Source organism: Nicotiana sylvestris, chromosome 12, assembly GCF_000393655.2.
Source record: "Nicotiana sylvestris chromosome 12, ASM39365v2, whole genome shotgun sequence".
NCBI classification, from domain to species: Eukaryota; Viridiplantae; Streptophyta; class Magnoliopsida; order Solanales; family Solanaceae; genus Nicotiana; species Nicotiana sylvestris.
Window position 1 is genome coordinate 123411967 of NC_091068.1, and position 72089 is coordinate 123484055.

The 72089-nt window shown below is 42.4% G+C and overlaps 3 protein-coding genes across 3 annotated transcripts; 2 read left to right on the forward strand and 1 right to left on the reverse strand.

Annotated features, from left to right (window-relative positions):
* Nucleotides 1-32614: 32614 nt before the first annotated feature.
* On the reverse strand, nt 32615-34503 carry LOC138883656 (uncharacterized). Its single transcript, XM_070164353.1, has 2 exons — nt 33323-34503; nt 32615-33002 (listed from the first exon to the last, which is right to left on the reverse strand). The coding sequence occupies exons 1-2, from the start codon at nt 34501-34503 to the stop codon at nt 32615-32617; spliced, it is 1569 nt and encodes a 522-aa protein (XP_070020454.1).
* A 13676-nt stretch (nt 34504-48179) lies between these two features.
* Nucleotides 48180-48782, forward strand: LOC138883657 (protein MAIN-LIKE 2-like). The gene is made up of 2 exons (XM_070164354.1): nt 48180-48256; nt 48359-48782. The coding sequence occupies exons 1-2, from the start codon at nt 48180-48182 to the stop codon at nt 48780-48782; spliced, it is 501 nt and encodes a 166-aa protein (XP_070020455.1).
* A 9631-nt stretch (nt 48783-58413) lies between these two features.
* LOC138883658 (uncharacterized) lies at nt 58414-58857 on the forward strand. The gene has a single exon (XM_070164355.1). The coding sequence runs from the start codon at nt 58414-58416 to the stop codon at nt 58855-58857; it is 444 nt and encodes a 147-aa protein (XP_070020456.1).
* The last annotated feature ends 13232 nt before the right edge of the window (nt 58858-72089 follow it).

Sequence of the window (72089 nt, forward strand, 5' to 3'; positions counted from 1 at the left end):
TTCGGCTCAAAGCATCGGTCACTACATTGGCCATTCCCGGATGATACAGAATAGTGATATCATAATCCTTAAGCAACTCCAACCATCTCCGCTACCTCAAATTAAGATCCTTTTGCTTGAACAAATGCTAAAGACTGCGATGATCAGTGAACACCTTACAAGATACGCCATACATGAAATGCCTCCAAATCTTCAATGCATGAACTATGGCAGCCAACTCCAAATCATGAACGAGGTAGTTCTTTTCATGGGGCTTCAACTGACGAGAAGCATAAGCAATAACTCTACCCTCCTGCATCAACACATAACCAATCCCAACTCTCAAAGCATCACAATACACAGTATATGAACTTGAAGCTGATGGCAAAACCAACACTGGAGCTGTGGTCAAGACTGTCTTGAGCTTCTGAAAGCTCTCCTCACACTCGTCCGACCATACAAATGGAGCACCCTTCTGAGTCAACTTGGTCAAGGGCGATGCAATGGATGAAAATCCCTGAACAAACCGGTGATAATAGCCTGCCAACCCAAGAAAGCTACAAATCTCTGTGGCTAAGGACGGTCTAGGCCAACTCTGAACTGCCTCTATCTTCTTCGGATCAACCTGTATACCCTCGCTGGACACCACGTGCCCCAAGAAAGCCACTAAACTGAGCCAAAACCCACATTTGGAGAATTTTGCATAAAGCTTCTCCTCCCTCAATCTCTGCAACACAACCCTCAAATGCTTCGTGTGCTCCTCCTGACTACGCGAGTATACCAGAATATCATCAATGAATACTATAACGAACGAATCAAGATAAGGCCGGAACACGTTGTTCATCAAATGCATGAATGTTGCTAGGGCATTGGTTAGCCCGAAAGACATAACAAGAAATTCATAATGACCATATCTGGTCCTGAAAGCAGTCTTAAGAATATCTGAATCTCTAATCTTCAACTGGTGATAACCCGAAAGGAGATCAATTTAGAGAATACCCTCGCTCCCTGAAGCTGATCAAATAAATCATCAATGCGAGACAAAGGATACTTGTTCTTAATAGTTACTTTGTTTTATTGCCTATAATCAATGCACATTCTCATCGTGCTATCCTTCTTCATCACAAATAAAACCGGTGCACCCCAAGGGGACACACTAGGCCGAATGAACCCCTTATCTAGGAGTTCCTGAAGCTGTTCTTTCAATTCTTTCAACTCTGCTGGTGCCATACGATATGGCGGAACAGAAATGGGCTGAGTGCCCGGCACCAGGTCAATACCAAAATCAATGTCCCTGTCCGGTGGCATGCCCGACAGGTCTGCAGGAAACACATCGGGAAAATCCCTCACAACTGGGACATAATCGATACTAGGAGTCTCAGCTCCAACATCCCTTACAAATGCTAGATATGAAAGGCAACCCTTCCCAACCATACGCTGGGCCTTCAAGAAAGAGATCACTCTACTAGGGATATAATCAGTCATACCACGCCACTCAATCCGCGGTACACCCAGCATAGCCAAAGCGACTGTCTTAGCATGACAGCCTATAATAGCACGACATGGAGATAGCCAATCCATGCCCAAAATGACATCAAAATCCACCATTCTCAATAGCAATAGAGACACATGATCGGTATACACGGTCTATAACAACAGTATCGCCCACTGGGGTAGATACATGAACAGGTAAAGCAAGAAACTCACGGGGCTTACCCAAATAATGAGCAAAGTATGATGACACATAAGAAAAGGTGGAACCGGGATCAAATAATACAAAGGCATCTCTATGGCAGACTGAAACAATACCTTTAATGACAGCATCCGAAGCAATGGCGTCGGGTCTTCCCGGGAGTGCATAGAAATGGGCCTGACCGCCCCCTGATCGACCTCCCCCTCTGGGCTCAAAGCCATAGATCAAAACACGCTCCATAACTTATTACGCATATACTTTGTTGCTTCCATAATAGCATAATGAGATTAGACTCAGTTCTTCATAAGCTCTTGAAATACCGACCATCGGGTACTTTAACTCTATGCAAATCTCGCATTCACTCTCGTAACAGTTAAGCCCACTCTACCAAGTGACCCAAATTTAAATTTCAACACATATGTTTCACTTGTGAGTGAGATCTTCTAACAGGCAGCATAAGGATCACACAATCTCAGAACACCGCAGGAGACAACCCGCCTGCTTTGCCTCAATATAACATTTTTGTATACCTTCCACCGTCATACTCATCACACAGTCACTTAATTTTTCCTGAGTCTGAACTTATACCGCAACATGAAATTTACTTCACTCCAACTAGAAGACATGAAAAGATTCTTCACGCGCCCATAACTCGGGGCTACACATCCAACCACAATGGAAATCAAACACTTAATAGTTCATCTATCATCTATCAGACCTTCCTCGTCACTTCCAAGTCATATAGATACCTCTCGCAGTACCAACATACTCATCACATAGTTGTCAGCCATCGCTTCTACTAATAGGGACAGTACCGCACATACAAGTTCAAAACACTTGCTCTACAATCAGCACCTCGGTGCTCAAGCCCTAGGCAAAGATCCAGCCTCAAGTCCTTCAGACTGGCCCAACATCAACTCATAGAGATCACATCTCGCCCCTGGATCAGGGGATCACAAGCTAACAAGGCACATCTGATACTGAGCGCTCATGCGCGCATGCGAACACGTGGAAGGAATTTAAAGAGTTACTTCCCAAGTTGAATCAAGGACGCACGATAAAAATTCCAAGAATGTGAAGTTTTTCCTAAAGGTTCTGTAGCCTCTCGAGGATAAATACAGACGTCTCTGTACCGATCCGCGATACTCTACTAAACCTGCTCATGACTCATGAGACCTATGTAACCTGGCTCTGATACCAACTTGTCACGACCCAATCCCCGAACCCGGTCGTGATAGCGCCTCTCGTGAAGACAAGGCCAGCCAGACCAAAACGGAACACCTCTTTTAAACAGTTAATTATCAAAAACAGTAATAACATATAATATAATACTCATAAATTGCGGAATTTTAACGTTAACAACAGCAGGAACCATCCCGACACAGCCCAAACCGGGGTGTCACAAGTCATGAGCAACTAAGAAGTCCGGATACAAGTCTACTGAACACAAAATCCGATACAATAGTTCAGGAAAAAAAACATGGAAATGCTAGGATAAGGGAGGCACGGGGCTGCGAACGCCAACAACTACCTCATAGTCTCCAAATCACTGCCTGGACTGGGAGAAATCAGCACTCAGGAGCGGACTCTGCGATGCCTGAATCTTCACATATGGTGCAGGGAGTAATGTGAGTACTCTAACTCAGTGAGTAACAATTATAAATAATGGTTGAATGTATGAAAACACGTAAAGACACAAAGCAATTCCATATTAAGTAGTAAAATCACTTAAAGCAGTAAATCAGTGAAGAATAAAATGATATTCCTTTTTAAAACAAGTAAAACAGGTAATTTAACAGGTAAATAACAAGTAGAAATCCGCCCCTCGGGCACAGTATCAATCGCTCAGCATAGTGTCAGCCCCTCGGGCTCACTCTCAGTACAGTATCAGCCCCTCGGGATCACTCTCGGAATAGTATCAACCCCTCGGGATACCTCACAATCACTCATATCAACCCCTCGGGCATAGCATCAATCACTCAGAACAATGGGTACCCGCGCTCACTATGGGTGTACAGACTCCAGAGGGGCCCCTTACGGCCCAAGCGCTATACCAAGCCACCTCTTGGCATCATCACTCAGCATATCCTCACATCACTCAAGCCACCGCGTGGCATATAAAGTATCTCAGGCCCTCGGCCTCATATCACTCGGCATATTCTCACTTATGGCCCTCGGCCTCACTCAGTCCGGAAATCATCAAAGCCCCTTGGGCATTAGTAAAACAGTAGTCCTCAGCCCAAAACATGATGTAGAAATATCATTTTAGTTTCAAAACTGAGTAAAAGTGGCTGAGTTTGTAAAACAATAGATATCAACAGGACTGAGTTCAAATAATAAGTCAAGTAGTTAGGAAATAGTGATAAAAATCCCCGAAGGGTTCAAATAGTTGGCACGAAGCCCAAATATGACAATCACCCCAAATCATGATGATAACAAATGAATTTCAGTCAAATATTCAGTAAAATCATCAATCGGGATGGACCAAGTCACAATCCCCAGTAGTGAAAGACCCCACGCAAATCATCCAGCGCGTATCTTGCCTCAATGTAGCAATACGATGTGCAATACGGGGTTTCAAACCCTCAGGACATCATTTACAACCATTACTCACCTCGAACTGGCTAATTCTCTAGCTCGCGACGCCTTTGCCCCTCGAATTGGACTCCACGCGCGTTGAATCTATCCAAAATCAGAACGAATACGTCACAATATGCTAAGGGAACAAAGCCCAAGCGAAAACATTCGAAAATATCAAAAATCTCGAAATTAGCAAAACCCGAACCCCGGGCCCATGTCTCGGAATCGGGTAAATTTACATTCCTCATACCCTCAAGAGTCTAACCATACCAAAATTATCCAATTCCGATACCATTTGGTCCTTCAAATCATCATTTTACATTTTTGTAAGGCTTCACAATTTTCTTCCCAAATTCCATCTCAAATCACGAATTAAATGATGAATTCAGTGATAGATTCATGTATTCTAGCCAAATCTGAGTTAAAATCACTTACCCCGATGAATTTCTGGAAAAACCTTCAAAAAATCGCCAAAATCCGAGCTCTCTAGGTTAAAATATTAAATAAAACCCAAGACCTCGTATTTATAGGTACCCCTCAGGTTTCAGCTACAGCGGGCCGCACCAAAACGAACGCGGCCGCACCCACTTTTGTGCGGTCCGCGCGACGCCTACCGCGCCCGCGCCCGCTTTTGTGCGGTCCGCCCAACACTCAACGCGGGCGCACTTATTTTTGTGCGGACCGCGTGAGTGAGTTCCGGGGCCTGCAACCCCTGTAGACCTGCTACAGCTATGATTTTTGCACCAAAACATCCCGGAACCTACCCGGAACTCCCAGAACTTCAAACCAATTGCACCAACACATCCCATGACATCGTTCAAACTTGCTCAAAAATTCGGAACGCTCACAACAACATCAAATCACCAATTTAACATAGGATTCATGCCTAAGAACTCCAAGAACTCTTAAATTATGCTTTCGATCAAAAGGTCTATCAAATCTCATCCGAATGGCCTGAAATTTTGCACACACATCCCAAATGACACAATGAAGATACTGCAACTCTCGAAATTCTATTCCGACCCCTATATCAAAATCTCGCCTATCAACCGGAATTTGCCGAAATATCAATTTCGCCAATTCAAGCCAAAATCGTTTCTACAACTCCAAAACCCATTCCGATCGTGCTCCTAGGTCACAAATCACCTCCCGAAGCTAACCGAACCATCGGAACTCACATCCGAGCCTTCTAACACATAAGTCAACACCTGGTTGACTTTTCCAACTTAAGCCTTCTTAAAAGAGACTAAGTGTCTCATTTCTTACAGAATCCTCTCCGAACTCGAACTAATCAACTCAATCACATAAAACACGGATAACGAAGCGTAAAGAAGCTGAAATGGGGGAAACGGAGCGGTAACTCATGAGACGACTGGCCGGGTCGTCACATCCTCCCCAACTTAAACAAACGTTCGTCCTCGAACGAGTCAAGAAACATACCTGAAGCCTCAAACAGATGAGGATATCTGCTCCGTATATTCTGCTCGGTCTCCCAAGTATCCTCCTCCACCGGCCGACCTCTCCACTGCACTTTCACTGAAGTTATATCCTTTGACCTCATCTTCCGAACCTGGCGACCCAAATTAGCTACTGGCTCCACATCAAAGGTCAAATCATCATCCAACTGAACCGTGCTGAAGTTCAAAACATGAGACGGATCCAAAATATACTTTCAGAGCATAGAAACATAATATACGGGATGCACACTCGACAGGCTAGGTGGCAAACCAAGCTCATAAGCCACTTCCCCAATCCTACGAAGCACCTCAAAAGGCCCAATGAACCGAGGACTTAACTTGCCTTTCTTCCCAAACCTAATAACACCCTTCATGGGCGAAACCTTCAGCAAGACCTTCTCATTGACCATGTAGGACATATCTCGAACCTTCCGGTCTGCATAACTCTTCTGACGCGACTGCGCTGTACGAAGCCTCTCCTGAATCACCATCACCTTCTCTGAGGCATCTTGAACCAAATCTGTCCCCAATAGTCTAGCCTCGCCGGGCTCGAACCAACCAACCGGAGATCTACACCGCCTCCCGTACAAAGCCTTATATGGAGCCATCTGAATACTCGACTGGTAGCTATTGTTGTAAGCAAACTCTGCAAGTGGTAGAAACTTATCCTATGAACCTCCAAAGTCAATAACACAAGCACGCAACATGTCCTCCAATATCTGAATAGTATGCTCGGACTGTCTGTCCGTCTGAGGATGAAACGATGTGCTCAACTCTACCTGAGTACCCAACTCTCTCTGCACGGCTCTCCAAAACTACGAAGTAAACTGAGTACCTCTATCTGAGATGATGCAGATCGGAACACCATGCAACCGAACAATCTCCCGGATATAAATCCCTGCCAACCGCTCTGAAGAATAGGTAGTACACGCAGGGATGAAGTGCGCAGACTTGGTTAGCTGATCCACAATCACCCAAATAGCATCGAACTTCTTCAAAGTCCGAGGAAGACCACTCACAAAATCCATGGTGACCCTCTCCCACTTCCACTCGGGAATAACCATCTGCTGAAGCAAGCCACCCGGTCTCTGATGCTCATATTTCACCTGCTGACAATTGAGACACCGAGCTACAACTCCCACGATATCTTTCTTCATTCTTCTCCACCAATAGTGCTGCCTCAAATCCTGATACATCTTCGCGGCACCCGGATGAACGGAATACCGCGAGTTATGGGCCTCCTCCAAAATCAAATCTCTAAGCCCATCCACATTGGGCACACAAATCCGGCCCTGCATCCTCAACACACCATCATCACCGACGGTCACATCTCTGGCATCATCATGCTGGATTCTGTCCTTAAGGACAAGCAAATGCGGATCATCATACTGGCGCTCTCTGATACGATCATATAAGGAAAACCGAGAAACCCCCCGGGTCTCAAAGCCATAGATCAAAACACGCACCATAACTTATAACGCGTATACTTTGTTGCTTCCATAATACCATAGTGAGATTAGACTCAGTCCTTCATAAGCTCTTGAAACACCGACCATCGGGTACTTTAACTCTATGCAAATCTCGCATTCACTCTCGTAACAGTTAAGCCCACTCTACCAAGTGACCCAAATTTAAATTTCAACACATATGTTTCACTTGTGAATGAGATCTTCTAACAGGCAGCATAAGGATCACACAATCTCAGAACACCACAGGAGACAACCCGCCTGCTTTGCCTCAATATAACATTTCTGTATACCTTCCACCGTCATACTCATCACACAGTCACTTAATTTTTCCTGAGTCTGAACTCATACCGCAACATGAAATTTACTTCACTCCAACTAGGAGACATGAAAAGATTCTTCACGCGCCCATAACTCGGGGCTACACATCCAACCACAATGGAAATCAAACACTTAATAGTTCGTCTATCATCTATCAGACCTTCCTCGTCACTTCCAAGTCATATAGATACCTCTCGCAGTACCAACATACTCATCACATAGTTGTCAGCCATCACTTCTACTAATAGGGACAATACCGCACATACAAGTTCAAAACACTTGCTCCCACAATCAGCACCTCGGTGCTCAAGCCCTAGGCAAAGATCCGACCTCAAGTCCTTCAGACTGGCCCAACATCAACTCATAGAGATCACATCTCGCCCCTAGATCAGGGGATCACAAGCTAACAAGGCACATCTGATACTGAGCGCTCATGCGCGCATGCGAACACGTGGAAGGAATTTAAAGAGTTACTTCCCAAGTTGAATCAAAGACGCACGATAAGAATTCCAAGAATGTGAAGTTTTTCCTAAAGGATCAGTAGCCTCTCGAGGATAAATACAGACGTCTCCGTACCGATCCGCGATACTCTACTAAACCTACTTATGACTCGTGAGACCTATGTAACCTGTCTCTGATACCAACTTGTCATGACCCAATCCCCGAACCCGGTCGTGATGGCGCCTCTTGTGAAGACAAGGCTAGCCAGACCAAAACGGAACACCTCTTTTAAACAGTTAATCATCATAAACAGTAATAACATATAATATAATACTCATAAATTGCGGAATTTTAACGTTAACAACAGCAGGAACCATCCCGACACAGCCCAAACCGGGGTGTCACAAGTCATGAGCAACTAAGAAGTCCGGATTCAAGTCTACTGAACACAAAATCCGATACAATAGTTCAGAAAAAAAACATGTAAATACTAGGATAAGGGAGGCACGGGGCTGCGAACGCTAACAGCTACCTCGTAGTCTCCAAATCACTGCCTGGACTGGGAGAAATCAGCACTCAGGAGCGGACTCTGCGATGCCTGAATCTGCACACATGGTGCAGGGAGTAATGTGAGTACTCCGACTTAGTGAGTAACAATTATAAATAATGGTTGAATGTATGAACACACGTAACGACACAAAGCAAGTCCATATTAAGTAGTAAAATCACTTAAAGCAGTAAATCAATGAATAATCAAATGATATTCGTTTTTAAAACAAGTAAAACAGGTAATTTAACAGGTAAATAACAAGTAGAAATCCGCCCCTCGGGCACAGTATCAATCGCTCATCATAGTGTCAGCCTCTCGGGCTCACTCTTAGTACAGTATCAGCCCCTCGGGCTCACTCTCGGAATAGTATCAGCCCCTCGGGCTACCTCACAATCACTCATATCAGCCCCTTGGGCATAGCATCAATCACTCAGAACAATGGGTACCCACGCTCACTATGGGTGTGCAGACTCCGGAGGGACCCTTACGGCCCAAGCGCTATATCAAGCCACCTCGTCGCATCATCACTCAGCATATCCTCACATCACTCAAGCCACCGCGTGGCATATAAAGTATCTCAGGCCCTCGGCCTCATATCACTCGGCCTCACATCACTCAAGCCACCGCGTGGCATAAATAGTAACTCAGGCCCTCGGCCTCATATCACTCAGCATATCCTCACTTATGGCCCTCGGCCTCACTTAGTACGGAAATCATCATAAGCCCCTTGGGCATTAGTAAAACAGTAGTCCTCAGCCCAAAACATGATATAGAAATATCATTTTAGTTTCAAAACTGAGTAAAAGTGGCTGAGTTTGTAAAACAGTAGATATCAACAGGACTGAGTTCAAATAATAAGTCAAGTAGTTAGGAAACAGTGATAAAAATCCCCGAAGGGTTCAAATAGTTGGCACGAAGCCCAAATATGACAATCAGCCCAAATCATGATGATAACAAATGAATTTCAGTCAAATATTCGGTAAAATCATCAATCGGGATGGACCAAGTCACAATCCCCAGTAGTGAAAGACCCCACGCTCATTATCCAGCGTGTATCTTGCCTCAATGTAGCACTATGATGTGCAATCCGGGGTTTCAAACCCTCAGGACATCATTTACAACCATTACTCACCTCGAACTGGCTAATTCTCTAGCTCGTGACGCCTTTGCCCCTCGAATTGGCCTCCTCGCACGTCGAATCTATCCAAAATCAGAACGAATACGTCACAATATGCTAAGGGAACAAAGCCCAAGCGAAAATATTCGAAAAATATCAAAAATCTCGAAATTAGCAAAACTCGAGCCCCGGGCCCACGTCTCGGAATCAGGTAAAATCTACATTTTCAGAATCCTCATACCCTCACGAGTCTAACCATACCAAAATTATCCAATTCCGATATAATTTGGTCCTTCAAATCATCATTTTACATTTTTGAAAGGTTTTACAATTTTCTTCCCAAATTCCATCTCAAATCACGAATTAAATGATGAATTCAGTGATAGATTCATGTATTCTAGCCAAATCTGAGTTAAAATCACTTACCCCGATGAATTTCTGGAAAAACCTTCGAAAAATCGCCAAAATCCGAGCTCTCTAGGTTAAAATATTAAATAAAACCCAAGACCTCGTATTTATAGGTACCCCTCAGGTTTCAGCTACCGCGGGCCGCACCGAAACGACCGGAACCGCATCCACTTTTGTGCGGTCCGCGCGACGCCTACCGCGGCCGCGCCCGCTTTTGTGTAGTCCGCACAGCACTCAACGCGGGCGCACTTATTTTTGTGCGGACCGCGTGAGTGAGTTCCGGGGCCTGCAACCCCTTTAGACCTGCTACAGCTATGATTTTTGCACCAAAACATCCCGGAACCTACCCGGAACTCCCAGAACTTCAAACCAATTGCACCAACACATCCCATGACATCGTTCAAACTTGCTCAAAACTTCGGAACGCTCATAACAACATCAAATCACCAATTTAACATAGGATTCAAGCCTAAGAACTCCAAGAACTCTTAAATTATGCTTTCGATCAAAAGGTCTATCAAATCTCGTCCGAATGGCCTGAAATTTTGCACACACATCCCAAATGACACAATGAAGCTACTGCAACTCTCGGAATTCTATTCCGACCCCTATATCAAAATCTCGCATATCAACCGGAATTTGCCGAAATATCAATTTCGCCAATTCAAGCCTAAATCTTTTCTACAACTCCAAAACCCATTTCGATCGCACTCTTAGGCACAAATCACCTCCTGAAGCTAACCAAACAATCGGAACTCACTTTCGAGCCTTCTAACACATAAGTCAACACCCGGTTGACTTTTCCAACTTAAGCCTTCTTTAAAGAGACTAAGTGTCTCATTTCTTACCAAATCCTCTCCGAACTCGAACTAATCAACTCAATCACATAAAACACAGATAACGAAGAGTAAAGAAGCTGAAATGGGGGAAACGGAGCGGTAACTCATGAGACGACTGGCCGGGTCGTTACATCCTCTCCAACTTAAACAAACGTTCGTCCTCGAACGAGTCAAGAAACATACCTGAAGCCTCAAACAAATGAGGATATCTGCTCCGTATCTCCCGCTCGGTCTCCCAAGTAGCCTCCTCCACGGGCCGACCTCTCCACTGCACTTTCACTGAAGTTATATCCTTTGACCTCAACTTCCGAACCTAGCGACCCAAAATAGCTACTGGCTCCACATCAAAGGTCAAATCATCATCCAACTGAACCGTGCTGAAGTCCAAAACATGAGACGGATCCCAAATATACTTCCAGAGCATAGAAACATAAAATACCGGATGCGCACTCGACAGGCTAGGTGGTAAAGCAAGCTCATAAGCCACCTCCCCAATCCTCCGAAGCACCTCAAAAGGCCTAATGAACCGAGGACTCAACTTGCCTTTCTTCCCAAACCTCATAACACCCTTCATGGGCGAAACCTTCAGCAAGACCTTCTCACCGACCATGTAGGACACATCTCGAACCTTCCGGTCTGCATAACTCTTTTGATGCAACTGCGCTGAACGAAACCTCTCCTAAATCACCTTCACCTTCTCTAAGGCATCCTGAACCAAATCTGTCCCCAATAGTCTAGCCTCGCCGGGCTCGAACCAACCAACCGGAGATCTACACCGCCTCCCGTACAAAGCCTCATATGGAGACATCTGAATACTCGACTGATAGCTGTTGTTGTAAGCAAACTCTGCAAGTGGTAGAAACTTATCCCATGAACCTCTAAAGTCAATAACACAAGCACACAACATGTCCTCCAATATCTGAATAGTATGCTCGGACTGTCCGTCCGTCTGAGGATGAAACGCTGTGCTCAACTCTACCTGAGTACCCAACTCTCTCTGCACGGCTCTCCAAAACTGCGAAGTAAACTGAGTACCTCTATCTGAGATGATGGAGACCGGAACACCGTGCAATCGAACAATCTCCCGGATATAAATCCCTGCCAACCGCTCTGAAGAATAGGTAGTACACACAGGGATGAAGTGCGCAGACTTGGTCAGCCGATCCACAATCACCAAAATAGCATCGAACTTCTTCAAAGTCCGAGGAAGACCACTCATAAAATCCATGGTGACCCTCTCCCACTTCCACTCGGGAATAACCATCTGCTGAAGCAAGCCACTCGGTCTCTGATGCTCATATTTCACCTACTGACAATTGAGACACCAAGCTACAACTCCCACGATATCTTTCTTCATTCTTCTCCACCAATAGTGCTGCCTCAAATCCTGATACATCTTCGCGGCACCCGGATGAATGGAATACCGCGAGCTATGGGCCTCCTCCAGAATCAACTCTCTAAGCCCATCCACATTGGGCACACAAATCCGGCCTTGCATCCTCAACACACCATCATCACCGACGGTCACATCTCTGGCATCATCATGCTGGACTCTATCCTTAAGGACAAGAAAATGCGGATCATCATACTGGCGCTCTCTGATACGATCATATAAGGAAGACCGAGAAACCACAAATGCCAACACCCGACTGGGCTCCGAAATATCCAATCTCACAAACCGATTGGCCAAGGCCTGAACATCAACTGCAAGGGGTCTCTCCCCAACTGGAATATATGCCAAACTTCCTATACTCACTGCCTTTCGGCTCAAAGCATCGGCCACAACATTGGCCTTTCCTAGATGATACAGAATAGTGATATCATAATCCTTAAGCAACTCTAACCATCTCCGCTGCCTCAAATTAAGATCCTTTTGCTCGAACAAATGCTGAAGACTGCGATGATCAGTGAACACCTCACAAATCTGCAATGCATGAACTATGGCAGCCAACTCCAAATCATGAGCGGGGTAGTTCTTCTCATGGGGCTTCAACTGACGAGAAGCATAAGCAATAACTCTACCCTCCTGCATCAACACACAACCAATCCCAACTCTCGAAGCATCACAATACACAATATATGAACCTGAAGCTGATGGCAAAACCAACACTGGAGCTGTGGTCAAGACTTTCTTGAGCTTCTGAAAGCTCTCCTCACACTCGTCCGACCATACAAATGGAACACCCTTCTGAGTCAACTTGGTCAAGGGCGATGCAATGGGTGAAAATCCCTGAACAAACCGGCGATAATAGCCTGCCAACCCAAGAAAGCTACGAATCTCTGTGGTTGAGGACGGTCTGGGCCAACTCTGAACCGCCTCTATCTTCTTCGGATCAACCTGTATACCCTCGCTGGACACCACGTGTCCCAAGAAAGCCACTGAACTGAGCCAAAACCCACACTTGGAGAATTTTGCATAAAGCTTCTCCTCCCTCAATCTCTGCAACACAACCCTCAAATGCTCCGCGTGCTCCTCCTGACTACGCGAGTATACCAGAATATCATCAATGAATACTATAACGAACGAATCAAGATAAGGCCGGAACACGCTATTCATCAAATGCATGAATGCTGCTGGGGCATTGGTTAGCCCGAAAGACATAACAAGAAACTCATAATGACCATATCTGGTCCTGAAAGCAGTCTTAAGAATATCTGAATCCCTGATCTTCAACTGGTGATAACCCGAACGGAGATCAATTTGGAGAATACCCTCGCTCCCTGAAGCTGATCAAATAAATCATCAATGCGAGGCAAAGGATACTTGTTCTTAATTGTTACTTTGTTTAATTGCCTATAATCAATGCACATTCTCATCGTGCCATCCTTCTTCTTCACAAATAAAACCGGTGCACCCCAAGGGGACACACTAGGCCGAATGAACCCCTTATCTAGGAGTTCCTGAAGTTGTTCTTTCAATTCTTTCAACTCTGTTGGTGCCATACAATATGGTGGAATAGAAATGGGCTGAGTGCCCGGCACCAGGTCAATACCAAAATCAATGTCCCTGTCCGGTGGCATGCCCGACAGGTCTGCAGGAAACACATCGGGAAAATCCCTCACAACTGGGACAGAATCGATACTAGGAGTCTCAGCTCCAACATCCCTTACAAATGCTAGATATGAAAGGCAACCCTTCCCAACCGTACGCTGGGCCTTCAAGAAAGAGATCACTCTACTAGGGATATAATCAGTCATACCACGCCACTCGATCCGCGGTACACCCGGCATAGCCAAAGCGACTGTCTTAGCATGACAGTCTAGAGTAGCAGGACATGGAGATAGCTAATCCATGACCAAAATGACATCAAAATCCACTATGCTCAATAGCAATAGATCCACTCGGGTATCCAGACCCCTAATAGTCACCACAGATGATCGGTATACACGGTCTACAACAACAGTATCGCCCACTGGGGTAGATACATGAACAGGTAAAACAAGAAACTCACGGGGCGTACCCAAATAATGAGCAAAGTATGATGACACATAAGAAACGGTGGAATCGGGATCAAATAATACAAAGGCATCTCTGTGGCAGACTGAAACAATACCTGTAATGACAGCATCCGAAGCAATGGCGTCGGGTCTTCTCGGGAGTGCATTGAAACGGGCCTGACCGCCCTCTGATCGACCTCCCCCTCTAGGCTCAAAGCCATAGATCAAAACACGCTCCATAACTTATAACGCGTATACTTTGTTGCTTCCATAATACCATAGTGAGATTAGACTCAGTCCTTCATAAGCTCTTGAAACACCGACCATCGGGTACTTTAACTCTATGCAAATCTCGCATTCACTCTTGTAACAGTTAAGCCCACTCTACCAAGTGACCCAAATTTAAATTTCAACACATATGTTTCACTTGTGAATGAGATCTTCTAACAGGCAGCATAAGGATCACACAATCTCAGAACACCGCAGGAGACAACCCGCCTGCTTCGCCTTAATATAACATTTCTGTACGCCTTCCACCGTCATACACATCACACAGTCACTTAATTTTTCCTGAGTCTGAACTCATACCGCAACATGAAATTTACTTCACTCCAACTAGGATACATGAAAAGATTCTTCACGCGCCCATAACTCGGGGCTACACATCCAATCACAATGGAAATCAAACACTTAATAGTTCATCTATCATCCATCAGACATTCCTCGTCACTTCCAAGTCATATAGATACCTCTCGCAGTACCAACATACTCATCACATAGTTGTCAGCCATCGCTCCTACTAATAGGGACAATACCTCACATACAAGTTAAAAACACTTGCTCACACAATCAGCACCTCGGTGCTCAAGCCCTAGGCAAAGATCTGGCCTCAAGTCCTTCAGACTGGCCCAACATCAACTCATAGAGATCACATCTCGCCCCTAGATCAGGGGATCACAAGCTAACAAGGCACATCTGATACTGAGCGCTCATGCGCGCATGCGAACACGTGGAAGGAATTTAAAGAGTTACTTCCCAAGTTGAATCAAGGACGCACGATAAGAATTCCAAGAATGTGAAGTTTTCCCTAAAGGTTCTGCAGCCTCTCGAGGATAAATACAGAAGTCTCTGTACCGATCCGCGAGACTCTACTAAACCTGCTCATGACTCGTGAGACCTATGTAAGCTGGCTCTGATACCAACTTGTCACGACCCAATCCCCGAACCCGGTCGTGATGGCGCCTCTCGTGAAGACAAGGCTAGCCAGACCAAAACGGAACACCTCTTTTAAACAGTTAATCATCATAAACAGTAATAACATATAATATAATACTCATAAATTGCGGAATTTTAACGTTAACAACAGCAGGAACCATCCCGACACAGCCCAAACCGGGGTGTCACAAGTAATAAGCAACTAAGAAGTCCGGATACAAGTCTACTGAACACAAAATCTGATACAATAGTTCAGGAAAAAAAAACATGGAAATGCTAGGATAAGGGAGGCACGGGGCTGCGAACGCCAATAGCTACCTCGTAGTCTCCAAATCACTGCCTGGACTGGGAGAAATCAGCACTTAGGAGCGGACTCTGCGATGCCTGAATCTGCACACATGGTGCAGGGAGTAATGTGAGTACTCCGACTCAGTGAGTAACAATTATAAATAATGGCTGAAAGTATGAAAACACGTAAAGACACAAAGCAATTCCATATTAAGTAGTAAAATCACTTAAAGCAGTAAATCAGTGAAGAATCAAATGATATTCCTTTTTAAAACAAGTAAAACAGGTAATTTAACAGGTAAATAACAAGTAGAAATCCGCCCCTCGGGAACAGTAATCACTCAGCATAGTGTCAGCCCCTCGGGCTCATTCTCAGTACAGTATCAGCCCCTCGGGCTCACTCTCAGTACAGTATCAGCCCCTCGGGCTCACTCTCGGAATAGTATCAGCCCCTCGGGCTACCTCACAATCACTCATATCAGCCCCTTGGGCATAGCATCAATCACTCATAACAGTGGGTACCCGCGCTCACTGTGGGTGTGTAAACTCCGGAGGGGCCCCTTACGGCCCAAGCGCTATATCAAGCCACCTCGTGGCATCATCACTCAGCATATCCTCACATCACTCAAGCCACCGCGTGGCATATAAAGTATCTCAGGCCCTCGGCCTCATATCACTCGGCCTCACATCACTCAAGCCACCGTGTGGCATAAATAGTAACTCTGGCCCTCGGCCTCATATCACTCAGCATATCCTCACGTATGGCCCTCGACCTCACTCAGTCCAGAAATCATCATAAGCCCCTTGGGCATTAGTAAAACAGTAGTCCTCAACCCAAAACATGATGTAGAAATATCATTTTAGTTTCAAAACTGAGTAAAAGTGGCTGAGTTTGTAAAACAGTAGATATCAACAGGATTGAGTTCAAATAATAAGTCAAGTAGTGAGGAAACAGTGATAAAAATCCCCGAAGGGTTCAAATAGTTGGCACGAAACCCAAATATGACAATTAGCCCAAATCATGATGATAACAAATGATTTTCAGTCAAATATTCGGTAAAATCATCACGGGATGGACCAAGTCACAATCCCCAGTAGTGAAAGACCCCACGCTCATCATCTAGCGCGTATCTTGCCTCAATGTAGCACTACGATGTGCAATCAGTGGTTTCAAACCCTCAGGACATCATTTACAACCATTACTCACCTCGAACTGGCTAATTCTCTAGCTCGCGACGCCTTTGCCCCTCGAATTGGCCTCCACGTGTATCAAATCTATCCAAAATCAGAACGAATACGTCACAATTTGCTAAGGGAACAAAGCCCAAGCGAAAACAATTGAAAAATATCAAAAATCTCGAAATTAGCAAAACTCGAGCCCCGGGCCCACGTCTCGGAATTGTGTAAAATTTACATTTTCAGAATCCTCATACCCTCACGAGTCTAACCATACCAAAATTATCCAATTCCGATACCATTTGGTTATTAAATCATCATTTTTCATTTTTGAAAGGTTTCACAATTTTCTTCCCAAATTCCATCTCAAATCACGAATTAAATGATGAATTCATTGATAGATTCATGTATTCTAGCCAAATCTGAGTTAAAATCACCTCGATGAATTTCTTGAAAAACCTTCGAAAAATTGCCAAAATCCGAGCTCTCTAGGTTAAAATATTAAATAAAACCCAAGACCTCGTATTTATAGGTACCCCTCAGGTTTCAGCTACCGCGGGCCGCACCAAAACGACTGCGGCCGCACCCACTTTTGTGCGGTCAGCGCGACGCCTACTGCGGCCGCGCCCGCTTTTGTGCGGTCCGCACAACACTCAATGCGGGCGCACTTATTTTTGTGCTGACCGCGTGAGTGAGTTCCGGGGCCTGCAACCCCTGTAGACCTGCTACACCTATGATTTTTGCACTAAAACATCCCGGAACCTACCCAGAACTCCCAGAACTTCAAACCAATTGCACCAACACATCCCATGACATCGTTCAAACTTGCTCAAAACTTCGGAACGCTCACAACAACATCAAATCACCAATTTAACATAGGATTCAAGCCTAAGAACTCCAAGAACTCTTAAATTATGCTTTCGATCAAAAGGTCTATCAAATCTCGTCCGAATGGCCTGAAATTTTGCACACACATCCCAAATGACACAATGAAGCTACTGCAACTCTCGGAATTCTATTTCGACCCCTATATCAAAATCTCGCCTATCAACCGGAATTTGCCGAAATATCAATTTCGCCAATTCAAGCCTAAATCTTTTCTACAACTCCAAAACCCATTCCGATCGCGCTCCTAGGTCACAAATCACCTTCCGAAGCTAACCGAACCATCAGAACTCACTTCCGAGCCTTCTATCACATAAGTCAACATCCGGTTGACTTTTCCAACTTAAGCCTTCTTAAAATAGACTAAGTGTCTCATTTCTTACCAAATCCTCTCCGAACTCGAACTAATTAACTCGATCACATAAAACACGGATAACGAAGCGTAAAGAAGATGAAATGGGGGAAACAGAGCGGTAACTCATGAGACGACTGACCGGGTCGTCACAATAGTAGACCGACTCACTAAGTCAGCTCACTTTTTGCCAGTCAAACGACCTACACGACACCCTAGTATGCAACATTATACATAAAAGAGATTGTTCGGTTGCATGGTTCTCCGTATCCATTATTTCTAACAGATATGCTCAATTTACTGCTCAGTTCTAGGAAAGTTTTCAGGAAGGTCTTGGTACCAGAGTTAATCTAAGTACGAACTTTCACCCCCAAATAGATGGGCAAGCCGAGAGGACAATCCAGAACCTAGAAGATATGTTACGAGCATGTGTCCTAGATTTTAAAGGAAATTGGGATGATCATCTGCCTTTGATTGAGTTCGCATATAATAACAGTTATCAGGCAAGTATCCAAATGGCCCCATTCGAGGCCCTATATGGGAGAAGGTATCATTCTCCTATAGGGTGGTTTGAGATAGGTGAAACGAAGCTTATTGGGCCAAATATAGTACAAGATGCCTTGAAGAAGGTGAAATTGATTCAAGACTGTCTTAAAACAACTCAAAGCCGACAAAAGTCATACACAGATATTAGACACCGCGATCTTGAGTTCAGAGAAGGTGATTATGTATTTTTAAAGGTGTCTCCAATGAAAGGAATTATTAGGTTTGGTATAAAAGGAACGCTTAGCCCAAGATATATAGGGTCTTATCCAATTCTTGAAAGGATTGGGCTTGTGGTGTATCGTCTAGCTTTACCTCCAGAGTTATCTGCAATGCATCCAGTTTTTCATGTGTCAATGCTGAACAATACTTTCATGACTTGAGTCATATAATTGATAGGCAAGATATAGAGTTTGATGATACTATGTCATTTGAGGAGGTCTTTGTAGCTATAATAGATAGGCATGTTCGTAGACTTCGAAACAAAAATGTTGTTTTTGTAAACGTAATGTGGAGTAACCATTCAGCTCAGGAAGCTACTTGGGAGCCAGAGGAAGCCACGAGAGAAAAATATCCTTATTTGTTCGAGATTTCAGGTATATAATTCATTTTATACTTTAAAATATTTAGATTGGGAGTTATAGGATAATTGTGCTTATAATGACGTAAAGTGGCTTTAGTGGGTATATCGGCATGCCTTCATAGTGTATGTTGTTGTATTAATTCGCTGGAGGTGCGAAATGTTATTGTTGGGTTGTTTGAACAGGTTGAATTTTTTTTGATAGCTCCAGTTATAGAGGTAACTCCGTCGAAATTCTTTTTTTTTTTTTTTTAACTTTGAGGTGTTAGTCAATTTTGGGGTGCTAAGGAATAAGTGAGAGTGACACAAAGGCTAGGTATTCTTTTAGATTCAAGGACGACCATGATATCGACGACGAATGTTCCTAAGCAAGGGAGAATGTAAAACCCCGTACATTTTTAGACTTTAAATGTTGATAATGGCGATATTAATGGCATGAATTAGATGCTCGACGGGTATAACGACCTATGCGGTCTAGATAAAGTGGTTGCAAATATGCCTATAGCACATGGTGATTAGAAGCGGGTTATATGATATATTAGTATTAAAAAAAGGAATTAAATAAAGTAATTGAAGCATGTTACTAACTTACTATGTATGTTTTATAAATTAGTAGTGGTGTGAAATGATAAATTGATAAAGACAAAAAAAAAAAAGATAAGAGAATGAAAATTTGACAAAAAGAGAATTGGACTAGTCACGTAGACTAAATATAGTCACGTGATATATATTGATTGGAATCGTAAAGAAAAGGCATTAGAATGAAACATTAATTGGCACGGGATTTAGAGTTACTCGTTTGGCAAAAGCTTAAAGGCAGCAAAGTTTTTCCTTTTGGTTGCTTGTGTTCTTTCCACCGACAAACGCACGGTAAGAAAATCCCTTCTTCCTTCTGGTTTTCTTTACTTCTTTCTTATTTAATTGTCTACTCTATTATTTAGATGGGTTATTGTAAATGCAAGGAGTTAGGGTTGAGTAGTACAGGGAGAAATTGATAATGAAGATTTAAATTGTGAAAAAGATGAAACCTTTGACTGGGTATTATACTGTATTGTTGATAATGTTGTTAAGGAGGATTGTACCTACTGTATTGTAAAAGAGTGAAATGGATAAGTTTTGTTCCTATGTAATAGAGGAAAAACACACAAATTAGAGGATTTGAACCAATGTCCCTAAATTAATGGGAATAAAGTTGCAAGCTTTAAGCAAGTATTTGTGTAAGTTGAACTGGTTTATCATGTAGATGGTGAAATTGGGGTCCGGGATTGCTTGAAGGAGGTGTGAAGTGAAAGTTAAGCTTGTCGTCTTGGAGGTGAGTTAAGGCGTATTGTCCTAGTAGAAAATTTTATTAGAACCCACGTGCTCCATGTGTTTGATAAATCTAAGCCATGCCTCCTTGTGATTCAGTATTCAGTTTGCGTCATTCTTATTTACTATGACTTTATATGTGATAGAGTTACATGTTTATGCGTATTTATATGCCTTTGTTGGTGATATTTACATTTAGTGATGTATTCATTTCCAGTATTTCTTTATGCATTAATGTGATCACACTGAAGGGAGAGCTAGCTGACCTTCCCTTGCGTGAGTGCCACAAGGCTAGGGTTAGATATCTCACGCTCATAGGGGCTATTGTTTGCTGGGGAGATATGCCGACATTCTCCCGTGTGTGTTGCTAGATCTCACGTACGGATGGCCACTATGTGTAACTCAGTTTCTATTACAATCTAGTTATTACCTTACGGTTCCACTTTTAGCTATGTACTTGCAGAATCATCCTACAATTTTAGACTTCTGTTTGTTGTCAATTTTCAGCTCTTATACTGCTTACATGCTTTCTATGGACGTATTTCTTTCTTGTTATGTTTAACCTAGAAGGTCTAGCTCCGCCTTCTAGGAGGTTGCCCGTGAGACTTGCCGGGTATCCCATTATAATACTTAGCATGCGAGGGCCTGCTTCTTTTCTTGTCTTGGATGCAGATACTACTAGTCACGTTACATGCACTAAAGGATAAGACTAGCTTTCAGCCCAAGTATTTTCCCGCTTCTCTTCTCGGTGGGAACTCAGACTTAGTATTTATTTATATTTTCTTAGAATGCGGGGTATACCCCAAAGACATATATTCTCAGTACTCGTAGAGGCTCGTGACTTAGTCTAGTGGATCTTAATACAAACTTTTTTACTCTCAGTTAGGTATTTTATTGAGGTTTATGACTTAGCTCTTAGTTTGAACTTAGTTTTGTTTTTATTAATAATTATGTCATGGCATCATTTTGGGTTACTTTAGTTATCATGATCCTTAGTATAAATTTGTTAAGGGTTCATTCGATAGGTTGTATAGGTCGGGTGCCAATCACATCCTACCTTAGATTTTTTTTTTTTTTTTGGGGGGGGGGGGAGGGGTGAAACATCTACTCTTCACAGCAGAAACATGAGAACTTTTGCCTTTAGAGAATCTATTCTTCCTTTCCAACAAAATGTTCCATGTGATGCAGAGACGGATAGTTTTCCAGATCTTCGTTCTTTTGCCCACTTTCTGACTTTGCCAACTTACTATTATAGCTCGTACATTATGAGGCATGACCCCTGTCACACCTCCTTTTTATACACCCGAGAGGGTATATAAGGGAGTTTTTCCAATTAAAGTGATATTATTCGAAATGAGATTATTTATTTAATCAGAGTCGCCACTTGGGATAGTTTATTTGATGTCCTAAGTCACCGGTTTATTTGTCCCAAATCGAGGAAATTCGACTTTCCTATTGAAGTCTGCGAACCAGAAATTCTAAGTAAGGAATTTTGTTAACCCGGGAGAAGGTGTTAGGCATTCCTGGGTTCCGTGGTTCTAGCACGGTCGCTTAAACTATTATAATTGGCGTATTATCTGATTTTAATACATGTTTTAGCCTATGGTACATTTTAACTTATTAACCGCTTTTTAATTATTTTAGAAAAATTCAACGTTATTTAAAACACGCCTTAAACCACGCCACATGAAATGCACCCGCGGTTCACGACACATTTTATTTAACGTTGTTGAGAATTGGAGTTGGGTCACATGAAATGCACACCCTAATTTAGATAAATAAAAGAAATTAATTTAAATAACGCGCCTAAAGCAACTACGAAATTTCGAATTTAAAACAAGGTTTGCGAGGGCCATGGAAAATTCAATTGATGGCACACCTTGATTTTAAAGAGTTAGTATTAATTATCCGAGGACCATGGGTTATCTAATCTTGCTTATGGCACACCTTGAATCTAATTTTAAAGGAGGTTTGAACTAATCTTTTGAGGGCCATAAATTATGTATTTGGCTAATACGGCACACCTCAAACTAATTAAAGGAGTCTAATTAATTAAAGACTAAAAGAATTTGAATTTATTCTAAACTAATGTTCAAACTAACTAAAATATTGAACTTGCGTTAAAAAGGAAAACAAGTGTGATTATTTGAAGATGGCTTGGGCCATCAACGACATGTTAAATGAGGAATTAGACTAGAGAGGCAGGCCCAAGCATGATAAAGCCTATAATTCCCATTTCAGGTGGCCTCAAGGTCTAGGCCCAAAGGAAGACCCAAATCTCTCGAAAATGAGGCTGGGGAACACAGGACTCGAGATCGAATCCCTGCAGCATAAAAAGGCATTTGAAATTCGAAGCTAACAAATAGGGCCTGATTAGCTTTTGACAAAACGCAACAGCCTTAAATCAATATTAACTTTAACACTACAATATGTAACCATCCATTACTTTTTATCAAAACCTAACATACATATTAAACATTGCATTGTTAAACATGATGAGTCCTAAATTCATATATTCTACAAAAGCAAACTTTGAATATGACCATAGAACTGCCAATTTTTAAACCACATTAACCATAGATTTGCTTGGGCCTAATGACTGCTGACTTGAACAACTAGTGGCCAAGCCCACAACCACAAACCAACATTCAAAGAGGTTCATATTCAGTATTCTCTAAGCAGACATCAACTTAGGCAGAGTTATTGGTTTTTTCAGAATATACATAGCATAACCATCAGGACTAATTCAAACCTTAGCTTCAACACATAAAACTGATGAATCAAGCAGTAGTATATCATCAGACTACTAATAATGAACTAGAAACTTACTCACATACATTTGAAACTACTAAAAACTAAATTGAGAGTATAAATTTATGATTACCAGACTACATAACCTTCATGACATTATACCAATTTTCAGCTAACATATAAACAAACTAACTAACAATTATTAAACTATAACGAGCTTACTAAAATCAAGCTCTTGGAATTCAAGCGCTAGAACACCATTTTTCATTTGATAACCATTATTTCCACTCCAAAAGGGTCCAAAAATGTACCTGGTTACAACAATAAAACAAAGAAAATAAGCTTGAAATGGGAGTAACAGCAGCAGAATATCAGCAGCAAAACACGAGTTAAACAACATCAATACTCAGTTTCTAAAAAACCATTTTAATCCCAGAATGAACCAGAGACTCTTGAAGGTTTCAAGTTTAAAAGAATGACAACAGACTTTAAACCAATTTTGAACCAAGAAGGCAAAAATTGTAGTATTCTTTTTAAAAGTGTTCTTTCAGCCGTTTCTAAATTATATCTTCTCTAAAATCTCCCTTGAAAATGAAGAAACCTGCCTTATATAGAGAAACTCTAGGGCAGCAGAAAATGGTTCAAGATTTTACCCATTGCCCCTTTTCAAATTTTTATTTTTGCAAGCTAATCCCCAATTTTAAATTTTGTTTGTTAAACTAGCCCCAACCCCACCTTCCAGGAAATTTCCAAATCAGTTACACAAGATTCTTTTGTCCAGAACCCCCAAACTACCCTTTAAGCTTATGTTATTTACCCTTGTAAACTAACATGGGTCAAGCTGAAACATAAACCCAAACCAAGAAAGAAAACCTGGGCTTACCCAGCCCAATAGAGTCAAACCAATCACAATGAAAGAGAGACGGGGCAGTGGGCTTTTGAGCAAAACCCCTGAATTTTTACTAATTTTAATTATCAAACAAAAACCAATGACTGACTTTCGGCCAAACTATGCAAAAGTGCATTAATAATCGAAACAAGTAATCAACATGAAAATAACAAGCCTAATGATTGCTTTTAATGAACTTTAAACCTAATCAGACAAGCATGATAAACCAATCTAAAACAAATGTTTGTGAACAGAAGTTAAGGATTGAAGAAAAAGGGTCGGGAAACAAAGAAAAGATATAGAAAGAAAGAAAAATACAAGGAACACCAGTGAACTTGATTAGAGAAAAGTGGAAGAAAAGGGAAAAGACGTAGAAGAAAAGAAAAAATCAACGAGATAGGTCAGAGGGGAAAAGCTAAAGAAGAAATACCTAGCACTTTGATTTTCGAAAACTTCGGCCAAACCGATTTGGACCAAAAATGAGTGTTAGCCGGGTTGTTCTTGTGAGAAAAACCGTCTAACACTCGTTTCAGGCCGAAACCCCTTCAATTCTTGGAGAAAAAGTATCCCAGACCTTTGCATGATGAGTCTGAGGTGAGGAAGGAATTAGGGTTCCGTCTTAAGATCTGAAATTAAAGAAAACGGTGGAAATTTTGGGAAATTGATGATGGCTTGGTGTTTGAGTATGGGGAGTGTATGGTGAATTTTTGGGAGGATTTGTAGGTCACCGCCGGCTGGAGATGGTGAAGAATTCAAAGGTGGCGGGTTAGGGTTCTAAGTTTGAAGGGGATGAGGGTGAACTGATTGAGTCCTAGGTTGTCTTTAGGGTGTTTGGATAGTTTTATGTAATTAGGTTGGAGCCCTAATGGCCGTTGGATGAAGGAAGATAAAGGGCACAGATTGATTTATTATTAAAGAACTCAAAACGGCGTAGTATCGGCTCTATACTATGTCGTTTGAAACGTCTGAAAGACCAACTGGTCTGGACCGGGTGAAGAGCGATTTGGGCCTGGATTTTGAACACTTTTGGGGAATTTAATCACTTGGGCTGATACAAATTGGCCCAAAATCAAAGTAATTCTTTTGATTCATTTCCTTTTCTTTTTCAAATTAAAATAAAACCTAAATTAACTTCTTAAAACTAATTTAGTTTACCAAAAATAAGCTAATTACCCTTCATAGTAATTACAAAAATTAATTAAGTCCTAAATTAAAAGAATTTAAAAATTAAAAAGTTAAAAATGCAAAGTGATTTTTTTTTTATTTTTTCATTTTTATAAACAATTAACTTACTATTTAACCTAAAAAATGTAAAATAAATCCTAAATGCAAATGCAAAGTATTTTTGTATTTTCAGGGATTAAATGAAATTAAGCATGCACAAAAAAATGCAAATAATTAAGAAAATTCTACAATAATTCCTAAAATGACAAATAATTAAAGGAAAAATATAATTCTTTCGGATTTTGTAGGAGTAATTCATGTGGGGCAAAAATCACGTGCTCAAAGCTGCCCCTCTTTTCTCGGAGACACGAAGAGTTTTCGGGCAAAGATAAAATGAGCAATTATGAGGGATTTTTGCCCATTTGAAACTCCATGAGAAATAATTTTGAAAGAGCCTGACCGAACCTTGCATCAGAGGTTGCCTATATATCCTTGGCTAAGGAATCAGGTCAGTGTAGTTCTGGAAATTTCGGTAGCTGGGACTACCAGGAAGCTGTGATTTCACTGTTGTTGCTGCTGCTACTGCTTGCTGAATTCTTTATTACACCAAAATGGAAAATAAAAAACTAAACTAACTAAGCCTATCAACTACGAGTTACAAGATTCCTATCTATAAATCTTTTGAAGCTTGATCTTGAGTCTTAAATGGTTCTTGCTGCAGACTCCGATCTGAATCTTGATGCTTGTCCGCTGTAGCTGCCAGTTCATTTTTCAGCTTTGGATCAAGGTGAGTCATGCAAAACTTGTGACTTCAATCATATTTTGAGCAGTCCGCATTTTTCATTTCTGCACTTTGAGTTCACTTCTTTTTTGCTCTTTTTCTTCTTTCTTTATTTCAGATTGAGACTCATTCTTTTGGTTGTCTCGAACCCTATACCTCGAGGTAAAACCTGCTCAGACACCAAAACAAACAAGCGAACAAAATTTTTTGCCCCAGTTTTCACTAGAAAAATTTCTTAAGTTATTTGTAATTAAAATCTAAACTATTTCTTTATTTAAAAGCAATAAAAATCAGGACTGTGTATCCTTGGGAAAGAGATTAGGGAGTGGAGCCCTATATCTATACTAAAAATCAACTAGGGAGTGGAGATCCTATGTTGGCAAAAGGCGACTAGGGAGTGAGGACCCTATGTCTAAAATAATCTCAACTAGGGAGTGGAGACCCTATGTTGGCAAAAGACGACTAGGGAGTGGAGACCCTATGTCTAAAATAATCTTAACTAGGGAATGGAGACCCTATGTTGGCAAAAGACGACTAGGGAGTGGAGACCATATGTCTAAAATAAATCTCAACTAGGGAGTAGAGACCCTATGTTGGAAAAAGGCGACTAGGGAATGGAGACCCTATGTCTAAAATAAATCTCAACTAGGGATTGAAGACCCTATGTTGGCAAAAGGAGACCCTATGTCTAAAATAAATCTCAACTAGGGATTGGAGACCCTATGTTGGCAAAAAGCGACTAGGTAGTGGAGACCCTATGTCTAAAATAAATCTTAACTAGGGATTGGAGACCCTATGTTGGCAAAAGGCGACTAGGGAGTGGAGACCCTATGTCTAAACTAATCTCAACTAGGGAGTGGAGACCCTATGTTGGCAAAAGGCGATTAGGAAGTGGAGACCCTATGTCTAGAGTAAATCTCAACTAGGGATTGGAGACCCTATGTTGGCAAAAGGCGATTAGGGAGTGGAGACCCTATGTCTAAAATAATCTCAACTAGGGAGTGGAGACCCTATGTTGTCAAAAGGCGACTAGGGAATGGAGACCCTATGTCTAAAAATAAACTCAACTACGGAGTGGAGACCCTATGTTGGAAAAAGGCGACTAGGAACTGGAGACCCTATGTCAAAAATAATCTCAACTAGGGAGTGGAGACCCTATGTTTAAAATAAATTTCAACTATGGATTGGAGACCCTATGTTGGCAAAAGGCGACTAGGGAGTGGAGACCCTATGTCTAAAATAATCTCAACTAGGGATTGGAGACCCTATGTTGCCAAAAGGCGACTAGGGAGTGGAGACCCTATATCTAAAATAATCTCAACTAGGGAGTAGAGACCCTATGTTGGCAAAAGGCGACTAGGGAGTGGAGACCTTATGCCTAAAATAATCTCAACTAGGGGTTGGAGACCCTATGTTGGCAAAAAACGACTAGGGAGTGGAGACCGTATATCTAAAATAATCTCAACAAGGGAGTGGAGACCCTATGTTGGCTAAATGCGACTAGGGAGTGGTGACCCTATGTCTAAAATAAATCTCAATTAGAGATTGGAGATCCTATGTTGGCAAACGGCGAATAGGGAGTGGAGACCCTATGTCTAAAATAATCTCAACTAGGGAGTGGAGACCCTATGTTGGCAAAAGGCGACTAGGGAATGGAGATCCTATGTAGGAAAAGTGACTAGGGAGTGGAGACACTATGTCTAAAATAAAATCAACTAGGGAGTGGAAACCCTATGTTGGAAAAGCATAAATAGAGATTGGGGATCCTAGGCTACCATTTTTTGAGTTTTCTTCTTATCTCTTTTCTTTTTTTTTTGTTTCTTCCTTTATTTCATGGAATGAGCAAATACGGGAAAGAATTTAGAGGGGACTTCCCTTTTGGATTGATTATTGCTGCAAAGCTGTTTCTAGCCCTTGCGCAATTCTCTTTTTTTGGTTGCACCTGCTTCTTGCACGGTTGCTTTGGATTGCACCTGTTTCAACTTTTCAAACAAAGAACAATTGTTAGTTTGAAACAATGGTTGGTTTTGTGGCCTTGAATGTTTTTGATCACTTGATCTCGGCCCAACTTTTTTGTTGAGAACCTCTGCTGCTTGCTGGCTTTTCTGAAGATTGATCTCTCTCCTAAAACCGAGGAGCTCAACTTTCCAAAATTTCTCATAACGGTTCACCCGTATGGGGCTTTCGCCCTTTCATCTTATTCTGCCTCTATGGGCACTTGACTTTGGATTTCTTTCATTCTCACTAATTTTGACTTCAGAGCATCAGCCATCATGGCCAGTCGGGATCGACTTGATGCACCCGCTGAGGCTGGGTACTTTTCTTTGGACTTGGCTTTTATTACGCAGAACCCTGTAAAACTAATCTTGCCATCTTTTCTTTGTATTAGCTTCAGAACAGAGTTAGACCGAAAGGGATTCAAAGAAAAGTAAACAAAGGACAAGAAAGTGAATTTAAGGAGAAGTGTCCCTTTCAGGGAGGAAAGAAGGACTTATCTGGAGGGCATGCAGACTTCAATAGACATGACATGCTTCTTGGGCTGGATACCTGATCTGCACGACTATCCAACTTCTCATAAACCCATTGCGACCCGTGTTTTAAAACTGAGAAACCTTGCCAGGACTCTTTTAGTGCCAATGGTGGTGAGGGATTTCTTCTCTTCGATCAACGGCGCTCTTTGCGGGTTTTCGCCAATCGACCTCTCTCATTTCTCTTCTCACCGTCGCCTTATAGTGCTCTTTACGAGTTTTCACTAACAAGACTCTCTCATTTTCAATTTCTCTACTCACTGTCGACTTATGGTGCTCGTGGGTTTTCACCAATAAGACTCTTTCATTTTATTTCTCCCATCTTGATTGCATCGGATCCCAACAACTGCGTTCTCAAATTTTGGACACCTTTCACCGATTGATCGGAAGGACTTGAACAAGGTTTGGGTAAAAGGAATTTGGATCAAATTACAACTTTGGAACCGTTCAGGTGGGATTATCATTGAACCATTATAATATCTGCCCCAGTTTTACTTTTTAAGAAAAATTGTATTTTTGTTTTGGTGTGACTGAACCCCCAAAGAGAGGCTGCTTATGTATCCTTTCGGAATCAAGTCGAACGTAGTTTAGGGAAACATTTCATTTTTGTTGTTTTTCTTTTTCTTTTCTTTTGTTTTGATGATGATTATTTTTTTTTTTGCAAATGTCTTCAAGTTCCAAAGAGGACAATGAAAGAAGGTAACCAGCTCAAAGGGTTAGCAAAGGGTTGAAGTGTTTGGGGTAGCGAGAATGAAAGTCTTCGTCATCCCAATCGGATAATGTTGTTGCTGCAGAAGGATTAGACATAGTACCTTTTGATTACGTCTGCATTTACAGCTGTTTCGGGGTCATTTCCTCCGATGTCTCCCAGGTATAACGCCCCTTTTGGTAACAATTTCCTGATAATGTATGGGCCCTTCCAGTTAGGAGCGAACTTTCCTTTTGCTTCCTGATGGTGGGGGAGAATACGTCTCAAAACGAGTTGCCCCACTTCAAAGTTTCTAGGCTGCACTTTCTTGCTGTAGGCACGAGCTATTCTTTGTTGATACAACTGCCCGTGGCAGACTGCAGCCATTCGCTTTTCATTTATTAGGGTTAGCTTTTCTAGACGGGTTTTGACCCACTCACTGTCCTCAATTTCAGCTTCAACAATGATCCGAAGAGAAGGGATTTCAACTTCGGTGGGTATTACGGCTTCAGTGCCGTAAACCAATAGATATGGGGTTGCTCCGACTGATGTGTGCACAGTTGTGCGGTAGCCCAACAATGCAAATGGCAACTTTTCATGCCATTGTCTGAAACTTTGGATCATTTTTCTCAGAATCTTCTTAATGTTCTTGTTTGCTGCTTCGACAACACCATTGGCTTTAGGCCGATAAGGAGTAGAATCTCGATGCGTGATCTTAAACTGCTCACATATCTCCCCCATCAAGTGACTATTCAAGTTTGCAGCATTATCCATAATGATAGTTGCAGGAATACCAAAACGGCAGATGATATTGGAGTGCACGAAGTCTACTACTTCTTTCTTAGTGACAGATTTGAGAGTAATTGCTTCATCCCACTTCATGAAGTAGTCGATGGCGACCAATATGAATCTATGCCCATTTGAAGCTTTTGGCTCGATCGGCCCAATGACGTCCATACCACAGGCAACAAACGGCTACGGTGCTGACATGGGATGCAGTTCTATAGGGGCTGCATGAATCAGATCACCGTGCACCTGACACTGATGATATTTCCGGACAAAACTGAAGCAATCTTTTTCCATAGTCATCCAGTAATAGCCTGCTCGAAGGATTTTCTTTGCTAGGACGTATCCATTTATGTGGAGTCCATACACCCCTGCGTGCAATTCATGAATGATTCTTCCTGCCTCTTCGGCGTCAACACATCTTAACAAGTTGAGATCTGGAGTCCTTTTGTATAAAACCTCACCGCTCAAGAAGAAACTGCTTGCGAGCCGTCTAATGGTTCTCTTTTGTTGTCCACTGGCTTGCTCGGGATATTCTCTAGTTTTCAGAAATCTCTTGATATCATGATACCATGGTTAAGCATTCAGTTCTGCCTCAACCGTATTGCAATAACCGTGTTTTTCCCGGATTTGGATTTCCAACGGGTCAATGTGGGCATTGCCTGGGTATGGCAGCATCGAGGCCAAAGTAGCGAGCGTATCGGCTAACTCATTGTGAAAATGAGGAATGTACCTGAGCTCTACTGACTTGAACCGCCTGCTAAGATCTTCCACATGTTGCCTGTAGGGAATAAGCTTGACATCCTGGGTCTCCCATTCTCCCTGAGCTTGTCGGATAATCAAATTCGAATCTCCCATGATTAACAATTCTTCGACATCTTGGTCGATTGCCATGTTCATACCCATAATGCAGGCTTCATACTCGGTAGTGTTGTTTGTGCAGAAAAATCGAAACCGGGCTGTGGCTGGATAATGCTGACCAGTGAGTGAGATCAAGATTGCCCCAATTCCAACACCTTTTGCGTTCACAGTCCCATCGAAGAACATTTTCCAAGCATTGGTATCTTCTAATGTTATCTCAATTGAGTTCACCTCCTCATTCGGAAAGTAAGTACTTAGAGGTTGATATTCATCATCAACAGGGTTTTCAGCTAGGTGATCCGCTAAAGCATGGGCTTTCATTGTCGTGCGGGTGACATAGACTATGTCAAATTCAGTGAGCAGGATCTGCCATTTTGCTAACCTCCCTATAAGCATCGTCTTCTGGAGTATGTACTTCAAAGGGTCCAACCTGGTAATGAGATAAGTGGTGTAGGACAACAAGTAGTGCCTAAGCTTCTGAGCGACCCAAGTCAGCGCGCAACAAGTTCTTTCCAACAAAGTGTATTTGGCATCATAACTGGTAAACTTCTTGCTCAGATAGTAGATTGCCTGCTCTCTCTTTCCGGTCACATCATGTTGCCCGAGGACACAGCCGAAGGAATTTTCCAAGACTGTCAGATACAAGAACAGAGGCCCCCCGGTTCAGGTGGGACCAAGACTGGCGGGTTCGACAGATATTCTTTGATTTTGTCAAAGGCTTCTTGACACTCTTCCGTCCATTTAATCGCTGCATCTTTATTTAACAGCTTGAATATGGGTTCACATGTGGAAGTCAACTGAGCAATGAATCGACTAATGTAGTTCAACCTTCCCACCAGGCTCATTACCTCTTTCTTGGTTCTTGGAGGAGGCAAATCTCGAATAGACTATATCTTTGTTGGTTCTAACTCGATGCCCCTCCGACTGACTATAAATACCAAGAGTTTGCCATACGGAACCCCAATGCACATTTGGCCGGATTTAGCTTCAAATCATATTTACGCAGCCGCTCAAAGAATTTTCTCAGGTCCCGAACATAGTCGTCCTGGGTCCTGGATTTGATGATCACATCGTCCACATACACCTCAATTTCTTGGTGCATCATGTCGTGAAAAATGGCAGTCATGACCCTCATATAGGTCGCCCCGGCGTTCTTCAGACCAAAAGGCATGACCCTGTAACAGTAGGTGCCCCAGGGTGTGGTGAAAGCTGTCTTTTCCGTATCCTCTTCATCCATAAACACCTAGTGATATCCTGCATAACAATCCACGAAAGACTGTATCTCATGTTTGGCGTAGTTATCAACAAGGATATGGATGTTTGGCAAAGGAAAGTTGTCCTTGGGACTTGCTTTGTTCAGATCTCTATAATCCACACACACTCGAGTTTTCCCGTCTTGCTTTGGTACGGAAACTACATTAGCCAACCATGTGGTGTATCGGACCACTCGGATCACCCCCGCTTTCAACTATTTTGTGACCTCTTCTTTAATCTTATCACTGATATCATTTTTGAACTTTCTTGCTTTTGCTAGACAGGAGGATAATCGGGGTAGGTCGGCAACTTGTGGACCACCAAATCGACACTTAGTCCTGGCATGTCATCGTATGACCAAGCAAACACATCTTTGAATTCAAACAAAAGTTGAATCAATGCATCCCTGGTTTTTTCATCTGTTTGAATGCTTATCTTGGTTTCTTTGACTTCTTCAGAACTACCCAAATTAATCGGCTCGGTTTCATTTAAATTCGACATAGGTTTATTCTCAAATTGTTCCAATTCTCGATTTATTTCCCTAAAAGCCTCCTCTTTATCATATTCCAGTTCTTGATTCATTATTTCACAATTAGACAGCGTGTTTGGACCTGGGCATGAAATCCGCAAGCATGTCATGTTATTTAAAGCCGCATTATTACAACTGAAAGAAGAAATAAGAAAAAGTAACAAAAATCAGAAAGAATAAAGAGAGATGAACGATGAAATATTGATTTCATTTCATTGAATTTTGAAGATAACAAGGTTTACATTAGAAATTAAAGACAATAAACTAAAAGAAACATCCGAGTTACACCCTAAAATAACTCGTGATGCAGAAAAGGTGGCAAGACTGGACTATCGGGATTCCCGCCTGACTGGGAACGGAGTAGCCTTCCAATTTTGTAACTTGGCATCGGGCCCCATATACAGCACCTCATCGGTACTCGGCCTTCTCCCGGCTGAACCATGTGAGTTTAAAACATCTGCCTCATAGCCCCACATATTTCTTCAATTTCCTCGGCCGTGAGGGCCTCAACATCTTCTTCTTCATTGTACTTGGGCCTGACGAAGATTTCTAACAGATGCAGGATCGGCTGAGGCAAGACCCAACCATTGTTCTTTCGCTCATTTGCCCATGTTTCATCAGCTGGCATGTCTTGGAAACCCATACCAAAGAACTTCTCGCTAGCAGCCAGAGTGATAGGATCTACGATTCCTTGCAATGACGTCTCGTGCCCCTTCCCGGGTTTATAACCATGCCTGATCATTTTCTTGGCAACCATAATTGACGCATTTGAGAGAAAGGGTTGAGAACAAGGGCTTCGTTTTTCACATTGGTCTGTGACCACAACCTCAAAAGCTTGATAGATTATATGTTCACTTCCTTCCCTAGCTTTGAGACATGGGACTGACGGGTCCCAGTAAATTGAATGCTCGTCCTCTCCATGGACTACAATCTCCTGATCTTCATATTCAAATTTCACCATCTGGTGGAGAGTGGAAGGTATATCCCCTGCTGCGTGAATCCAAGGTCTTCCCAAGAGGAAATTGTAGGAAGTATCTATGTCTAGGACCTGAAAGGTCACCTCAAAATACACAGGACCAATAGTCAAGATCAAATTGATCTCACCTATGGTGTCTCTTTTGATACCATCAAAGACACGCACACAGACGTTGTTAGGCCTGATTCTCTCAATCCCAATCTTCATTCTTTGCAACGTTGAGAGAGGGCAGATATCAACTCTGAACCCGCCATCTAGCATGACTCTCTTTACATAGTACCCCTCACATTTAACTATCAGATGGAGGGCTTTGTTATGGGCGGCCACTTCCGGGGGTAAATCATTCTTGTTGAAGGAGATCTGATTGATTGCGAAGAATCTTTCTGCCATCCTTTCCAGTTGCTCCACAGTGGTTTCAATTGGGACATAGGCTTCATTGAGGGTTTTTATCAACACCTTCTGATGCTCGGTTGAATTCATTAACAAATACAACAAAGAGACCTGAGTAGGAGACTTTCGGAGTTGGTCAATTATCTCATAGTCTGCAGCTTTCATTTTCCTAAAGAACTCTTCTGCTTCTTCAGCACTAACTGGCTTCTTGAGTGGGAAATGCTTCTTCGTGGTTTTATTCACTTCCTCCAGATTGAGGTATTTCTCCATCGGGTTAGTTTCATTTGCTTATCCCAGGACTTCTTTTCCTTTGTAGGTTACTACCGCGTTGTTTTAATTCCATAGGACGGCAGTAGGATCCGTCATGGGCCTCTGCGGTGCGCGGCCAATAACTACGGGCTCATTCTGCCTTGGTGAAATTATTGGCCCCCGCACAACATAGGTCCCTTTAGGCACATACATTTTAGATCCCTTGTTCAGCTCAAACTTTCTTGGAGGGCTCAATGTTACTTGTCCTTTCCTGTGACCTCAGGGAACATAGAGAACGACATCTTTCGAGGGTACTAGCTCAGCTTTGGTTTCCACTGCCTTTTCTGTATTTTGAGGGGTGGGTTTACTCTTCTTCTCCCCCTTGTCTTGTTTTACGATAGCCTTTGGCTTCTTTTCAACATCATCGATTGCAATTATGGCTTTCAAAGCAGGATCGATCTCTTTATCTTCGCAAATCATTCCAATAACCGGTTCGTTGTTGTGAGCCAGTAATGGATTGTTGGTCACATTGGGAATGTCTTCGTCCTTTAGCACTATCTGCTTTTGTTTTATGAGATTTTCAACGGCCCTTTTCAGGGTCCAACAGTCGTCTGTATCATGCCCTTCTGCTCCCGAATGGTAAGCACATCGAGTACCGTCTATGTAGGTGGACGACTCTGGGTTTTTCCTGGTCTAGGGTACGGGCTGCAACAGACCCATCTGGACAAGTTTGGGGAAAAGGCTGGAATATGACTCACCAATGGGCATGAAGTTTGCCATCCTGGGTGGTTCCCGGGCATGGGCATTGTAGGGGAAGTTATTCTGTGGAGGTCGGGGATTATACTGAGCTTGGTGAGGAGGTTGATTTCTGGGAAATGGAGCTCAGTTTTGATTGAATTGTTGTTATGGCCTAACGAAGGGATGGACATTCATCACTGCGTATGGTTGAGGAACCATAGCATGGTCCACATTATAATAGGGATAGTAATGTTGTGGGGTTCTTGCTGGGAAGTAAGGTCTGGGTGGACGGGGTTTTCTTACACTTGAAGTTGCCATTGCCACTTCTTCCTTCTTCTTTCGGTTTGCTACACCTCTAGACCCGCCTTGAATTGCTTGGGAGGTAGCCCTTATAGAAGATTGACTCAATATGTGCCCCATTTTTAGACCATTCTCGACCATTTCACCAATTTTGATGGCCTCGGCAAATGGTTTCCCCATCGCGGACATCATATTCTGAAAATAATCAGCCTCTTGGGCTTGAAGAAAAACACTAACCATCTTTGTTTCATCCATTGGAGGCTTGACTCTGGCCTCTTGTTTGTGCCATTTGACAGCATACTCTCGTTAGCTTTCCGAGGACTTCTTCTTGAGATTCGACAACGAATTCTTGTCAGGGCTATGTCGATGTTATACTGAAACTGCCAGACAAAATCCTGAGCTAGGTCATCCCAAATATGCCAACGAGATATATCCTAATCCATGTACCATTCAGAAGCAATGCCGACCAGGCTCTCTCTAAAATAAGCCATGAGAGGCTCCTCTTTTCCACCTGCTCCCCGCAATTGGTTGCAGTACCTCTTGAGGTGGGCTATGGGATCCCCATGCCTGTCATACTTTTCAAACTTCGGGGTTTTGAAACCCAAAGGTAAGTGCACGTGTGGTAACATACACAGATAAGCGTAGGATACACTCTTTTGCCCGCTCAAACCCTGTATATTTTTGAGACTCTGCTCCATGCTCCTCATTTTTTGGGTAATCTCCTCTTGTTCAGGGTTCTTTGTGGTTTTCTCCTGTCCCGCGGTAAACTCATACCGGGGTGGCTAAGGGTAAGCATTGGTAGTGAACTGGGTAGGTTCCGATGGGAAGGATGGTACTTGGAAGGTGAAAGATGATGGATCAAAACTAGGCCTGGGCAAAGTGGGTTGTGCCGTGGCCGAACAAGGTGGTGTAGTGAATATGTTGGAGGCTGCGCCTGAAATCAACACCTAGGGGCGAACCTCAAAAGGTGTTCCAGCAAAGTGGGCTGAGATGGTAGGATATCCAAGTGAGGTGTTCGGATAATTTATTGGGACATTGGAAGTCCCACTTGCCCTGGGAAGTAACTCAGGGAATCCAGGTATCGCACTCGGTGGCTCTCTGCCATTGGACCAGGCGACCCACATTTCCATCATGCAGAGACGCATAATTTTGTTTTCCACAGCAGTTGCTGACTCGGAATTTGGTATGGATGAGATCGGGCTATCCTCCAAGATAGGAACTGTTGGTAGATGACTTTCCGACAACATTTCTACAGTTCCTTTTGATCTTGTAAAGTACAGATGTGAAGCCAGATTACCACAAAACTAACCACCTTAATATAGAACCTATTTGATAGCCAACACAACAAACCGGTTAGTGTGAGACAATTAACACATAGGTAATCGCACGTTGGGGGGTGTGATGCACCTATACAGTTAAGTGTGTTTTCTATATGTTTTGCAACGGTTGCATGTTTCATCCAGGCTTTTGTTTATCTCCCCAATTTTCTCTCTTACTCTTTTTTGCGCTCTTATTTTCTCTCTTGTTCTTATTCTCTTTTCCTTGTTTTCTCTCTTTTCTTTTCGGTTTTGGCTTTCTCTTTTTTCATAATTTCTCTTTTACTTGAGCTATTTACAAAATCATGACTGGATCCGATGAGGATTGCCTGCGTATCACGATGCCGCGTAAATCAGATCATCACGTAGTTTAAGAAATAAATGCAAAATAAAATATTTTTGTTTTTTTTTTCTTTTCAAACTTTCATTAAAACAAAACCTTTAATTTTCTCTATTACAAAGACTCGATCCTACATACTTGAGAATTGAAAACTACAACAGACTCAAAACAGACTTTAGGGAATGAAAATATAGACTCGAAAAAAGAAAACATAATCAGGAGTACATTAGTGCCTCCAATCCTGTCCTAGGAACACCAATTGGTCTTGCTTCGGGCCTACGTGCCATGTCATCCTAGAGGCAATAGTGATCATCCATTATCTGGCGAACAGAGATCATTAATGTGGAGAAGAACATGGACCTGGTCATGTCCTCAAACTCGTTGCATTTCATCACGATGTAGTCGGCGATTCTTCTAACCCTTTCCCTGATGATGCCCTTTTCTTGCAACAAACGCCTAATCTGCTGAGATCTAGCCTCCAACACCTGAGTGGCAGTATGATTCTGTTCTTGCAAATGCTGTAGGTTTCCCTCTAGCTGTGCCATCAAAGCGTAGCAATGTTCTCTCTCGGCTTTGAAGCTCTTGGGCTTCTTGGCCATCTCATTCTCGAGGGTGGTTAGCTTTTTCTTCAAATTTGTGACTTCTCCATCGTATTTCCTTTTTAGTTGTCGAACAAACTTTGTCCGCCCCTCAGCATTCTTTGCTAACTATGCTCTAGCTCTTTCCAAACTGCCTTCGGAGTTTTCTAGATCATTCCCGTACTCACATATTTTATTCCTAAGGCCATTAATGAGTTTTTCATCTGCTCAGCTTCTTTCCGGATTCTTGGCAGCTATCTTCATCCTTTGGATCTAGGCCTAGAGGATTTCATTTTCTTGGGCTAATTTTTACTTCTCGCCCTCATCTGCAGCGGTTTGCACCACACTATCGAACTTGAGGTCTCTGATCTGTCCTTCTAACCTGCTTATGGTGGCCCAATATTTATTTTCTTTTGCCAACCACTCCCACTATTCTTGTGATGCTTCGACAAACTCTTGGAGGTGGGGTCTTTTAGCTGGCCTTCCAAACTCAACTTTCCCTTTGTACCGAGCGAGGTAACTGGGCAAGACATCACCTTTGGATAGATCACGCACTCGGGTATTTGCTGTTAGATATTGGCATTCACTCCAAATCTAGCGAACTACTGTTTCGTGAAACTGTCCATCAGAATGGATCTCGACCACGTGGAGGCTAAGGTCTTCATCCTTGGGCACTATTTGACATCTCCCTAGCTGTCTCAAAACCCGGTATGGGGCATAAGGCTGGATACTTCTGAGACCCATCAAGAGGAAGTGAGGACCGGTAGCTGGCATGTATATGATTTCATCAACAGGAAGCCAACTGAACGTCCGTTCTATTTGATTTGCAGTGACGGAGGGAGACAAGATATCCTTCTGGCATGTTAAACCCATCGACCCTTGTATAAAACTCCCCTATGCAGCTTTTTTCTGTTGACCCATAGTCATGTATTGAGGACGATGACATAGATGTTCAATCATCCACATTTGTAGCAGCAAGTTGCACCCTTCAAAAAAGTCTCTTACGGCTTTGCAGGTTGTGAGAGCTCGGAAGATTTCAGACACTATCATGGGTGCAAGTGTGCTTTTGGCCTGAGTAAGCAAAGTGTTGACGACCCCAGCTATCTGTACATCGATATTCCCATTTTCCTGGGGAACACTAGAAGACCCAAAAATACCACCATGAAAGCGAAGCACCTGTGTTCTTCCCATTTTAGTTGGTTCCTTTTGCTGTAAATTCTGCTTTCTGGATTGTTGAAACCCCCTATGTGTCTATATCGCTGGTATATGAACTGTGGAGTGGAAAACCCAGCTGCCAAATCTGGGTATTATACCCCTCTGCTTATCTTTAGCAAATCAAGAAACTTGTGTGGAGTGACAACTCTCGGAGCGACCAAACACTTGTGTCTCAAAGCTTCAGTGCTCCCAATATACCCAACTATCTCTTCCAAAATGGGTGTGAGTTCAAAATCCGAGAAATGAAACACGTTGTGAGCTGGATCCCAAAACATAACCAGTGCCTTTATTATGTCTCCTCTAGGCCTGATCTTCAATAACCTAGTGAGACCCCCCAAGTAGAGGTTGACCACATCTTGTCCTGATTTACCCAGATCTTCCCACCACATATACACTTCCAAATGAATCTTGGTCATGACCGTCATTGGCAAGTTTTGATTCGTGCTCATTCTGCACATTTAAATTAAGGTGATTGGTTTAAAACAGAGCGAATTTTACAAAAGAGGTCAATTTTGCGAACATTTAAATAACGCGGTTACTTTTGCAAATATGGTCCTTTAGCACTTCGAAAGGGAAGATTTTAGGGCTGTGCTTGCTAGGTAGCCAAAATTTTAAAAAAGGGCAATAGGTGATTATTCTTGCGAAAACAGCCTTCCGGCGTCCTTTTGGGGACATTTTGGGCTATTTAGGCAAGAACAATACTACCTAATTTATTTAAGACAGAATAACAACATTTCAAATTTCTTTTTTGTTTTTTGGATTATTTTGCAAAAATGGAGTTGGACCCGATGTGGGTTGCCTACGTATCCTACATCCAGTGAGAATCAAACTTGCGTAGTTCAGTCAGTTTTGACATAATAAAATAGAGAAAAGACATGAAACTTTTGAAACCAAATTCTTTTTCTTTTTTTTTTCAAAATTGCGGCAGAGTTTCGGCATATTTTGGACACCAGGTTTTTTCAAAGGCGGGTAATCAATTCTCTCATACCTCAATTTTATTTTTCCCAATTCTTTCCCTATTCTAGCAACCGGTCAACATGCAAACCGAAGCAAATAATTGCACAAGTAGCACGTAAAATATGCATTAAGATGGCCTTTGATTCTGGGGTCCACCTGTCCTAGACGGACTCAACCCCTGTGTTGAGTCCCCAAAGTCAAATGCACATGATGCAAAAAACCTTCCTACTAGGGATCCGGCATGAGGCTGAGTTATTCTAAGTTTAAAACCTGGGCATATTGTTCTATACTTGTGTACCCAAGCGGACAACTCGAGCTGAGGGGAGGCTACGTACCGGGAACTAAAAGGCCATACGGCTTTGTAACTTGTCTGAGCCTCTTTCTTATTTCAAGGTATGACACTAATAGAAAGGAGAGTCACGCCAGCGTACGCATCCCTGAATATGAGAAGAGAAGGGTTTCGTAATAGTTTATATACAATTCAAATAATATCAAAGCGGTAAAAAGCGACAGTGCTGCAAGCTCCGATGGTCAGTATAAATCTCACAAGGCACAACGTATAAGTAATGGCGCCAAATCTTCAGGGCGTGAACAATGGCAGCTAACTCAAGGTCGTGAACATGGTAGTTCTTCTCATGTATCTTCAACTGTCTGGACGCGTAGGCAATCACCCTACCATCCTGCATCAACACCACTCTGAGGCCAACCCTCGAGGCATCACAATAGACTGTATAAGACCCCGAACCTGTAGGCAGTATCAAAATTGGGGTTGTGGTCAAGGATGTCTTGAGCTTCTGAAAGCTCGCCTCACACTCCTCCGTCCACTGAAATGGAGCACCCTTCTGGGTCAACCTGGTCATAGGGGCTGCAATCGATGAAAACCCCTCTACAAAACGACGATAGTAGCCAGCCAAACCAAGGAAACTGCGGATCTCGGGAGCTGAGGATGGTCTGGGCCAACTCTGCACGGCCTCTATCTTCTTCGGATCCACCTGAATACCTTCACTCGATATCACGTGGCCTAAGAATGCCACTGAATCCAACCAAAACTCACATTTCGAGAACTTATCATATAACTTCTTCTCTCTCAGAGTTTGAAGCACAGTTCCCAGGTGCTGCTCATGATCTTCCCGACTCCGGGAATACACCAGAATATCATCAATAAAGACAATGACGAACGAGTCAAGATATGGCCGGAACACACTGTGCATCAAATGCATAAAGGCTGCTGGGGCGTTGGTCAGCCCAAATGACATAACAAGGAACTCGTAATGGCCATACCGAGTCCTGAAAGCAGTCTTCGGGATATCTGGTTCCCGAATCTTCAACTGATGGTAACCTGAGCGCAAATCAATCTTAGAAAACACCCGTGCGCCCTGAAGCTGGTCAAACAGATCATCAATACGAGGTAAAGGATAACGGTTCTTAACTGTAACTTTGTTCAATTGGCGATAATCAATACACATACGCATAGAACCATCCTTTTTCTTCACAAACAAGACAGGAGCACCCCAAGGCGATACACTGGGCCGAATAAAACCCTTATCAAGCAATTCTTGTAACTGATCCTTCAACTCCTTCAACTCAGGAGGAGCCATACGATATGGGGGAATAGAAATGGACTGAGTGTCCGGCAACAGATCAATGCCAAAATCAATATCTTTATCAGGCGGCATGCCTGGAAGATCAGCTGGAAACACATCGGGAAAATCCCGTACTACTGGAACTGAATCAACTGAAGGAGTATCAATACTGATGTCTCTCACATAAGCTAAATATGCGGCACACCCCTTTTCAACCATACACTGAGCTTTAAGAAAAGAGATAACTCTACTGGGAGTGTGATCTAAAGTATCACTCCACTCAACACGCGGAATACCTGGCATAGCCAGCGTCACGATCTTGGCGTGACAATCAAGAATAGCATAATGGGGCGACAACCAGTCCATGCCCAGAATAATATCAAAATCAACCATGTTGAGTAACAATAGATCTGCTCTGGTCTCAAAACCACGAATAGTAACCAAGCATGACCAATAAACGCGGTCCACAACAAGAGAATCTCCCACAAGAGTAGAAACATAAACAGGAGAACTCAAGGAATCTCGGGCTACACCCAAATACAGAGCAAAATAAGAAGACACATAAGAATAAGTGGAACCTGGATCGAATAGAACCGATGCATCTCTGTGACAAACCAGTATAATACCTGTGATGACGGAATCGGAGGCAACAGCCTCGGTACGAGCAGGAATGGCATAATATCTGGCCTGGCCTCCCCCTCTAGGGCGACCTCTACCTCCCCGACCTCCACCTCTAGCTGGCTGAGTAGGTGGGGTAGCAATTGGAGCTGTAACCATAGCCTGAGAACTCTGCGGGGCACGCTGTGGCTGAGAAGACTGTGGAGGTGCACCCCTCCCAAGTCTAGGGCACTCCCTAACCAAGTGGCATGTGTCACCACACTCGAAACAAGCTCTGGGAGGACGTGGTGGCTGTGACTGGCTAGGGACAGGTCTGCTAGACTGACCTCTGAAAGCACCCCGCGCAGGAGGCACGCTAGAAACTGGAGGTGCATAATATGGCTCCTGAGATCTGGGAGGAGTTGGAGCATTGCAAGCTGCTGGAAGAGCTGAATGAACAGGGCGACTCATATAGCCCCTACCATGACGACCTGCAACTGGGGTACGGGCACCAGAATAATGGCCCGACTTACGAGACCTCTTGGCCTCCCTCTCCTCTCTCTCCCTAGCATGCATACCCTTAATCCTCCTAGCAATGCTCACCACCTGCTGATAAGAAATGTCCATCTCCAACTCACGAGCCATGCTAGATCTGATGGGAGGAATAAGCCCCTCAATAAACCCGCGAACCCTCTCGCGGACAGTAGCAACCAAGGCTGGTGCATGCCTAGCCAATCTGGTGTAACAGATAACATACTCTGAAATAGTCATAGCTCCCTGGCGCAAATGCTCAAACTCTGCGCGCCATGAGTCCCTGAGGCTCTGAGGAACGAACTCTCTCAAGAACATATCTGAGAACTGGGTCCAAGTCAGTGAAGCAGCCTCGTCTGGACTGTCTAACTCATAGGTGCGCCACCACTTATAGGCGGCTCCCCGAAGTTGGAAAGCAGTGAAGGAAACCCCGCTCGATCCGGTAATACCCATAGTGCGAAGAATACGGTGGCAATCCTCCAGAAATCCCAAGGTATCATTTGTCACTAGTCCACTGAAAACCGGAGGATCATACTTCTTGAACCTCTCGAGTCTCCGTTGCTAATCCTCAGAAGCAGCTGCCCCATCCTCGGGCTGAACTGGTACTGTAGTTTGTACATGAATGATCTCTAGGACCTGCTCAACCTGCACTCGCTGCTCAGGAGTGCGAGCGGCGGGAGTCTGTGCCCCTCCCCCGGTCTGGGATGTGGCTGCAGCAAGGGGAAGCAACCCTTCCTGAGCCAGCGTGGTGTACATACTCATAAATTGTGCCAATGTCTCCTGAAGGGCTGGAGTAGTAGTGGTTGTAGGCGTGTCAGGTGCCTAAACTCCGGCTGGATCTGCTGGCGGTACCTCAGCGGCAGCTTGCACAGGTGCTCTGGCTGCACCCCGTGCGTGTCCACGGCCTCTGCCCCGACCCCTGCCTCTGACGGCTGCAGGAGGGGGTGCGGGTGCCTGATCGTTCCGAGTAGCACGTGTCCTCACCATCTTTGAGAGAATAGAAGATAGAAGTTTAGAATCGATGTCAAAAATATCGCACGACAAGGAAATCAATGAAGTGAAGAATTTTCCTAAACAGTTATATAGCCTCTCGTAGATAAGTACAGACGTCTCCATACCGATCATCGAGACTCTAAATAACCAGCTTGTATTCCGTGACTCCTATGAACCTAGAGTTCTGATACCAACTTGTCACGACCCTAGTTCACCAACCGTGAACATGTCATGACGACACCTAGTCTCCGTGACCAGGTAAGCCTAACACTTGCAGAAACATAATAATTGCGGAAAAATAGAATACCATATTTAATTATCTAAAAAGAAATTGTACTGAATGCTGCTCGGCATATACAACTCAATATCTCAAGACTAAAACAATCCCAAAACCCGGAAACTCACGGGAAAACACAGGCTACAGAAATGTATAGTGAGGCTCCAAACTCCAGAATATCTAACAAATGGAAGGAAAGAGAACTAAGTACTAAAGATAGAATAAAGAGGGAGACTCGTCGGCCTGCGGACGCAACAGATCTACCTCGAAGTCTCTGTAGTCCTCCTGCCTCACTGATAGTGCGCCTGAGTAGAGGTACCTGGATCTGCACATGAAAAACATGCGCAGAAGAGGCGTGAGTACACCACAACGGTACTCAGTAAGTGCCAAGCCTAACCTCGGTTGGGTAGTGACGAGGAAGGTCAGGGCCCTACTGAGGTTAAATAAAATATAAAGATGGCAGGATAAAATAAGCAATGAAATTGAGAACCTACAGTAAGAATCTATGCAGGATAATAAGAGTACAATAACGGAAACAATGATGAAAGCAAACTATAAGGACAGTAACCGGGGATCTCTAAGTATCCCGAGGATTTCTTAGTATCCTCGACATGTACTAGGGACCTCTTGGAATCCCGAGGATCTCTCGGTATCCTCAATATATGCCAGGTATCTCTTGGTATCCCGAGGATCTCTTGGTATCCTCAATATATGTGCGGGGGATCTCCCGGGAATCTAACCTGTAGTCCCAAAGTAAATGTGCAGGGGGAATCTCCTGGGAATCTAACCTGTAGTCCCAAAGTAAATGTGCAGGGGGGATCTCCCGAGAATCTAACCCGTAGTCCCAAACTAAATGTGCAGGGGGAATCTCCCGGGAATCTAACCCATAGTCCCAATTTAAAACACAGAGCAGCAACACAAGAATATTAAATTAAACGCTAATTTCGTACCAAGTAAACATTTACTTCTAGCCTAATATGCTTCACGTAATGCAATTCAGGCAATTTAAGCAAATAGGCAATTAAGTCAACTAAACATGCCTTTCTAGACTAGCAACATGCTAAATTCACAAGTAGAATAAAACAAGAAAAAGAACTCAATTGAAATACTTAAGGAAAAACCGGATTTTCAACAATTAGCTCAAGTACGCGCTCGTCACCTCACGTACAGGGCATTTCAATTATCAAATATAGCACATCCTAAGGGGAAAGGTCCCCCACACAAGGTTAGACAAGCCACTTACCTCGAACCGGCTCAAAATCAACTAGAAACCACGCTTTTGCCACGAGTATCCGACTCCAAATGGCCCAAATCTAATCAATTCAATTGCATATCGTAAATATCATCTCAAACAAATGATCCTATGTTTTAATTCAAAGCTAATACGCGAAATTATGGAAAATGACCAAAACGCCCCTCGGGACCACGTCTCGGAATCGGTAAAAATTTATATTCCCAGAAACCTCGCACTCTCACGAGTCTAACCATACAAAAATTATACAATTCCGACATTATTTGGTCCTTTAAATCATCATTTTACATTTTTGAAAGGTTTCACAATTTTCTTCCCAAATTCCCTCTCAAATCACGAATTAAATGATGAATTCAGTATTAGATCAATGTATTCTAGCCAAATCTGAGTTAAAATCACTTACCCCCATGAATTTCTTGAAAAACCTTCGAAAAATCGCAAAAATTTGAGCTCTCTAGGTCAAAATATTAAATAAAATCCAAAACCTCGTATTTATAGGTATCCCTCAGGTTACCAGCTACTGCGGGCCGCACCAAAACTCACGCGGTCCGCGCAAGCCAGTGCGGTCTGCGCAAAGGCAACGTGAGGCCGCACAGGCCTCCCTCTACAGTGATAGGCTGTAGTATTTTGGCCATAACATTTGCTACAGATGTCCAAATTGTGATATCGTTAACTCTCTGAAAACTAGATACGAAGGGCTACAACTTTCGTTTTTGACTCACCTCAAAATTCCTTGTAGATCAAAAGATATGAGCTTCCGAAGTGGGACCAGCGGGAGGGCCCTTCACCGCGGCCGCGCCCCACTTTGTGCGGTCCGCGCGATGCCTACCGCGGCCGTGCCCGCTTTTGTGTGGTCCGCACAGCACTCAACGCGGGTGCACTAATTTTTTTGCGGACCGCGTGAGTGAGTTCTGGGGCCTGCAACCCCTGTAGACCTGCTACAGCTATGATTTTTGCACTATAACATCCCAGAACCTACCCGGAACTCCCGGAACTTCAAACCAATTATACCAACACATCCCATGACATCTCTCAAACTTGATCAACACTTTGGAACGCTTATAACAACATCAAATCACCAATTTCACATAGGATTCAAGCCTAAGAACTCCAAGAATCTCTTAAATTATGTTTTCGATCAAAAACTGTATCAAATCTCGTCCGAATGACCTGAAATTTTGCACACACATCCCAAATGACATGACGGAGCTACTGAAACTTCCGGAATTCTATTCCGACCCTCGGATCAAAATTTCACTATCGGACCGGAAACTTCAAAAATTCAAACTTTGGCATTTCAAGCCTAAATTAGCTCCGGACCTCCAAAACACATTCTGAACATGCTCCCAGCCCCAAATTCACCTAACGGAGCTAACGGAACCGTCGAATTTCCATTCCGAGGCTGTCTCCCCACTGTTCCGACTTCGGTTAACTTTCTAACACTTAAGCTCTCATTTAGGGACTAAGTGTCCCAAAACTCCTCAAAACTCAAAACCGAGCATCCCGACAAATCACATTAGCAGAACTAAACTTGGGGAAAGCAGTTAATAAGGTATCCGAGCATTAATTCTTAAGATGACCGGCCGGGTCGTCACATATATGAATATGGGACTTTAGTTCCCTGTGGTAGTATCTTGTACCCTAATGTAGTGCTCGTATTTGTAATGTAGTGCCCTTTTAACGTAGTCAAATGTAGTGCCCTTTAGCATAGTATCTTTATAGTTATTGAAATTAATCATTTGAGTACCTGTTAAACCCAAAAATATCTCAAAAAAGCTGATAGTTCAAACACAAACTCTCTCCAATTCTAGTCTACAAACGTAAGAAAATAACAATATTTGTCAAACTAAGTATTGTTATATGAATATTTAATAATTAAATCATGTATAGTTATGAAAATTAATTATTTAATTTTATTATAGTCAAAAATAGGCGAGTAACAAACAAAACATATAAAATAATAAAACTAACATATAAAATATTAAACTAAAATATAAAATAAGAAACAAACATATTAAATAATAAAAAAACATATAAAATAATAAACTAACATATAAAATATTTTGTTATTTTTATCCGATTTATATTAGTTATTTACTAAAAGACTAGTAAAATAGATAAATTTATATTTTGGAATAATTAATCTTATTTAGATGTTATTGTTGTACATATATGAATATATGACTTTAGTTCCCTGTAGTGGTATCTTGTGCCCTAATGTAGTGCTCGTATTTATAATGTAGTGCCCTTTTAGCGTAGTCAAATGTAGTTCCCTTTAGCGTAGTATCTTTGTAGTTATTGAAATTAATCATTTAAGTACCTGTTAAACCCAAAAATATCTCAAAAAAGTTGATAGTTCAAACACAAACTCTCTCCAATTCTAGTCAACAAACGTAAGAAAATAACAATATTTGTCAAACTAAGTATTGTTATATGAATATTTAATAATTAAATCATGTATAGTTATGAAAATTAATTATTTAATTTTATTTTAGTCAAAAATAGGCGAGTAACAAACAAACATAAAAAGTAATAAAACTAACATATAAAATAATAAACTAACATATAAAATAATAAACAACCATAAAATAATAAAAAAACATATAAAATAGTAAACTAACATATTAAATATTAAAGTAACATATAAAATAATAAAATAACATATAAAATATAAAATTATAATATAGAAAATGTATCAAGCTAATTAACAATATAGTAAAAATATCGAATAAATTTTAATATTAAAGGTATTGCAATATATTTAAAGATGTTAAGCAATGAAAAAGAAAAATACTTTAATTAATATTATTCAATTTACAATAGTCATCATGGAGGTTCCGTCTGTGCATCCCGGACCTGCCTCGCTAGAGCTACAGTTGCTACAGGCCGAGCATAGGTCTTCGTACATATGGGAGGGGCAGTTATTGGCCCAGACGTTCCGTATTATAAGAGCAGACGATATGTGGGACTTTCTTAGGACCCACCATCTCCATCCCTGTATAGTCAGACGCCTTCAGGATATGGGTTTCTTTAGGATTATTGAGATCAGCCGGTTGCAGTTGGATTGGTTGTTGATCACGGCTTTGATAGAGCGGTGGTGACTAGAGACACACATTTCATTTACCCATTGGCGAGGCTACTATCACGCTTCAGGACGTGGAGGTTCAATATGGGCTGTCGGTTGATGTTCATCCTGTAGTTTTACCGCATGCTATCAGAGATTATACAGGAGTGCAGTACCTGGAGATGTTGCAGTGCTCTCCGGTTTTCAGCCAGCAGATGATGCTGCATTGAGTGGGGCTAGTCGTCTGCAGTTGATGCCTGTCCGGTTGCATCTGGAGGCAATGCATGCGGACATTACGGATGATACACCGGATCTTCATACTAACCGGTACACGAGATTGTTGATGTTGCTTATGTTTGGAGGGGTATTGTTTCCGAACACTTCGGGAAACCTAGTCAGCTTGAGATTTCTTCATCATCCTGAGCGGCTAGATGATTTACTTGGTTACAGTTGGGGTGAAGCTGTTCTTGATTACTTGTACATGCAGATGTGCCGGGTTAGCATGGGCACCCACCGCGACGTTGCCGGATTGTTGCCACTGTTGCAGGTGAAAACATAGTCAATTATTTTTATAATTATAACATACATAGTAAAAATATACCTTAAATTTTGCGTCCAAATTGTATATTAGGTTTGGGCCTGGGGAACGGTTCCTGTAGTTGTAGCCACCTCTACCACCCATCGCTCTGGGTGCACCACCTCCACTGTTTCTCTCTTTAACTAGGAGGTGGGTTGATAGGCGACGATACGGACGCGAGTACGAGGTTCGACATAATCTCCCCTATTGCAGGGATTTGTTGGAGGGCGCGCAGCTAAATGTATACTTAAGTTTACTTGGCCTGGCTTTATATGTGTTGCGTATACTCATGGTTCTTGTTTTTACTTAATAGTTCATTTGGAGGTCATACAGCGACGAGCTAATAGCTGGTTTGCCCGATTATTGCTCAACCGGCCGAATTATGTGGAGCTCTTCTGTCCCGTTGATGTGTCTCGATATTGTCGAGTATCATGCCACTGAGTGAGTCCTTCACTAGTTTGGTCGACCGTAGCTTGTTCCTCTACCACCCGCTTGCATTAGGACACATTACCAGCGGGATGATCGTTCCAAGGTTGACCAGACATATGTGGCATGGCTAGAGGCGCAGATCGAGATTTAGGACCAGCGGCATGACCTGTTTCTGCCACCCCCTCCACCTAAGCGTACGGATGGTGAGCATGAGTATATGGGCTGGTACCGTAGCGTTACCCGACTTTTCGTAGGGAATCCTGTTCATCGCGCTAGCAGTCGGTACATTCCATATGCCGGGAGGCATGAGGCACGGGTATGTTATTTGGTATACTTACTTATAACGTTAAACTAGCGTTCAGTAATTAATATTTTACATATTGTGCAACCTATTGGCCTACATCTGTTCTACCAGTTGGACTGCAGATGCAACAACATACCGGCGAGGGAGTGGGCGCTTTGCACTAGTATTTGCACTTGTCGTTGATGCAAATACTCCTTGTTACACACCATTTTAAATAGTTCCGGCGGCCAATAATGCTCAGCACCTATTGGCTAAATGAGTCCATTTAAAATGATTCAAGTTAAATAGTTCAAGTTAAAATGATTCTCACTAAATGAGTCCATTTCACAATTGTGGGTGCAAATGTAATTACCCACAACCCACATATTGTTTTTCTTCTTCCCCGCAGGCAGTATCCAATTACAACTCGTAAACCATCTACGACAAAGAGTTTGGAAATGATCTAAACTTATCTCCATGGGCGAATGAGGAGAAAGGAAATAATTTGTCTCCTAGTTTATTTGATCCACAAGCCGAGTGGTAAACGTCAATTTTTCTTTGTGTTAAGATATTTATTTTTATGTATTGAATTTGTATTAACACTCATATATCCACAAGGGTGTCACGACCCTGCTTCGCCCTCCGTGAACCATCGTGATGGCACCTAGTCTCTACGACTAGGTAAGCCTAACAAATGCGGAAAATAACAAAACTTGCGGAAGAAATAATTAAAATCCAAAATAACCGAATGAAACAGTATTTAAAATGCTGCTCGACATATACAATGCAACTTCTCGAAAACTAACAACATTTCCTAAAACCTAGAATCTTATGAAATCACAAGCCTTGGAATGTCTACCAGTGTCTAACTCCAAAATATCTAACAAGGAAAAGAAAATACAAAAGGGCTAATACAATAGGGAGAGTAGAAAGGGACTCCTCGGTCTGCGGACGCGACAGTTATACCTCGAAGTTTATGGAACAGTCATCTTGCCTCAAGGGTGATAGGACTGAGTCAAAGTACCTGGATCTGCACATGAAAAACACGCGCAGAAAGGGCATGAGTACACCACAGCGGTACTCAGTAAGTGCCAAGCCTAACCTCGGTCGGGTAGTGACGAGGAATGTCCGGGCCCTATTGAGGTTAAATAAAATATAAAGTTCGACAGTGTAGAACAAATCAGTATAAATAAGTACAGCAGTAAAAGTAACACAAGATATAAAAGGGCAACAACAACTATTACAGAGGCAATGTAAACACAGAAAGAAGTAAGGCTCAACACCATAATAACAATCGGGGATCTCCCAGGATACCATCTTATAGACCCAATTATACATACCCAATGGATCTACCGGAATCCCACATCCATAGTCCCAAATAAACAGACAAGGGGGAGCTACCAGAATCCCACATCTGTAGTCCTAAATGTAATTACACAGCAGCATCAAGAAAATATTCAGAAATGTCACTTTCATATCAAGGCAAACAAGTAATTCTAGCCTAGCATGCTGCACGGAATTCAGGTAAAGCAGTTTGAGCAAATAAGGTAATTAAAACGCTTAGACATGCTTTCCTAAGCTAACAACAGGCTTTAAATGCAGGTAATATAAATAGGAAAAGAAACATACTAGTAATTACTTAAGGAAAACTGGATTTTCAACAATTAGCACAAGTACGCACTCGTCACCTCACGTACAAGGCATTTCAATTAACAGTAATACCAAATCCTAAGGGGAAGGTCCCCTACACAAGGTTAGGCAAGCCACTTAACTCGAACCAGCTCAAATCAATCCGAAACCAAGCTCTTGCCACTAGTACTCGACTCCAAATGGCCCAGATCTATTTAATTCAATTGCATAATGTAAATAACACTTCAAGTAACTGATTCTACAAAGAAATTCTAAGCTAATACTCGAAATTAGGTAAAATGATCAAAACGCCCCTCAGGCCCATGTCTCAGAATCAAGTAAAATTTACATTTCTAGAATCCTCACACTCTCACGAGTTCAGTTATACCAAAAGTACCAAAATCGGACCTCAAATGGTCCATCAAATCATCGATCAAAGGTCTCTAATTAGTCAAGCCCTAACCCCCAAATTACCACTGATTTTCCTTAAATTTTTCATGTTTATAATGATAAAAATCACCTCAATAACGAATTTAGGTTTCAAGAATCTTACCTCCTCGAAGTTCCCTTGAATTCCCTCTCAAAAACCTCCCCAAAAGCTCACTTCTCGAATGAAAATGGTGAAAGAATAGCTCAAATTCGCGAAGGCAACTATTTATATGTTCTGCCCAGCAATCCCGCATCTGCGGCCCACCCATCAAATCTGCGATACTGCTTCTGCGGTTCTTACTTAAAGCCTCTCCGCCGCACTTGTGACCCAGAATCTGCATCTGCGGTCTCGCAGGTGCGATACATATGCCACTTTTGCGGTTCATGGCCCCTTCCTCATCTGTCGCTTCTGCGGGAGTCAAACCTGCGGCCTCTCAACCGTAGATGCGGTTATGACAGCAGTCATAGCTTCAACTGCAACTCCAAACTCAAAATCCTTCTGTCAACCATCCGAAATCATCCTGAGGCCCCCGAGACCTCAACTAAAGGCACCAACAAGTCCAATACCCCTGTCCAAACTTATACCAATCCTTAAAACACCTAAAACAACATCGAAACGATGAATCAACCACGAATTCAAGCCTAAGAACTCCAAAACTCTAAAAATACGCTTTCAATCAAAAAGTCTACCAACCCTCGTCCAAATAACCTAAAATTTTGCACACACATCACATTCAACACTATGAAACTACTCCAACTTCCGAAATTCCATTCCGACCATTGGATCAAAATCTCACTATCAAACCGAAAACTTCAAAATTCGACCTTTCGACATTTCAAGCCTAAATTAGCTATAGACCTCCAAAACACAATCCGAACATGCCCCTAAGCCCGAAATCACCCAACGAAGCTAACAGAATCATCGGAATTCCATACTGAGGCCGTCTTCACACTGTTTCGACTATGGTCAAATTTCCAACACTTAAGCTCTTATTTAGGGACTAAGTGTCACAAAACTCTCCGAAACTCAAAACAGAACATCCCGACAAATGAAAATAGCAGAAATACGGAGAAAGCAATTAATGGGGGATCAGACCATTAATTCTTAAGACAACCAGTTGGGTCATCACATCCTCCTACACTTAAACATTCATTCTTCCTAGAACGAGCATAGAGACATACCTGAAGTAGTGAAAAGATGAGGGTAACGGCTGCACATATCCTGCTCGGTCTCCCAGGTCGCCTCATTGACCGGCTGACCTAGCCACTGAACCTTCACTGATGTAATGTTCTTTGACCTTAGCTTTCTAACTTGCCGTTCCAATATTGCCACTGGCTCCTCAACATAGGATAGATTCTTGTCCAACCGGACTGAACTGAAATCCAACACGTGCGACAGATCACCGTGATACCTCCGGAGCATCGAAACATCAAATACCGGATGAACTCCTGCCAAGCTGGGATGTAAGGCAACCTCATAAGCAACCTCCCCAACACGCCTCAATATCTCAAAAGGGCCAATAAACCTCGGACTCAACTTTCCTTTCTTCCTGAATCTCATAACGCCCTTCATAGGTGAAACTCGTAGCAGAACCCACTCTCCAACCATATAGGAAATATCATGAACCTTCCGGTATGCGTAACTCTTATGTCGGGATTGGGCTGTACAGAGTCTATCCTGAATCACCTTGACCTTCTCCAAAGCATCTTGAACCAAGTCTGTGCCCAACAATCTAGCCTTACCCGGCTCGAACCAACATACCGGGGATCTACATCGCCTACCATATAAAGCCTCATACGGTGCCATCTGAATGTTGGACTAATAGCTGTTGTTGTAGGCAAACTCTGCCAATGGCAAGAACTGATCCCAAGACCCTCCAAACTCACACACGCACGGAGCATATCCTCAAGAATCTGAATAGTGCGCTCGGATTGTCCGTCCTTCTGAGGGTGAAATGTTATACTCAACTCCACCCGAGTACCTAGCTCATGCTGAACGGCCCTCCAGAACCGCGATGTGAATTGAGTACCTCTATCTAAAATGATGGACACTGGAATACCATGCAAACGAATAATCTCCCGAATATAAATATCTGGTAGGCGCTCCGAAGAATAGGTAGTACACACGGGAATGAAGTGAGCGGACTTGGTCAGCCGATCCACAATCACCCAAATAACATCGAACTTTATCAAAGTCCGTGGAAGCCCAACTACAAAGTCCATGATGATCCACTCCCATTTCCACAATCACCCAAATGTGACGTGGGCCGATTTGTCGAACAACCTTACAATGAAGGGGCGGCTCCCCACTCCCGAAAACCTTCAAAATGCCGCCATATTTGAAAATATATGATGGCACCACGGAAGCGGAAGATCACTTAATCCGTTACGTTACTGTAGTAAAAGGTAACGATCTATCGAAAGAATAGGCGCCATTATTGTTGCTGAAAAAGTTTAGTGAAACTCTGATAGGGAGAGCGTTGACATGGTATTCTCAACTACCAGCACGATCGATATCAACGTTCGAAGAAATGGCGGATAAGTTCATCAGCGCTCACGCGGGAGCGAAAAAGGCAGAGGCCAGGGTAAATAAGATATTCGCCATCAGGCAGATGACAAGCGCGGGACTTCGGGATTTCTTAGCCCGATTCAACAGGGTAAGAATGATCCTACCAAATGTGTTAGAAGGGATGGCGGTAGCAGCCTTCCAAAATGGGTTAAACAGAAATGGGTCAAAAGCAACCAAAAAACTGCTGAGTAGACTCATGAAGTACCCCACCACCACCACCACGTGGGAAGAAACCCATAATGCCTATTGCGCCGAAGTAAGGGCAGACGAGGATGACCTAAACGGCCCGATCCAGTGGCTAACATCGGTCCAAACTGAAACAAGGAGAGATCACCGCAACGACGACCGAAGGGACCAACTACCCCATTTCAATCGAGAAAGGCACCAGCCCTATATCCGAACATCCAACCCACCTCCTCCACGACATGCAGACGACGTACCTCGACACACCGCACCACCCCGAAACGAAAGAGGTATGCCTCCATTGTTATCTGCTCATAACTTTTGTGTTTCTCCTTCAGAAATAGTGTATGCACTGGAAAAGCTCGGCACAAAGGTGAAGTGGCCGCAAAAGATGAAGTCAGATCCAAGCACCCAGAGATCGAACGTTCTATGTGAATTCCACCAGGAAAGGGGACACAAGACCAAAGACTGTATAGGTCTATGACAAGAAGTTTTAAGAATGTTAAACCAGGGATACATGAAGGAACTGTCGAGCGATCGAGGACGGGTTAACTTCACCCGTGGGCGCGATCAACCTCAAGGACCTCCAAAACCACCGTCACCAGCTCGTACCATACAAATGATCATTGGCGGCGGTGACAATACAGTAATCAACTATGTGAAATTCACCACCACACACAAACTCAAACGTACAGTCGCCCCCGAACGGTATGACGACCTCGAAGATAGTATCATCTACGATAACTCGGATACGAATGGTTTGTCTTTCCCTCACTATGATGCTTTGGTTATAACTTTGTGCATTGCGGATACTGATGTAAAGAGAATAATGTTGGATTACGGAAGCGACATGTGTATTATTCACCCACGAGTCCTCATGCAGATGAGGCTCGAGGATAAAATAGTACTGCATTGCATAACACTAACGGGTTTTAATAATGCAGTGGAGCGAACCTCTGGAGAGAAAGTGCTACCCGTTCTGGCAGGAGGAGTCACCCTGGAAACGACGTTTCACGTCATGAACCAGGAAACAACCTACAATGCCATCATAGGGCGCCCATGGATACACTCCATACGAGCCGTCCTGTCAAATATTTACCAAGTAATCAAGTTTCCTACCCCATGGGGGATATTCAGCATCCGGGGCGAGCAGCACACCGCCCAAGAATGCTACTGAATCGCCCATGATTACACACACACCCAACAACTAAAGGGGACAAGTGCGGAGGCATAACAATCATCCATATCGGGAACCAAACCCGATATACAAATAGAGGCCACCAAAGACCCGGATGTCGTAGAAGCCTGCAAGGAAACCGTAGAAGACCTCGACCCCGTTCAACTGGACAATACCAATAGCACAAAAAAGGCTTATATCGGACACAACCTCTCAGAAACAGGTAAGTACCATGAGTTCTTAACTAACAATGCCGATTTGTTTGCCTTTTCCCATTCAGATGTGCCAGGAATCCCAAGGGACATCACGACACACAGGCTGAATGTCGACCCTCTATACTCGCCAGTACGACAAATGAGGAGAAAGTTCAATGCTGCCATCAATGAGGCGGTCAGCGAAGAAGTTGATAAGTTACTCGCTAATGGTTCCATCCGAGAATCAAAATATCTCCAATGGGTCGCCAATGTGGTCATGGTAAAAAAGAATAACAGGAAATGATGAATGTGTGTCGACTTCACCGACCTAAACAAAGCTTGCCCGGAAGATTTCTTTCCCTTACCACATATCGACCAGCTCATCGACGCAACGATGGGAAACGAACTACTAAGCTTCTTAGACACCAATTATAGTTACAACCAAATTCTAATGAATGAAGAAGACCAAGAAAAGACCGATTTCATCACTCACCAAGGGATGTACTGCTACAAGGTCATGCCGTTCGGACTCAAGAACGCAGGGGTGACGTATCATAGGTTAGTCACCAAGATGTTCAAAGAGCAACTTGGTAAGACCACAGAGGTTTACATCGACGACATGCTAGTAAAGTCGAAAAAAAAGAGGATCACATTGGTCATCTGAAGGAAGCCTTCGAGATATTGAGGCAATACGGGATGAAACTGAATCCCGAATAATACGCCTTCGGCGTAACTTAAGGAAAGTTCCTTGGTTTTTTGGTGTCACAAAGGGGTATCGAAGTCAACCCGGATCAGATCAGGGCCATCAAAGGAATACTGGAGACATTAACCAGCAAGAAGCAGGTGCAAAAATTAACAGGACGGATAGCCGCCCTGTCGAGGTTTATTTCACGATCGTCGGACAGATGCCATAAATTCTTCAATGTACTAAAGAAAGACCATGAACTACAATGGAATTCAGAGTGTGTTGAGGCCTTGAGAAAGCTGAAAGCGTACCTATCCTCACCAACACTACTCGTCAAGGCAGACCCAGGTGAATGCCTACTAGTATACCTAGCAATCTCTGAAGTCACGGTAAGTGCAGTCTTGGTACGCAAAAACAAAGGTATGCAATCTACGATTTACTATATCAGCAAAACCTTAATCGATGCCAAAACAAGGTACCCTTACCTTGAAAAACTAGCTCTGGCATTAGTCATAGCTTCACGAAAGCTTAGACCATATTTTCAATGTCACCCCATAAAAGTGGTGACAACCTTCCCCCTCAGGGGCATCCTACACAAACCCGAACTATCGGGTAGATTGACCAAATGGTCCATAGAATTAAGTGAGCATGACATAACATACCAACCGCGAATTGCTATTAAGTCGCAAGTGCTCGCCGATTTCGTCACTGATTTCAGAGCGGAAACACTGCCTGAAGTAGAGCAGGAGACACTCCGCGCTTCCGCACATTCCGACCTATGGGTCCTCTACATCGACGGCGCATCTAATGCATCGGGATCGGGACTAGGACTCATCCTCGAAGTTCCTCCGGGCGAAGTAATTCGCCAGTCCATACGATGCCCCGAGATGACTAACAACGAGGCCGAGTATGAAGCTGTGATTGCAGGATTGAAATTAGCCTTCAAATTTGGCGCTCGACGACTCGTCCTTCATTGCGATTCTCAACTCATGGTGAACCAAGTCACTAGAACTTTCTAAATCAAAGAACAGAGACTACAAAAGTACCAGTCAGAAATTCACAAACTGCTGCCAGAATTCGATCAATGCCACCTCGACCAAATACCCAAGGAGCAGAATACCGAAGCAGATGGTCTCGCCAAGCTAGCGGCAGCCACCAGAAATATCAACAAGGAAAACGTGGTCACTCTTCTCCATTCTGCAATAGACCAGGTTGGGGTACACTCTGTAAACCTAACTTGGGACTGGCGCAACTGTATTATGACATATTTGCAGGATGGAACGCTCCCACCAGATAAGAAAAAAGCCAAAAAGCTTCGAATACAGGCAGCCAAATACAACCTAGTAAACTGTGATCTTTACAAGAGAATGTCCGGCGGCCCCGTGGCCAAGTGTCTTGGGCCAAATCAAACAAGCCGAGTACTAGAAGAAGTACCCAAGGGGCACTGCGGTGCCAACACGGGAAACCGCACCCTCGTCTGATGCCTCATCCCTGCCGGGTACTACTGGCCTAATATGAAAAAAGAAGTCGCAGATTACGTCAGGAAGTGTAAACATTATCAAAAGTATGCCCCTATGATATACCAAGCAGGAGAACTCTTACATTCCGTCACCTCGCCATGGCCATTCATAAAGTGGGGGATGAATATTGTCGGACCCCTCCCGGCAGGGCGAGGTAAGGTCGCTTCCTTTTGGTTTTAACTGACTATTTTTCTAAATGGGTGGAAGCAAGTGCATACACTCAAATACGTAAGCAAGAAGTTATCGCGTTCATATGGAAAAATATAATATGCCACTTTGGCATCCCCAAAGAAATCAGCTATGACAACGGACCTCAGTTCGTCGGAAAGAAAACGATCGAGTTTTTCGAAAAATGGCACATCAAGCGAATACTCTCCACACCATACCATCCCGACGACAATGGACAAGTCGAATCCTCCAATAAAGTGATACTAAATATATTGAAAAAGAAGCTCGAGGACGCCAAAGGGCTATGGCCCGAACTACTACCAGAAGTACTATGGGCATACCGCACTATGCCAAAAACTAGCACAGGCGAGACGCCATATTCACTAGTCTACGGGACTAACACAGTTATACCCGTCGAAGTCGGAGAACCTAGCTTGAGATACTCTTACGAAAGTGGACCAAACAACGACGAAAGTAGGCTACAAGATCTGGATGAAGTCAAAGAACAAAGAGATATGGCTCACGTGAGAATGGTAGCCCAAAAGCAACAAGTAAAAAGATACTATAACAAGAAGACCAAAGTACGACCGCTCAAGGTCGGAGACTACGTCCTCAAAGCTAAAACACAAGCAGCAAAAGACCCTCAGGAGGGAAAACTAGGAACAATCTGGAATGGACCATACAAAATCACGGCGGCAGCAAACAAAGGAGCATTCCAGTTAGAGATAATGGAAGGAAAACTACTCCAAAACAATTGGAATGTCGCCCATCTCAAATACTTCTACTTCTGAAAGGAGGTGCCACCCAAGTCACACTCTTTTTACCTCACCCGGTTTTTGTCCCAATCGGGTTTTCTCGGTGAGGTTTTTAATGAGGCGACAAGGGGGACGTCTCAAGGCCCGAAGTATTATTCATTACCCCGCCCGTCGATGAGATCTACAGGCCGAGTAATGAAGGGAATGGATATAGATAATCAAATCTCCATTGTATGTACGAAGTCGACATGTGTTTCCTACAAGAATATAATCAAATCTCCATTGTATGCATAACGTCGACATGTGTTTCCTATGGGAATATGATCAAACCTCCAACATGAGAGAAAATCCCAATGGCCAAGGCCATCGACAAAAATACGAGTTCGACCTCATTCGAACTACGACGGGAATTACTTCGACGACAGTTCGAAGGTAACATCCCAATGGCCAAAGCCATTGACGAAAATATGAGTTCGACCTTATTCAAACTATGACGGGAATTAATTCGACGATAGTTCGAAGGTAACATCCCAATGGCCAAGGCCATCGACGAAAATATGAGTTCGACCTCTTTCGAACTACGACGGTATCCTACCTCGACGAGAGTTCGAAGGTAACGTCCCAATGGCTAAGGCCATCGACGATAAACGAGTTCGACTTCGCTCGAACTACGACGGGAATTACTTCGACGACATATCAAAAGTAATATCCCAATAGCTAAGGCCATCGACAAAAGTACAAGTTCGACCTCACCCAATGCAGAATCTACCTAATGGTTCGACAAACATTCGGGATACCATAAATATTATAAAGGTCACCACCAAAACAACGAAACAATTTCTTCATTATAGCAAAAAGTAACTAACACTTATCATTACAATGGGCTCAGGAATGCCCTTACAAAAAACCTGAAACAAAAAGCAAGTACAAAGCAAAAACTACACATCGCCCCCAGTTGGATAAGCATCTTCATACCAAGAGCCGAAGGCAAGGTGGTTTGCATCATCGGAAGTGATTTCATCCCCATCGGGCGTAAGAGGGTCGTACCCGCATGCCTCGCGAGCTGCATGAGCTTCGGCACGCACGCCCTGAAACTCTGCATTTGACGCCCTCCCTTCGACACAAAGAGCCTTATATACATCGAAACGGGCCTCAGCATGAACCTACAATTCATATAAGCGACGATGCACGACCGTATCGGCCGAAGCACGAAAGGCAGAAGGATGTGGGCGCTGACTAGCATTCTCTATTCTCAGTGAGGCCACTTGCCGGGTCAACACAGACAACTTCGCCTCCAACTCCTTAACATGACCCTCAAGCCCTGCCACCTTGAGCACGAATGTGTCTTCCTCTTTATCTCGCTCCGACTTACAGGTACGGAGGGCATCTTCCAAAATCATCGCTTCAGAAATAGTGGTCGTCAATCTATCAGCACTCATAGTCAGCTCGCCCCTAAGCTCGTCGATCTTCGCTAACTTCATACCCAACTCTGTAGTCAAACCGGCAACCTTTGCTTGTAGATCGGCGTTCTCCACCATCACGTCCCTACTTAACTCCAACTCGTCCTCCTTTGTCTTAAGAGACACCTCGAGTTCGCTATTTCGAGCAATGGCTTTCACGAGATCTTCATCTCACTCTCTCAGTTCCTCGACCTTGTGCGCTAGTTGGTTTTCCCTCTGCTTAAGCCCTTCACGAAATAATTGGAAGTCCGGGTCCTTAGTGTAGATGTCGGCCATCGCATGGTGTTTGGTGTGGTATTGTTGATACTTGGAAGATATCTTCCCGTAGATGGTCGTTCTTTTTCTTTCCCCACGATCGCGCTCGGTCTTCATGATGAGAGTCTTACATAAAGAGAAAAATTCAAAAGAAAAGATAGGTAGGAAACAACGACAAAAACCCAATGGCAAGAAAGAAAAGAAAACTCTACCCGCAAAGCAATACCGGCGACGCTCTGAGACAACTCCACATCGTTCATCGTCCTGAGCACCTCGTTTTCGGGGGCAGCATATAAAGGGGCTAAGGCAGAAGCCACCTGCTTTTAGTTCGACATCAAGTTATAATCCCCATGGATAACTATATGACGATCGGAACCCTCTGTCCTAACCTCCACATGAGTATGGCGTTCTACAAATTCATGAACGTCCGCCATATCGACATCTGAACCTGAGCCTTCACCTTCGACACGCCGATCTCCTTTGACGTTGGATGACGCGCCACCCTCAGCGGAACGCACGGAGTCGGCCCCTGGGTAAACCCCTTCCGTTTGCGGAGACCTCCCCGCTAAGATGGCATCGGCTATAAATGTGGGTACGGGCACCATCTGCGATGCCCTACTTCTACCGGCATCCGCTACCACAACCTTCCCAAGCTCCATTCTCCTTCTTTTCCTCAATAACGACTTGTCCCCATTAGAGGATTTGTCCAAGAGGTGAGGGGTCGGTACGGAAGAAGCCTCTTCCCTCACGACCATATCTCGAGAGGGACTTTCCATTTGAATCAGTTGAGCACAACCCCCTTGAACAGATGCAGTCAAAGTAAACAGCGTTCCTGCAGTAGCAACAGCCTATCGGAATGCAGGGACTGGTGCCCTCCGCTTGGAAGCCCATCGACCTGTCGTCATGAAAAGTCGTATCAATAAGCGACGAAGTATAACAAACGAAGTGATAGGGGAAAACACATACAGAATGAAACTCTCAGGCCATAACGTTTTACGAAGGTGGTCCAATCCCTGGTTTCCACTGCATGGGGCAAACAATCCGTTATACTCGCAATAGGGCAGGGTGGACGTCCCATAGCTGCAAACGAGAAAGCAAACAATCCCTATAATGAATGAAGGTGAAGAGAGAGTAAAATGAGTGGCGACACTTACGAGTCTCGTTCCACCGCTCCAGGAATCTAGCGGGGTCAGAAAAAATATGTTCGGTTTTGACAAAGAAGTACTTATGCCAAAACTTGCAACTTGCTCGGTTGTCGGTCCCAACCACTAGCCCTTTTCTTCCACGGTGCCTCAAGTGCACCATAGTACCCCTGTGGAAACCGGGCGTGAACAGGTGTAAGAGGTGATGGACAGTAACTTCACATTCCGCCAACTCCGCATATTTTGTCAATAGGAGAAGTACCTTAAGCGTGTATAGTGAAAGTTGTGTCGGGCAAACCTGATAAAATCTGCAGAATTCCTCCGCCAACGAAGGGAGGGGGAAAGAATAACCGATAACGAAAGGGTACTCATAAAAAGCGCAGTACCCCAGGTCTGTGGACTTCCACGAAGTCCCTTCCCACTGGAATCATATCAACATGGGCGGGGATATTATACTTTGTATGGAGAGCATCTATATGAGCTTGGTCCGTTTCGGAGAACACTGGGGTAGGAGTAGCGGGAGGTTCTTTGAGGAAGTCACTCCGAGATGTAGGGTGTCTCGGCAGAATTCCTCCACAGTGGGAAAGCTCCTCCCCTCTTCCACCACTATTTCCTCACCGCCAGAGGGGAGCGCCACAGACAGCGGATCAGCCTCAGAAACCCCTTCGTGAGATCGATGTGTTCTAGGCATCGCTTTGGCAGGAAAAATGTTAGAGCAACAGAGTAAGTTGTAGATGAAAAATGAAAGAGGAAGGAACAGAAAATCGTAAGAACAAATGCAGGAAAGATGAGAAAGGATAACCGGAAGTGAAATGGACAAGAGTTTTTGAAAAAACAAACCCTCCACCTATTTATAGGATTGGGTGGCACCAGAATCGAAGCGAAAGGCTACAGCGGAGCACCAAAATCAAAGCAACAAGCCATCAACCCCTAACTCGAAAACACGCATAATGATGACGCACGTGGAGACGAAATCATTTCTCGGTAAAATACACTACCTAGTGTCTTGCTGAGCACGTTGACCGCCCATTGTTGGCCAAGCCGTAACACCTCGAAGGATCAAATTTCTCTATAAGAACGTGTGGTGTCTGCTTATCGAGGACGCACCAAGTTGCAATCTCGACAAGCAGAGGGACTAATTGTATGGGTCCAAATTTGGACAACCACGATCGTTGATGAAGTACGACAAATGACGAGATCCTTGTAGCTCGACATTCTACAGAGGACGACCTACATGCAAACAAGAGATCATACGACCTTTGTGGCAGTGTAGGCCCATTAGGGGACATTAGGAATATTCTTTCGAATATTCCCTATGATTTGGCTTTTAGGACTAAAAAGGGATTTGTCCCCTAAATAAGGAGCGTAAAACAACCTTGTAAGGCCCTAGGCATTTGTCCTAACTTATAACACTTTCTACAACTCTTGCTTACAAAGAACGATTGATGTCATGATTGTTTAAGGTTTTATCTTGATCATATAAAGAAATCTCATCCATTGTATTCTCCTTATATATCTTTCGTTCTAGAGATTATTATACTTAGATAAGATTTACTCCTTCACTTTCTTTTATTGATTTATTCAAAAAGGTTTTATTATCTTTTGAGTCAAACACTTGGCACATAACTTTCTTCTATTATTTGGATGTTACAAATAAATTCATCTAAAATAACCCCTCCGAGAAAAATATGAATTTCAGCAAATCATATTTTTCAGGACCTTTGATTTTGAACTTATTATATTTATATTGGTGAAACTATGAAAGAAAAGAAAACAAATCAACGAAAATCAATAGATAAATAGATTAAACCAAAAAATATAGTACCAACTTACATTCACTGCTCTGTCCCATATCTCATCTACGCATATGGATGATTAGTTTTACTATACTAAATATAGTTTTCAACTGTCCTGAGGTTTATGAAACATTGGTATCATCTCTAAAGTTAGAAAAAACTACATGAGTTTACTAATTTCAAATTCTCTCTGGAAGCAAGATAAATATTCATCATGCAATTATTCCAAATTTATTCTCGAAATGCATCCATAGAAGGCTTAGCGACATAACATAAATAGAAACCATTTCTTTATTACCGAGCCGGTGTTAATTTTTCACAAATAAAGCTTAACTGAAGAACTCGGTAACAAGGAAATGGTTTCTATCCATGCTATGTCGCCAAGTCCTCTATGGGAGCATTTCGAGAATAAATTCGGAAGAATTGCAGGATAAACATTTATCTTGCTTCCAGATAGAAGTTGAAATTAGTAAACTCATGTAATATTAATTTTAGAGATAATACCAGTGTCTTCAGAAATCTCAGGAGAGTTGAAGGCTATATTTGGTATAATAAAACTAATCATGTCATATGCGGAGATGAGATATGTGACAGAGCAGTAAATGTAAGTTGGTACTATATCTTTTAGCTGAATCATTTTACTCTATCAATTTTCATTGATTTGTTTTCTTTTCTTTCATAGTTTCACCAAGATAAATATAATAAGTTCAAAACCAAAGGGTCTGAAAACTATGATTTGCTTAAATTCACATATTTCTTTCAAAGGGGCTATTTTTCGGATGAATTTATCTGTAATACCTAAATAGTACAAGAAAATTATGTGTCAAGTTATTGGAAAAAATACTTACGGAACTATGTGAAAGTGGTTCATAAAGAACGACATTAGTTGTCATGAGAGTCCGAAACCTAAATGTCATGTTTTTGGACTTAAAATACGTTTCTACCACCTAAAAAAGATACTTTTCTATATATAATGTGGTATTATACTGCGCTATACTTTAACAATGTTTCTGCCGTTAAAGTATAGCGCGGTATAATAACGCATTATATATAGCGCAGTATAATACCGCGTTATTATACCGCGCTATACCTGTTAAATAAAGAGTCCTTCTTCTTCCCACGACAGAAACAGAATCGAGCCCCATCTTTAAAAGAAAAGAAACAGCGGTCCCCCCCCCCCTTTCTCCAAAAAAAATCTGAGTGGACCCCACCCGTCACACGAAAAGATAAGATTGTAGGTCCCACATCCAACCCAAGCCTTCTATTCTTGTGGTTTCCTCGTTTTGGGCTCAATTTTAATTTTTTGAGTTTTCTAAAAGCATAAATCGAGGTATTCCGATTTAGTTTATGTTAAAACTCGTATAATGATGCATATTAGTTGTCTTGAATGTGTTTGTATGTTGTTTTGTGTTTTGTTTGCGACTAAACTAGTATGTTATTTTTATCCGGATTAAGATATTAGTGTTTTAAAAAATTAGTTAAAAGTTGAAAAATAATTTTTTTGTAAATGTTCATAAATTTCTTTTACTATTTTATATGTAATTTCGTGAATGTTATGTTATTAAAATATATTTGTTATTTTTATTTAGTTTAGATTATTTATTTGCTTAAAGACTAGTGCCCTTTTAGCGTAGTAAAATATAGAGCCTTTTAGCGTAGTAAAATATAGAGCCTTTTAGCGTAGAATCTCTGTAGTTTAAGTATCTACTATATTGATAGATCAAACACAAACTTTGTCCAATTATACTTTACAAAAATTAATTTATAAAACAAACACACAAAATTATGAAAAATTGAAGTTGACACACATAAGAATTCAGGATAGCTTGGTGCTACTAGGCCTCAAATATCAAGCCTGAAACCAATAGATATATACGTTGTCCAATTAAATAATTAAATATTAATTATTTACAAAACAAACATACAATTAATATTGTTTAATTTATAGTAGACGACATGGATGTGCCGCCTGTGCATCCTGGACCTCTCTCCGATGAGCTATTAGTGTTACAGGGCGATCATAGGTCCGCCTACGTATGTGAGAGAGAGCTACTGGACCAGACTCTCCGTACTAGGATAGTGGACGACTTGTGGGACTTTATGGGGGGCATAGATTTTCATCCCCGTGTAGTTCAGCGCGTGCAGGATATGGGCTTCTATAGAATTTTTCAGATTGGGCGGTTGCAACTCTACTGATCTTTGATCACGGTCTTGATAGAGCGGTGGTGACCGGAGATGCACACTTTCCACCTGCCCATTGGCGAGGACACCATCACGCTGCAGGATGTTGAGGTTTTATATGGGCTGCCTGCTGTTGGACTGGTCGTTGCACTGCCTCAGTATATGAGATCTATGTCAAATGCCCAGTATTTGGACTTGCTGTAGAAGTTCACTTGTTCCAGGCCACAGGATGAGACTGCAGCTTCAGGGTCCAGTCGCATGGCTTTGACAGCTATTAGACAGCATTTGGAGATATTGCATCCCGACATCACAGGAGACAGATGATCTACATATTCACCGGTACACGAGGTTGGTGCTGCTCCTTCTTTTTGGGGGTGTCTTATTCCCGAACACTTCGAAATATCTAGTGAGTTTGTGATTTCTACTCATCTTCAGCAACTAGATGATTTACCCCAGTACAACTGCGGTATTGTTGTTCTTGCTTACCTGTACAGGCATATGTGTCGGGCAAGCATGCGCACCCAGAGCAATGTATGTGGTTTTCTGCCTCTTCTACAGGTGACAACATATTCGAATACTCTGTTCATTAATTCCAATTCTATCTAGTCAAAATTTTTCTTAAACTTTACATCAATCTTATATGTTAGGTTTGGTCGTGAGAGAGGTTACTGCCATTGTAGCCATCTCTACCACCATTACCTTCGGATGTAGAACCTCTGTTTCTCCCTTTGGCTACGAGGTGGGTTCTCCGGCGTGAAAATTACCTTGCCATTGATGCTCATCATAATCTTCCCCTTGTCAGGGATGTGTTGGATATGCTGGAGAGCGCACAGGTAAATGTGTACCTAAACTTACTTGTTATAAGTTCACTTGTGTTGCGCATACTCACTTTTATGTTATTATTTGATAGTTCATTTGTACGTCGTACAGTGACGACTTGATAGGTAGCCTGCCCGATTATTGCTCGGTCGACCGACTGATTTAGAGCACTTCCGTCCCGCTGCTATGCCTCGATATTGTGGAGCATCATGCCACAGAACGGGTACTTCGCCAGTTGAATAGTCGACGCCTGGATCTGTGAAGGTAGGGGTAGAATCAGGTCCTCTCGCCCCTCCCATGTATGGACATGCCCCTCTAGCCATGCTACATATGTGTCGTCCACCCTCGAACGATCATCCCGCTGATAATATGTAGCCTCCATGTAGGCCCCCTCAGTATAGTCTGCGGATGGCCAAACTGGCAAAGTACCCGCTCTATGGCATGATGCTCTGCAATATCGAGGCACATCAGCGGGACGGAAGTGCTCCAAATCAGTCGGTCGGCTGAGCAATAATCGGTCAGGCTACCTATCAAGTCGTCGTTGTATAGCGTACAAATGAACTATCAAATAATAACATAAAAGTGAGTATGCGCAACACAAGTAAATTTATAACAAGTTTAGGTATACATTTACCTGTGCGCCATCCAGCATATCCAATACATCCCTAACAAAGGAGAGATTATGATGAGCATCAATGGCTCGGTAATTTCTACGACGGAGAACCCACCTCGTAGCTAGAGGGAGAAACAGAGGTTCTATATCCGGAGGTAATGGTGGTAGAGGTGGCTGCAACGGCAGGAACCGCTCCCAAACCCAAACCTAACATACAAGGTTGACGTAAAGTTTAAGAAAATTTTTGACTAGATAGAATTGGAAGTACTAAGCAGAGTATTCGAATATGTTGTCAACTGTAAAAGCGGTAGAAAATCACATACGTCGCTCTGGGTGCCCATGCTTGCCCGGCACATATGCCTGTACAGGTAAACGAGAACAGCAACATCCCAACTGTACTAGGGTAAATCATTTAGCTGCTGAAGATGATATAGAAATCACAAACTCACTAGATTTCACGGAGTGTTCGAGAACAAGACACCCCCATGTCGTCTGGTCCAGTAGCTCGCCGTCATGTCGTCTACTGTAAATTAAATAATATTAATTGTGTGTTTGTTTTGTAAATAATTAATATTTAATTATTTAATTGGACAGAGTATATATCTATGGGTTCCAGGCTCGATATTTGAAGTGTTGTAGCACCAAGTTATCCTGAATTCTTATGTGTGTCAATTTCAATACTTTTCCTAATTTTGTTTGTTTTATAAATTAAATAATTAATTTTTAATTGCACAATATATATACCTATGGGTTCCAGGCTCGATATTTGAGGCCCAGTAGCACCAAACTATCTTGAATTCTTATGTGTGTCAATTTCAATACTTTTCATAATTCTGTGTGCTTGTTGTTTTATAAATTAAATAATTACTTTTTGTAAATTGTAATTGGACAGAATTTGTGTTTGATCTATCAATATAGTAGATACTTAAACTACAGAGATTCTACCCTAAAAGGCTCTACATTTTACTACGCTAAAAGGGCACTAGTCTTTAAGCAAATAAATAATTTAACTAAATAAAAATAACACATTTATTTTAATAACATAACATTCACGAAATTACATATAAAACAATAAAAGAAATTTATGAACATTTTTATTAACAAAAAAAAATTATTTCTCAACTTTTAACTATTTTTTTAAAACACTAATATCTTAATCCAGATAAAAATAACATACTAATTTAGTCGCAAACAAAACATAAAACAACATAAAAACACATTCAATACAACTAATATGCATTATTATATGAGTTTCGACATAAACTAAATCGGAATTCCTCGATTTATGTTTTTAGAAAACTCGAAAAATTAAAATTTTGAGCCTGAAACGAGGAAACCACAATAATAAAAGGCTTGGGTTGGATGCGGGACCTACAATCTTATCTTTTCGTGTGAGGGGTGGGGTCCACTCGGATTTTTTCTGAGAAAAAGTGGGGGGGGGGCACTGTTTTTTTTTCTTTTAAAAATGGGGCTCAATTCTGTTTCTGTCATGGGAAGAATAAGGGCTCTTTATTTAACAGATATAGCGCTATATAACGCGGTATTATATTGCGCTATATATAACGCGTTATTATATCGCGCTATACTTCATTGGCAGAAACACCATTAAAGTATAACGCGGTATAATACCGCATTATATATAGAAAAGTATCTTTTTTTAGACAGTAGAAACGTATTTTAAGTCAAAAAACTTGGCATTTAAGTTTCGGAGAGCTTGCCGTGGTACGCTATTGTAGATTTTGTACCTGAAGTTGGTGGTCAGGAGAGTCCGGAAGAATTTGCGGAAACAGTCCTCTAAATGATTATATTTTAGGTGGTAAGACTATTATTTTTTAGTTTTTGCATCTTCTACCAATTAGATTTGGCTGATGTTTATTACAATTGATTATTGCCTTATTTAGTTTTACTTTTCTTGTGTTAGTTGTTACAATTATTATTTTTGAATTACTTTAATTTACTCTAAGCATGACTAATTATTAATTATTATTTTAAACAAAAATAATTTATTCATCTATTTTATGTCAAATAATAGTGTTAGCATCCTTTAAGAAAATAGAATTTCATTTTGAAAAAAAAAAAATGAAGAGATTAATGACATTGCATAGCAGGCAATGCATAAGTAACTATAGCGAAGTAACAAAAAGAAAAAAAAACTATTAACGCTTTACTTCCATGATTCCATCTCTTTGAAGAATATACTAGGGCATAGGGGTGGGCATATTTCGGTCGGAACCGAATAAACCGACCGAATCGAATTTTTTTTTATTTTCGTTTCGGTTATTCGGTTTGTTCGGTCAGTTTCGGTTTAAAATTTTAAAATTTCGATTTTTCGGTTCGGTTTTCGGTTATTAAGTTTTTTAGTTCAGTTAACCGAAAAACCGAATTATTAACATATATGTTCTTTAAGTTATACATAGGCTAAGCCCATAGATAATAAAATAATACTATTAGGTCCAATCTATCAAAGACTCAACCCAATTAAGTAAGTCCATCAACTTTCCAATCTTAAAGACTTTCGGTCTATTAAAACTTCCATAGCATATGTGATAGATACCGGGAGAATTTCACACAGAGTTATAATTTACACTATGTTTGAATTTTATGATCCATAAAGTGTGCAAAGTTTAGTCTATTTTTTTTCTATAAACACAATATTTCCAACAATTTCGAAGTTTTGGGAAAAATCAATAAATTCGCCGGTCGTATTATTACATAGAAGGAGTCCAATATGATAATGTTCAAACCGATAACTGAACCGAAATTAGAATAACCGAACTGAACCGAATTTATTTCAGTTCGGTTTCGGTTACTACTTTTACAAAACTGATAACCGAATAACCGAACCGAATTTCTTCAAACCGAACCGAACCGACCGAATGCCCACCCCTAAGTACGCAGACCTTGACCCTAGCTAATTTTCACCAAAAAGCATATCAATTTGAAATAATTTTTTTTGATTCTCTGTCAAGCACACAGTACATCAACTCAGTCGTCACACCCAAATGATGTCTTGCTCCAATTCAATTTCAAAATAAAGTACTTAATTATTCGCATGGACATGGAGTCACATGGTGTCCCACCTCTTTTTTCCGGGATGATAAAGGAATTTTTTTCAATTAAAGTGACATTATTTAAAAAGGGATTTACTTCTATTAGTTTTAAGAAAGTTGTCACTTGGAATTATTTAATTTCTGTATTCAAGTCACCAATTTTAAAATCTCAATTCACATAATTCTAGACTTCATTTATGGTCCGCGAACACAAAAGACCGAATAAAAAATTCAATTGACAGGGAAGGGTATGACGCACTCCCCGAGTCTGGTGGTTCTAGCACGACACTTTCATAATTTACACTTGACTTAAATCAATTCCAATTATTTTATGTCTTAAGGATTTTTTGCATTTTTTGCCTTTGCTTTCTTTTAATTTCTTGATTTACTAGTAATTATGGAAATTATCTTGAAACAAGTTAAGCATACATATACTTGTCTTGTTTGCGTATCTGTTTGACCAAAAGATATTGAAACCTTTTTTATTAAATCAATTACAGAAGTTGGAGGGGTTAATTTTAGTCAAACATTCTAAACTCTAGATCTATAAACAAATCAGAAAATGATGCATAAGATAAAATAGGGGCGATCAATCTTATTGAGGTTTTTCATTTCTTCTCTCACTGATTGATGGAGATGACTGTTGTGCATTATCAATGGAAAATTGTTTTGCCTTCTTTACACTAAGAAGATTATAGAGGAGATAAATGAGAGGAAAAGCTCCCCCATTCTAGGAAGGTCCCCTCCTTATATATAGTCATGGAGTCCTTGCTATGTTTTTGGGTCAAAGCACTTACATACCACATCTGTTTTCGTCGTTCCCTGAGTACTGTTCTTCGACTTAGCGGGCACTATGAGTACGTGGTTTGGAGCAAGTCATGGCGTCTTTCCTTACCCCGTCGTTTGGATGGGGTCCCGGTTAGGTCGACCACAGCGATCAGATTTTGACCAATATAGTTAGTCCCTCCGTCTGTCGGGGTCATCTCTTGTCGGGCCCGGTAGACGAATTATGATTTTCGCTTATCTAAGAGAAATCTGACTATCTACCCCTTGGGTATTATTTTTAAATTCAAGTAACGTAACGACACCCTTTCGATATCTTTGAACCGTTGCGGCCGTTTCAGAATCAAAACATTGTTTAACTTGAAACGTTGTTCGTGGTTGCCGCTATTATGACACATGTTCCCAGGCGATTGAACCGTTTCCTGCCCCATCAACTTCAATTGGCGACTCTTGGGTTTCGTGCTTGGGAATTTATGTCTCTTATAAATAGAAGGAATGCACCATTCGATTGACACACTTCCTTGCCTTTACTTGAAAGAACTTTGCGAATCTTTTTTTCTCTTGATACTTCGGATTTTTGATTTTCTCCGGTTAGCCAGAAACTTTCATCTTTCCTTTTCGTTATCCCTTTGCTTTATCAAATTGATACAAATGGTTGGTGATTCTTCTCGCGCTGACCTCCCCGCCACAATTCCAGTGCCGGAAAGCGATGTTCTGGCCACTGGAGGAGTAGAAGTGGTAGAAGATGAGGAGATCCTGTCGGTGGCTGAGATCTTGCCTCGCCCTGGAAAAGCATGGAATGATTTCCATAGTCCCGCCGGGGAGGATCCGGAACCTGCTTCCTTCGTCACTAATGAGGAGGGGATCGCAGAATTGAAGGCTAGGTGGGGAATTCCTCACTACGTCGAAATACTATCGGCGGTGGGGAGCGACATAGTTCATTTTGACTGCCCAGGGTATTGCGCGTTCTACGCCTACCCCTTTATTATTGGGTACACGCTTCCTCTCCCTCTCTTAGTGGTAGATTTTTGCCGCTTTTACGAGGTATACTCGGCTCAACTTTCGTCGTGAGATCACTTTGGGGCACATGCTCAATATCTTCGCCCCTCAACTCATTCGTGGCACGATGATTCATATGCGCAACCGAGGGTCGAAGAGCTTGGTGGTGA

Coding starts and splice junctions, on each gene's coding strand:
- LOC138883657 (XM_070164354.1), top strand. CDS start 48,180: ATGGGTTTCTTTAGGATTATTGAGATCAGCCGGTTGCAGTTGGATTGG. Junction 48,257..48,358: donor ACGGCTTTGATAGAGCGGTG/GTGACTAGAGAC, acceptor TTCATCCTGTAG/TTTTACCGCATGCTATCAGA.
- LOC138883658 (XM_070164355.1), top strand. CDS start 58,414: ATGCCAAAAACTAGCACAGGCGAGACGCCATATTCACTAGTCTACGGG.
- LOC138883656 (XM_070164353.1), bottom strand. CDS start 34,503: ATGGAGAAATACCTCAATCTGGAGGAAGTGAATAAAACCACGAAGAAG. Junction 33,003..33,322: donor TGTGGGGCTATGAGGCAGAT/GTTTTAAACTCA, acceptor TTCTTCTTTCAG/TTGTAATAATGCGGCTTTAA.